This window comes from Musa acuminata, unplaced genomic scaffold (assembly GCF_036884655.1).
Source record: "Musa acuminata AAA Group cultivar baxijiao unplaced genomic scaffold, Cavendish_Baxijiao_AAA HiC_scaffold_1077, whole genome shotgun sequence".
NCBI lineage: Eukaryota > Viridiplantae > Streptophyta > Magnoliopsida > Zingiberales > Musaceae > Musa > Musa acuminata.
Window position 1 is genome coordinate 1,337,232 of NW_027021291.1, and position 71,296 is coordinate 1,408,527.

At 50.4% G+C, this 71,296-nt stretch overlaps 1 protein-coding gene across 2 annotated transcripts; it reads left to right on the top strand.

The window, feature by feature from the left end:
• Window positions 1–1,038: 1,038 nt before the first annotated feature.
• On the top strand, window positions 1,039–24,754 carry LOC135666256 (uncharacterized). 2 transcript variants are annotated; one of them, XM_065177824.1, is made up of 5 exons: window positions 1,039–1,493; window positions 1,798–1,929; window positions 2,248–2,307; window positions 8,489–8,567; window positions 24,514–24,741. In XM_065177824.1, exons 1-4 carry the CDS (start codon window positions 1,305–1,307, stop codon window positions 8,498–8,500), a joined length of 393 nt encoding a protein of 130 aa, XP_065033896.1. In that variant the 5' UTR covers window positions 1,039–1,304; the 3' UTR covers window positions 8,501–8,567; window positions 24,514–24,741. The 2 variants fall into 2 exon arrangements, 1 of the variants encoding a protein (XP_065033896.1); XR_010509728.1 differs by lacking the exons at window positions 1,039–1,493; window positions 1,798–1,929; window positions 2,248–2,307; window positions 8,489–8,567 and adding an exon at window positions 22,537–22,798 and having other exon boundaries at window positions 24,514–24,754.
• The last annotated feature ends 46,542 nt before the right edge of the window (window positions 24,755–71,296 follow it).

Consider the following 71,296-nt stretch of genomic DNA (forward strand, 5'->3'; position numbering starts at 1 on the left):
AAAGATTTATTCACCAATATTTAATAAAAGATAAAATTAGAAATATTTAAGATGATATAAGTATGGGCGACAATTGATGATAGTGAGGAGAAGTAGAGGATTGCTCAAGAAGTTTAAATTAAAAATAATAAATAAATAAATAAATTTAATGATAATAAAAGATGGAGATTGCTATTTTTTTTTTTTTTTGCTATTGGTAATCACTTACTTTATATAATTATTTTTAAAACATAAAATATAATTTTACTAAATAGAACCCCTCAATTACCACTCATACTCTTATCTTTGGAGATTACTATTTGTAACTTTTTTTTTTTTTGTTACTTACAACCTCACATTAAGAATTTTGAATATTTTAAAATTATCTCTTACATATGTTCCCTAACCATCTAGTGAAACGCTTTAATAAAAATTCTCGCAGAATCGAGAATGAAGTTTTCATTCTGATCATGTCATGTCAGATCATGAATTAGTAACCGTCTCCAATCTCGGAAAAAGTCATAATTGTTTCGAACTTTGAATGAGATATTTACATAATCCCCATGAATATGATCAATCCTTATTCCATGATATTTTCATAAGATATTTCTTATTTTTATGTAAACACCTAAGAGGACTTGGTTGATCATGATTTATGTTTCAATTAAGTCGAGAAGAAGAAAGGAAAGATGGGAAAGATAAATGAATTATATGAAAATTGTTGAAAAAGTGTTAGATTTAAGTGACGAGTTAAGAGTATTTACATCAATCTTACTAATATTAAAAATTATTAAAATCTGCTAAGATCCATATGTAGATAATTATTGTTTATATTTATAAGAGATGAGGGTAATATTTTTTACAATCCAATAAAATAAAATTTTATTAGATATGACCGCATTTTTTACAATTCATGTTGATAATTATTGTATTATGTTTATTAGATATGATCATAATATTTTATACAATCAATTAATTATAATAGAGAAATATGTTTTATTTTAATTAGTTTCTTTGTTCAACTGTGACAGCATTATTATTTTTTATTATAAGCTAAAAAAGGATGACAATAATATTATTAGACGTGTGATGCTATGAACATGAACTTATGATGCTTGCCTTGCCAACTCTCTGCTCCGCGGTCTTCGTCATCATAGCAATCGCGCCAAGGGGGCCTCGAAGCCAAATCAAACCCTTCTCTTCGCGGCCTAAGCAACAGGAAGAAGAAAGGCTGTCGATAGCGGGCGCGACAATATAATTCCTTTTTTCGTTTTCATCCCCCTCGATCTCGAATCGGACGGACGAGTTCTCACTTCGCGATCCAGATGTCTGCGGCGGCTATCACCTGCAGTAGAGGCGCCGCCGCGTTAGGGTTTCGTTGCTGGTCGCTGATGCGGCTGCCGGCGGCGCAAGTCGGGTGCCCTCGGTCCAATTTGTCGCTGCTGCAGCGCTTCTCTTCGCAACTCGTCAAGAGCAACGGGAGTAGGGCTTGCCTTATCGACACGCTCGCTCTGGTACTGCGCTACCTTGTCGGTGTTTGATTGATGGGAGGGGGTCTCGGTTGCGCTACAGGTGTTTGTGTTTTTGCTTGTGTAGGTCAGGAGGTTGGAGAAGGAAGGGGCCCCGTCGAAGCAAGCGGAGGCCATCGCATCGACCATCACGGAGGTTTTGAATGAGAGCTTGGAGAGTGTCGCCCAGTCCTTTGTGTCCAAGCCCGAGATGCAGAGGGTCTGACCTTTTTTTATGTTTCTTGAGTATTATTAGGTTTTGTTGCTTTGTAGTTCACATTTGCTGACATTTGTGTTTTTGCTTGTGTAGGTCAGGAGGTTGGAGAAGGAAGGGGTCCCGTCGAAGCAAGCAGAGGCCATCACATCGACCATCACGGAGGTTTTGAATGAGAGCTTGGAGAGCGTCGCCCAGTCCTTTGTGTCCAAGCCCGAGATGCAGAGGGTTTGACCTCTTTTTATGTTTCTTGAGTATTATTAGGTTTTGTTGCTTTGTAGTTCACATTTGCTGACATTTGTGTATTTGCTTGTGTAGGTCTGGAGGTTGGAGAAGGAAGGGGTCCCGTCGAAGCAAGCAGAGGCCATCACATCGACCATCACGGAGGTTTTGAATGAGAGCTTGGAGAGTGTCGCCCAGTCCTTTGTGTCCAAGCCCGAGATGCAGAGGGTTTGACCTCTTTTTATGTTTCTTGAGTATTATTAGGTTTTGTTGCTTTGTAGTTCACATTTGCTGACATTTTGTTGTGTGTGATGTTTAACACAGAGTGAGATGATTCAAGATTCTAATATCTGGAAATTCAAGTTGGAAATGAAGGGCTCGCAGGTTTGCTCCACTTGATTGCATCTCACCCACTATTCAGTTGTATCACAAAGAAGTACGTCGGGCAGTAGGGCAATAGCACTATATGCTTTCAATCCTTGGTCGTGCGGCACCCTTGCGTGTCCGTCCGCAAAAGTCAGCCTCCCCGAAGCCTCCCATAATCCGTTAGGACCCACAAAAGAGAAAACGGGTTAGAGTAAACGTCTCACTCGGGATCCACAAGTAAACATTTCCGAAAAACACTTCATAGACAATTCAAATTACAAATAGACTTTACAAGCTTAGAACAGTTGCACAACAAAGGGATAAAATGGTACATTACAGATCGAATAATCTCTCACACGTGTCCACATGACACAACCTTTATTTACAAGCCTAAAGAGGCCACCAAACCCAACTAAAATGGGACTATTAGGCCTTTGGTTGTCTCTTTATATGCTGTGCAAAGCATAAACAAATAAAAAGACACGGACATACATAAGCATTATATCAAACATCCTGTTTCGAAGTTTGTCCGTGACAATCTCCCCCACTCATCCCTTCGACGTCCTCGTCGAAGCCTTTGTGGACACTACAACTCCTCGCCTATGTTGAGGTTTCAATCTTCCGCTCTAGCTGCAATGCGCCTCTTGGCTCCCAGTTGCTCTCCGTTGTTGTTGTTGAGTAGTCGAACTTTTGATATGATATGCTGTTTCAACTTGCCAATGACTTTGACTCTGGTGTGGGGTTGGCTGAGTTGTGTTGATCCTTGTTGATTCCTACGGATCCTTCAGATGAAGGAAAAGACCATCCTTACTATGCGCTAGTCTCTCAAATGCCTCATGCTGCTTGAACTGGGTGGATGCTTATTGGAGCTTTAACGAGCATCGCCTCCAAACTTTCTGAAGTTTTGGGTCCCTTCCTCCATAAAATTTGTCCATTGACTCTTCATTAACTTAGTTGTCACTTCCAAGTATATTCGCATCACTTCTGCTTTCGATGACATTCTGTTGGGAAATGAAGCGGATAATCTGTTCTTAGTAGTACTGATCACCGTTGGTAAGGATTTGACAACTATTGTCTTCCGTTATCTTCGAAGGGTCTTTGAACCTGTGCAGAGCTCCTCTGCTGGATAGATAAGAGAATTGGAGTACTCGGTTTCGCCCATTCTCTTAAGAGTTGAGAAGGCAAAGGTTACTTGACTTCGCCCACCTCCTCAACTGTTGTACTTCATGCATCGAGCTGGTTACTAGCCTTCGCATGTTCTTTGCTCACACGTCTGAAGCACTCAAAGTGTTTGCACTCCTTGCATTGAGTTAACTACTGTGACTCACCTTCTCAATACCATCGAACTTCTAGAATATAGGAAGTTTTCACCCCCAACATGGAGTAAGTCTCTAATAGTTTTGGTCGCCTCTGGGATTGTATCATCTTCTCCATCAACCCTGCCGCCTACTCCACTGAGTAGCAAAGGTACAGTACCGCGTATTGCCTGCTTCGTTCCTTAGTCTTGCACTCTTATATGACCCGAAGTCCTTTACTTTCGGCTATCTCGATGAGAAGCTCATTGACACCGGTCTTACGAAGTTCCTTGGCCTCTGCCCTTCAGCCTTATCTCGGTACTTGGAGTTAGCCTCTGCATGCTCTACCTCCTCGGCCCCTTTCACGGCCAAGCGCTCTCCCTCCATGAGAGCAAGGGATCAATGACTTTCACGGAAGTCCCGCCTCTGCGATACCATGGCGCTACCATGCCCATGGCCCTACTATCCGTCGCCTCGCATCTGCATCCATTTTCTTCACGATCAGTAGATATGTTTATGTGGTTTTTCACCGAGTCCACCTCCATTCTAACTGATACTTGATTTTTGGTAGCTAAGTCCCTCTGGACTCATCGTCGCTTCCTCGCCCCTTTCGACTCCCTGCTTCAACACTTCTGTGTTCTCCAAGCAGATCCCTTTTGGTTGATGGAAAGACAGACTGCAACTCTCATGCATGGCTTTTGCCATCATGTTGTAGGATTTGCACCGATTATGTTCTCCTTAGCTTCCTTGGTAGTAACGTTCGCTTACTCGACCTTGTCCTTTGGCTTGTCGGGCTCCCTTAAGCGAATATGACTCTAGAGCAGTCCAACTCTCCAGTTGTTTCGATCATACCTCTGCATGATCAAGTCCCCCCAATGGGACTCACTGGTACTTGCATTCGAACTTTTCCCTCGGTGGTACACAGCCTCCATATGCTGATGACCATCCGATTCAAAATTCGATGCACGCACGGAAGACCTGCCTCTACGGTACCATGGCCTTCACTCCTTGTATCCATAGCTCTTCTTACCGTCGTGTTGTTCACCGAAGTGGAGCTCCCAGTAGCTCCCGATCATACCTCCGTATGATAAAGTCCCTCACGGGACTGTGTCGTGTGAATCGCATTGCCACGAACTGCTTCCACCACGATCCGCTGCACCATGTCGCCTCCTGGTGACATCTCCATTGCATTCTGATCATTGTGGGATGAACTTGAATTGTGAACCCTCTATGTGTAGCCTCTGCCAATACATCGCAGGGTCTCCACTTTCGTTTTTGTTCGCTCCTTTGACAATCGACCTTCATCCACCCGCTCTTGGGTCACACTTAGTTGAAGCATCGCTCTAGGACAATCCATCGCCTAGTAGCTCCCGAAGTCCACCAACTTCGCTATAATTAGTGCACCATTGTCTGGATTCTGGGCCTCTGCCCCTACAAGCACAATCTCCGCTGCACATCGCTTCCTTCAAGTAACTTGAATGACATCACTGTGGCATATTCTTCAAGACTACCTGCCTCCGCATCCTCTTGCCCCGTGCCAAGGCATTCTGAACCCAACTTCGCCTCCGCAAGTTGAGTTGCCTTAGTTCCTCCATCAAATGCTTCTCTGAGATAAGGTGCATGTGCCCATAAACTTTTTTCGTCTTTGGCACCATACAAGATGAGTCCGCTCCGTCAGAATGAATGACCTATGGAACAACATAATCCTACTCTTGCCTTTGCAAGAGTTCATGTCCTTGACCTCTGTCCAAGGAAAGCTTTGTGCCTCCGCTCCATGTTCCATCTTTTATGCCGGCTCACTTCATACGGCTTGGGTACTTCGCCAAGTTACACCCAAGTTGCTCCGCTCCTCGTTTTGCATTGAGTTGATGGTGGCCCTCACGCCCACCATTCCTCGGGTCAGCCCTTCCTTGAGTCTGATCATCATATCTACTCCCAAGTGTGCTTTCATTTATGTTGCTTTAGATCGCTCTCTCACTTGATCTCGCAATGCATCCACCAATGCATTCTCTTAAGTGAGATCATTCAACGACTCCTCATCGCTCGCTCGATCCATTGAGCTTCGTGGAGTTGTTGTTTTTGAGGTACTCCTCCTCAACATGTGCGATCTGTTGCACATGATTCTCCCTCCGGATAACCGAGATCTATCCCTTCTAAATAACTGTCATATTGTAGCAACATCTCTCTTCGTTTCGGAGACCACCATCCCCTTAGACTACTCCGATTTGCTGAACAAACTGTGCATTGTTCCGCCTCCTGCAAACGCACTTGCTAGATTGCGACTCTACGTCAATACAGCCCCCGCTGCATCACTCAAGCCCTAGCAACATGCTGAACTTGCTGCACACTTTAGCCTTCCACGGACGTATCCTTCACATGCCGAAGAGAAAGTTTCAATGCTCCTTGGCACCGAGTTTCGGTCGCCTTGGGATGGCCACGAACATTCCATCATCCGCATGCAAGCCCTTACATGAGCACCGAATTCTTTGAGTTAGCAATTCCTCTCACCTCTGTGAGCTTTGCACAGCTCTTTCGATCGCTGAGCAACTCTTTCCACCTTGCATTGTCTCATCCTTTACCAAGCGCCTCACTTGCCTTGAGCACCATCAAGTGTTGTTGTCAACGTTGAGCCGTAGCTCGAACTCAGCCATTCGAACCTTTGTGCGCTTCACATTCTTCCCAGCTTGCTTGTCCTCGTGGTGCCTCTTGCGCGAAGGGTTTGTCATTCCTCCGAATGCCAGTCTCAGATGCTCGCTCCTCCGAGCGACTCCTTTTTCCTACATCTCCATGCCCGTTTTCTCCCAAACGGTCGCGCGTGTGCTGACTGCCCTCAACGCAACCCCACTTGGTCCCCCAGATTTGTATGTCAGGTGTTTATATGGGTGCTTGTCCCGGTCTGATACCATCTGTCACAGACTTAGCTAGTTTTGCCTAAGTCGTGCGGCACCCTTGCGTGTCCGTCCGCAAAGGTCAGTCTCCCCGAAACCTCCCATGATCCATTAGGACCCACAAAAGAGAAAACGGGTTAGAGTAAACGCCTCACTCGGAATCCACAAGCAAACATTTCCGAAAAACACTTCATATACAATGCAAATTACAAATAGACTTTATAAGCTCAGAACAGTTGCACAACAAAAGGGTAAAATGGTTCATTACAGATCGAATAATCTCTCACACGTGTCTACATGACACAACCTTTATTTACAAGCCTAAAGAGGCCACCAAACCCAACTAAAATGAGACTATTAAACCTTTGGTTGTCCATCTATATGCTGTGCAAAGCATAAACAAATAGAAAGACACGGACATACGTAAGCATTACATCAAACATCCTGTTTCGAAGTTTGTCCGTGACACACCGTTCAATTGTATCACAAAGAAGTACGTCGGGCTGTAGGGCAATAGCACTATATGCTTTCAATCCTTGGAAGCAAGGTAATAGATGATGAAAATGAGCGGGCTCATCAGAAATACTTTTTTTATTTTTATTTTCCGTAGTGTGTCATTGTTAAAATGCTTTTCCGTCAGTGTCAGAGATTATGTGCATACTTGTAGTTGTAGAGAGCTTTTAATTAGCTAAAAATTATACAGGGATAAAGGAATCTAAGGTTAGCACTAGAATTATCATTAGGCATTTTCAAAAGATGGCAATTTTAACTACTTTTTAAATATCTGAATCTGGTTAATTCTTCAAAAAAATTCAACATGAGCGGAGAATAGAAGTTGATATTCCTAATCGGTTGGCAAGTTTCCATGGCCTATCCGGAAACATGAGCGGAGAAAAGAAAAGACAATGAGTCTGTAATGGGGAAGCCCATGTCAGTTTTCTATTTCCCCTTTATTTGATTCCTATAACTTCACTTTTTCTTGTTTTGCTACATTTCAATTCTCATATATCCGGAAATATCACAGGAGACCTTTTTCATATCAGTTTAAGTAATTGAATGCTCACTATATATTAGTTATTTGTATTGTGAATTGACAAACTGGGCATGAGTTTTCGGTACATCCACTGTGAGAATAGTTTAAAATGAGTCTAGAAACTTCAATCTATGTTTAAGTTATTGATTTAGTTTGGATAGATTTGATCACAAGTCTGTGTGGTAGCATCAACAAGCATCTTTTTTGTTAGTATAGCAAATATTGCACCCACAAGTGTTTCTAGCTATGTTTATGGCAGACTTCCAGAACTGCTAATATTGCAAATGACGCATAATGCATGAAAAATTTATGGCAGACTTCCAGAATTGATACTTTTCTAGCTTGAAAAAATTGAACAATTAGTGTGTATTTTTTCCACTGCCATTTCCACCAATGTCAGTAGCTTTGCTGCTACCGATATTTGTTAAGAAGTTGTTTTACTAAACACTTATTTGATCAGATAATCACTTTGAAGTTAACAGACCTTTTATGATTAGACATATCGCATGCATTTGCAATCATTTCCATGAATATTCTTCCCAAAGGAACTTTTCAGAAATTTTTGATGAAGACACCCTAAAGTACTTGTGAACATGTTGAACTTTATCATGCCATATTTGAAATTAGCAGTTTCAACAAGCTTGGTCATCAAAGCATGGAATTTTAAGCCATAAATGGTAGAGGTGTTCAAATTGTAGGTAACAAAAAACCAGAGTTCATGTTGATTTGAATTCTGATTTATCATCATGACGTTCTGGTCTGAGTGTTGCTAGATCACTGTGCTAATGTTGATCCAATGTTTCATTTGAGTTTGTTCATTTTTTATCACCTTTGTTATGCCTGGAACAAACAAATAGGACTACCATCAGTAGCATCGATCAATGATTATGTATGTGCTTATTGCAAGTAGCTTTCATTTTTAATGTACTGTACCGGATGAATGTAGTAGCTTTACTTTTAACTTCTTTTTTCTAATTGTTTAGGTGCATATGTGACGAGTTACGTGACGAGTTAGCGAAACAAAGTGCAGAAACCACAGAACTTATTACCAAACTCGACAGGGTAAGTTTCCTAGATCAAGGAGAAAAAAAATTACTGATAATTCTGTCCGTAGTTTTTGGTTTAGTATGTCTATATTTGGTGTATCTTTGTAAATTTTCCAGGAAATCCTTGCATTAAGGGCACAGTTAGACGCAGCAAAACACGATGCCATAAAGTTGTGCATTGGTATTCTTGTTTCTATGTCGTTCAAAGCAGCAGCCTTTCTTCGACGGTTTCTCTAATGCAAAAGCAACGCTGTCAACCAGTTAAACACTAGAGTGACATTAAAATTCAGATTTGTCACGATATGACATGATAAATAGGATTTTTGTTTGAATGATCGTAAACTGAACTTAAGTGAAAAAAAAGCTTAAATATCGTATCAATATATAATTGAAACTTAATACCATGATAAATATTTTGAGTCGATGTAGACCATGATATATAATTTTGAATTAAACGGTTCTTCTTAACAATCTCACGACTTCTGCCGCTCTTAAACATCGGATGGAGATTGGAGATTAGTGCAAAACCTAATCAAATTTACTTGTGATGAAAATAAAAACATAAAGAATATTCATTTTATCGAGGTCCTCTTATATAAACATAGATTTAGATTTGGTACACATATTTGTAAATATATTATTAGAAAAATATTGTGCAAGCCATAAATGGTAGAGGTGTTCAAATTGAACCTAACCAAGTGTTAGTGTAAACAATTTTAAGCCGTGGCCTCGGGGCCGATGCGGTTTGGTTCGAGTCCGAATGATCGTGGGTCGCGTTGGATGACCCTGGGGGCTACCGAGGCGATCGCGCTTGGGTGGTCCGAGCGTCGACGGGTCGCTGTTTCCTTCGGGAAGGGGGCTCGGCTCCTGGGCGTTTGGTGGAGGGCTCCGCCTTCGTACCTGCACACATGTCGGGTCGGGAGAGTGCGGCCCGACCCCTCCGACGATCAAGTTAGTCGAGGTATAGTGGGATGTTTGTCTCATCTTCCTCCCTCTTATTTCCTTCTGCTTAGTGCGAGGATTTTATAAGGAAGGTTATCGTTGCTTGATGTGCTCGCTCGCCGGGAGCGGGACCGTACTCCTGGTAGCATCTGATAGCAGCGATGGCATAGCGTGTTGGACTTGGCTTTTGCAGGATGTTAATGTGCCTCGATCGACGTTCTGATAAGTTCCGAGGCGCGTGACATCATTTGGAGCAGTTGACGTTGTCCTGAGACTGATCGCCATTTTTACCCTCATCATATTCCCCCCCCCCCCGAAAGAAGCTATGCGTCGGTCGTTATAACGGGGGTCTGAGGCATGGCTTCAGCTTTCTGTATTCGTTCTTATCGTGCGGTTGCCGATCCGTTACCTGGGGTATGACCCAAGTTTAGAGAGTAAGGCGGGCTAGGCGTGCCGCGGTAGTCTCGAGCGACGTGCAGTCGAGGTACATGCTCGCGCAAGCAGGCTGCGCAGAGATGGGACTCGGGTTGCTTGGAGCCGAGGAGCATGACGCAGGCGAGTTGGCCGCGCAGGTGTGGTCTCGGGCGGCATGGAGTCGAGGAGCACGACGCAGGCGGGCTGGCCGCGCAGGTGTGGTCTCGGGCGGCATGGAGCCGAGGAGCACGACTCAGGCGATCCACGCTTAGGTAGTGGTCTCGGGCAGATGAAGCCGAGGAGCACGACTCAAGCGATCCACGCTGTGGTAGTGGGCTCGAGCAGATGAAGCCGAGGAGCGCGACTCAAGCGGGCAGGCCGCGCAGAGGTCGCGGTCTCGGGCAACAAGCAGCTGAGGAGCACGACTCAGGCGATCCACGCTGAGGTAGTGGTTTTGGGCAGATGAGGCCGAGGAGCGCGACTTAGGCGGGCAAGCCGCGCAGAGGTCACGGTCTCGGGCAACAAGCAGCCGAGGGGCGCGACTCAGGCAGGCAAGCCACGTAGAGGTCGTGGTCTCGGGCAGCAAGCAGCCGAGGAGCACGACTCAAGCGATCCACGCTTAGGTAGTGGTCTCGGGCAGATGAAGCCGAGGAGCGCGACTCAGGCGGGCAGGCCGCGCAGAGGTCGCGGTCTCAGGCAACAAGCAACCGAGGAGCACGACTCAGGCGATCCAAACTGAGGTAGTGGTCTCGGGCAGATGAAGCAGAGGAGCGTGACTCAGGCAGGCAGGTCGCGATCTAGGGCAACAAGCAGCCGAGGAGCACGACTCAGGCGATCCACGCTGAGGTAGTGGTTTCGGGCAGATGAAGCCGAGGAGCGCGACTCAGGCGGGCAAGCCACGTAGAGGTCGCGATCTCGGGCAACAAGCAGCCGAGGAGCACGACTCAGGCGGGCAGGCCTCGCAGAGGTCGCGGTCTCGGGCAACAAGCAGCCGAGGAGCATGACTCAAGCGATCCACGTTGAGGTAGTGGTTTCGGGCAGATGAAGCCGAGGAGCGCGACTCAGGTGGGCAAGCCACGCAGAGGTCGCGGTCTCGGGCAACAAGCAGCCGAGGGGCGCGACTCAGGCGGGCAAGCCGCGCAGAGGTCGCGGTCTCGGGCAGCAAGCAGTCGAGGAGCACGACTCAGGCGATCCATGCTGAGGTAGTGGTCTCAGGCATATGAAGCCGAGGAGCGCGACTCAGGCGGGCAGGCCGCGCAGAGGTCGCGGTCTCGGGCAACAAGCAGCCGAGGAGCACGACTCAAGCGATCCACGCTGAGGTAGGGGTTTCGAGCAGATGAAGCCGAGGAGCGCGACTCAGGTGGACAAGTCGTGCAGAGGTTGCGGTCTCGGGCAACAAATAGTCGAGGGGCGCGACTCAGGCGGGCAAGCCGCGCAGAGGTCGCGGTCTCGGGCAGCAAGCAGTCGAGGAGCACGACTCAGGCGATCCACGCTGAGGTAGTGGTCCCGGGCAGATGAAGTCGAGGAGCGCGACTCAAGTGGGCAGGCCACGCAAAGGTTGCAGTCTCGGGCAACAAGCAACCGGGGAGCACGACTCAAGCGATCCATGCTGAGGTAGTGGTCTCGGGCAGATGCAGCCGAGGAGCGCGACTCAGACGGGCAGGCTGCGCAAAGGTGGCCTCGGACTTGATGCGGCCGAGGAGCTTAACTCGGGAGGCGGCCTCGGACTGGTTGCGGTCAAGGAGCTTAACTCGGAAGGAGGCCTCGGACCGGCTATGGCCAAGGAGCTTAGCTCAGGCGGGTAGGCCGCGCAGAGGCGACCTCGGGCCGGTTGTGGCCGAGGAGCTTAGCTCAGCGTCTGATAGAAGCGGTAGCGTAGCGTGTTGGACTTGGCTTTTGCAGGATGTTAATGTGCCTCGGTCGACGTTCTGATCAGTTCCGAGGTGCGTGACGTCATTTGGAGCAGTTGACGTTGTCCTGAGACTGATCGCCATTTTTACCCTCATCATATTCCCCCCCCGAAAGAAGCTATGCGTTGGTTGTTATAACGGGGGTCTGAGGCATGGCTTCAGCTTTCTGTATTTGTTCTTATCGTGCGGTTGCCGATCCGTTACCTGGGGTATGACCCAAGTTTAGAGAGTAAGGCGGGCTAGGCGTGCCGCGGTAGTCTCGAGCGACGTGCAGTCGAGGTACATGCTCGGGCAAGCAGGCTGCGCAGAGATGGGACTCGGGCTGCTTGGAGCCGAGGAGCATGACGCAGGCGAGTTGGCCGCGCAGGTGTGGTCTCAGGCGTTATGGAGTCGAGGAGCACGACACAGGCGGGCTGGCCGCGCAGGTGTGGTCTCGGGCGGCATGGAGCCGAGGAGCACGACTCAAGCGATCCACGCTTAGGTAGTGGTCTCGGGCAGATGAAGCCGAGGAGCCCGACTCAGGCGGGCAGGCCGCGCATGTTGAATCTCGTATTTTGATGATGAAACTACTTGATATATGTTTATGATTTAATCTGCGTTTTGAGTGACGCATGATGCTTTGATCAGGATGAGACAATTAAAGCAGGAAAATCATGTTGTGCCGGAGGAACATGTCAGAAGATTGGACGTCGGGCCGGTGGATCGGTCGACGTATCGACAGAAGGCTTCGGGCCAAGAAGAGCGGGTATTGTGCCAAGGATATCGGAGTTGCGGAGTCAACTGGCCGATTGGGCAATAGGCCGCAGGAGAGGACGATGCGCCGAAGAATCAGACGAAGCGTCGAGGGACCAATGACATGCCGGACAACTTGGTTAATTGCTTAGGATTAATTGTCTCGATCGAAGTTTTGTTTTAATTGTGCAGGATTAACTATGATAACTATGAAGACATAAAGCGAAACAAAGTGTCGGAGTCAAGCGCGAAGGATTTGTTGCGAGTTCGAGAGTTCGACGGAAGTCCGAAGATTCGTTGGGAGTTCGCGGAGCTCGCCGAGAAAGATCGGAGCTTGCCGAAGAAGCTCGTTGGAACTCGCTAAGAACAAATCGTGAAGTCTAGGAGCTTGCCGGGAGTCCGCAGAATGGTTTCCGAGAGTTCATCGGAAGACCGCCGGAAGTTTGCCGGAAGCTCGCCAAAAGAAGTCTTGACTTGCGGACTTTGTAATAGCTTAGAAAATGTCTTTAAATTCATAGTTAGCACGTTAATTAGGGTTAGGATTAGGTGTTAATCCTATAACCCAAGTAGGGGCCAATTAGGCCCAAGTTCGGACTGGTTTGGACCAAGTTTGGAGCCAAACCAAGTGAGCTGGAATAGTGAAAGAGGTGCCACCGCCAGGGTTGGAGGTAGCACCGCCCAGGCTATGTCTTCCAGCGAGACTGGGAGGTGCAACCGCTCCAGCCAGGCGGTGCAACCGCCCAGGGCTCAGTCTCCAAGCGAGACTGGGCGGTGCAACCTCCTCTGTCAAGAGGTAGCACCGCCAGAGCTCAAGTTTCGAGCTCTGCCAGGCAATGCAATCACCGAGCTCGGTCATCGAGCTCTGGAAGAGAGGTGCAACCTCTCTGGCCAGGAGATGCACCGCCTGAGCTCGGTCTTCGAGCTCTGGCAGAGAGGTGCAACCTCCCTGACAGAGAGGTGGCACCGCCTGAGCTCGGTCTTCGAGCTCTGCCAGGCGGTGCAACCTCTCCAGTCAAGAGGTGCAACCGCCTGATCCCGGAATTCCGGGATTTGATCGTTTTGAGCTCGAAATTTGAATTGGGTTGGGGCCTATAAATACCCCACCCATTCAGCACTGAAAAGCAAAAGAACTTACCCGAAATCTTGATCTTTTCAGTGGTTCTTAGAGCTCAAAACTGCTAGTTTTCCTCCTCCTTCTGTTCTTCAAGTTTGAGTTGTAAAGAGAGGAGAGAAAACATGTGAAAGGGTTGTCTCCTAAGCCCGTCAAAAGGAGTGAATCTGTAAGAGGGTAGTTGGCCTTCGCCTATTGAAGGAAGGCCCCTAGTTGACGTCGGCAACCTCGTCGGTGGAGGAAGCCAAAAGTGGAGTAGGTCAAGGCTGACCGAACCACTCTAAATCTCTGGTTTGCGTTTATTTTTGAGCACTTTATCATTACTGCAAACCTCCTTCATTACTACTGCTCTCTGCGCTTTCACGAACAAGTTCTAAGTGCTGTTCTTCCGAATCTGCATTCAGACGTAAATTCGTATTTTCGTACATTACAGTTTACGTTTACGTTTGATTCTGCAGAACTGTCTTCCGTGCTTTTACGAAAGAGTTTCTTTGTAGTTTACACTTACATTTTGATCCTATTGATAACTGCAAACTGTCCTCTACAATTTTACGAACGAGTTTCAACATTTAGACGTAAAACTGCATTTAGACGTAAATCGGCTTTCCTCTCACAATCATCAGTTCTCAGTTCACGTTTACGTCTTGATTTCAACTGCATACTGCCTTCTGCGAGTATACAAACGAGTTTCAAAGTTTAGACGTAAATCTGCGTCTAGACGTAAAACAGCGTTTAGACGTAAATCTGAGTTTAGACGTAAATCTGCGTTTAGACGTAAAACTGCGTTTAGACGTAAATCTGCGTTTAGACGTAAAACTGTGTTTAGACGTAAATCTGAGTTTAGACGTAAACTGCGCTTAGACGCAAAACTGCGCTTAGACGCAAACTGTGTTTAGACGCAAACTGCGCTTAGACGCAAACTGTGTTTAGACGCAAACTGCGCTTAGACGCAATCTGCGCTTAGACGCAAACTGCACTTAGATACAAACTGAGAATTAGCTTTTGCATCATAATAGTTTTTATTGAACGAACGCAGCTTTTGGTTTTTAATCGCTGTAAGATTTCCGCTGCACTAATTCACCCCCCCCTCTTAGTGCTCTCGATCCTAACAATTGGTATCAGAGCGGGGTATTTCTCATTTCGGATTTACACCCGAGAGAAATGGCTCTTCAAGAGGGCTTTTCGGTCTTTCGTCCACCATTCTTTAACGGATTGGACTATACTTATTGGAAAACTCGAATGAGAGTTTTCTTGATTTCTCTAAATCTGGATTTATGGAATATCGTTGAAAACAGCTTTCAACTTCCCTCTAAACCGACGAACGAATGGTCGGATTTGGAGAAGAAGTATTTTTCTTTAAACGCAAAGGCTATGAATGCCTTATTTTGCGCTTTGGACAAAAATGAGTTCAATCGGGTTTCTTTGTGCGAAACGGCTTTCGATATTTGGCGCACTCTTGAAATCACGCACGAGGGAACTAGTAGAGTCAAAGACTCGAAAGTTAATATTTTACTGCATGATTTCGAGCTTTTTCATATGAAACCAAGCGAAACCGTTGTTGACATGTACACCCGTTTTACGGATGTCGTCAATGGTTTAAAATCACTTGGTAAAAGCTTTTCGGATTTTGAACTCGTTAACAAAGTTTTGCGCTCACTTTCTAAAACTTGGGATTCAAAAGTAACTGCTATTCAAGAATCGAAAAACTTGAACCAATTTCCACTTGAAGAACTAATTGGTTCATTAATCACATATGAAATGGTGCACAATGCACATGATGAACATGTTGAACACAATCACCTTCCAAAGAACAGGAAGGATTTGGAACTCTGGACAAATGAATGCCACTTGAGCGATGACTCAAGTGATGAGGACAATGATGAACAAAACAACCTTTCAAAGAACAGGAAGGATTTGGGACATAGAACATTTGAAGACCACTCGAGCATAAGCTCAAGTGATGGTGAACTTAAACTACAAATGAAACGAAAATCAAAAAGCAAAAAGAATCGAACTACTTGCTTTAAACGCAAGAAGAAGAACAAAAATTGGGATGAATCGAGCTTCTCCGAAGAAGAGAAAGTCAACAAAAGCAAGGCGGCAAACTACGCCTTAACAGCCTACAACGCTAAGGTAATCAAAATGCCTTTAATTTACTTCGAAATTACATGATGCTTTTCATGACGCATTTTTCTTTTTTCTTTTTTTTCTTTCTTGAAAATTATATTTTTAATAATTTAATAATAAAAATGCAAAAATATGATCATGCTTGTAATTTTGAAAATGATAATGAAAATTGCATGTCTTATGTTAATGCAAGATAGAAATCTATTGATTTTACACCTAGTGAGATTAATCTTATTTATGTGCTTGAGAAGCAAGAATGTATATTTTGATAATTTTCATATTGCTTTTCAATGACGATACATGGCTTTTGTCTGGAAGGCTTGATATTTTTCATTGTCTTTGTTTATTAAATATGATATATGGTTTTGACATAAGAATAAAGATTTGAGCATGCTATTATAAAGTCAATCATATAAATTAAAACTAAAGAAGTTTTAGGCATTTATAAGAATCATTCAAAATTATGTTCAATGAAACCTTGCTTAATGTTGCAATGAAAATATTAAAGTTATAGTTGATGATTTCAGATTTGACAAATGCTACACTTTAAATATGAATCATGCTTCAATCAGATTAAATGCTTCAATCATTTTCTATCTCTAGAGTTCTCGATTTTGGTGAAATACAAGTGATAAATTCATTTATAATATCTTGTAAATCACTTGAATTATGAATGAGTTTTTCTTGTTTTTATGATGTGTTAAAAGAATCACTTAAAAAGAAAATGCTTTTCCCATCTTATCGAGATTAATGATTTCATGATATTATGTGAATCTCGAAATTGATTTTGATGAAATAGATATAACGTTATTCATGTTATGAATCTTAAAAATGATAATATGCTTCATGTGATAATATGAATACATGAAACACTTATGATATTATGTGTATTCATAAAATATTTATCTCATCATCCAATAACTCTTCTTGATATTCCTTATGAGATGAAATGAAATAATGCATGAAATACAAATGAGGAGTTAATAATCATGCATAATAGGATGTAATGAATTCTAGATACCATCGTTTGAATATCTATGATCATGTTGCCAAAATGATATATCATGAATGCTTGAATATCATGTTTGATATGCTCATGATGATTATTGATTTTTTCGGTATCGTGCATAAAATCTTTTGAAATGTAATGTTAATGAATTTGTGCATTGAAACTATAATGATGCACAAATAAGAATGATTACTTACCTTTGTCATGATTTAGAAATTGATGTAAAGGGTTTTTCCCTTGTTGACAATGACAAAGGGGGAGATAGCTAGTTTGCACAAGTCAAGAAGATGCAAAAACTTGATTGCTAGCTTGCCTATCGTAAGTAGCAAAGATTGCTAACTTGCTTATTTCAAGAAGCAAAAGTTGTCTTCTTGAACTTCACCATCTTGAATATCTCAAGAAGCAAGACTTGCAACTTGCACATTACAATAGGAAGCAATAATCATGAGCCTACACAAGAAAGTTATCTTGCATTTGCTTTCGAAGCTTTTTGCTAGCTTGTATATTGTGAAACTTGTACATCGTAAAAATTGCTAGCTCGTAGTCTAAAGAGAAGCGAAAAGTTGCTATCTCAAAAGAAGCAAATGTGCTGTCTTGCCTATCTCAAGAGGCAAAAATGCTAACTTGCACATCTAGCAAAACTTGACAAATTTGCATATATCAAGAAGCAAGAGTTGGTTTCTTGAACATCTCAAAATTGCTAGCTTGCGGGCCTTAAAATGTAGAAATTTTTTTTGCTAGCTTGTATATGGTAAACTTGCTATCATACTACCATGATGATGAGCATGTCTTATCTTTATGATTGTATTTGAAAAACTATGGCAAAAATACGTCCTAATGATTGAACGTGTTAAAATTATTTTTCGAACCTTCTTGATTGAATGATCGAATCACTTGATTGGCATAATGATTTTACACAATTACATGTTGAAAATTATGTGCTTGAATACAAAACTTCCATGATAACAAGCATGCTTTACCTTCATGATTGTAATTGAATATCTATAGCAAAACCTTGTTCGAATGGAAGAAAGAGTCAAATTTCATTTTCGGATTCTCTTGAGTCTAACATATCAAGTTCACTCTCTTCCAAACTTAACAAGCATATGCCATATCAAGTTTAGTTCATATCATTAATTTTTGACATATGAAATTAACTAGCAAATACATCTCTCATACACACATCATGTGAAAAATATTTGAGAAATGGATTTGATGAATATGGATGAAAGTGTTTTTACTTGCAAGGATTTATTTCACATACATAACAACAAGCACTTATGCTTAAAATTTGCTTATATCGTTCTCCGTTTTGTTGATGACAAAGGGGGATAAATATATGAATTGATGCTATGAACACTGATGCTAGGCTTGCATCATCAAGAGATATATGAATTGATATGATTGCCATATTTGCAATGCTTGCATCATTAAGAGATATATGAATTGATGCTATGATTGCCAAACTTGTATTATGCCATGTTTTCATCATGCGTTAAGATATCAAGAACTTGTATCGTAATTTTACGCGTTGATATCTTACCATATGATGAACTGCTATAATTGATAAACACTTGAAATGTTTGCATTATGATATCAAAAGCTTACATCGCAATTTTTCATGTTGATATTTGATATTAGCAAACTTGCATGATGATAAAACTTGATATTATGATTTTCATGCAATGAGATGAACCAATATCACACACACTTGATTGTGATACTTCTCCTTTTTGTTGATGACAAAGGGGGAGAAGTATGTTGATGACATGACATGTGATGCATAAGTTTATGCATATGTTCATGTTGACGTGTTGCAAGTATTCATGATGAATATTGCAATGACTTGAATTCAGTTTGAATTCAAGGTTCTATCAATATGGCATATTGATAGGGGGAGTTTGTTTAAACTCCGGGAGTTAAGTTTAACTCCGTCATCAAGTGGTTGTCATCATCAAAAAGGGGGAGATTGTTGAATCTCGTATTTTGATGATGAAACTACTTGATATATGTTTATGATTTAATCTGCGTTTTGAGTGACGCAGGATGCTTTGATCAGGATGAGACAATTAAAGCAGGAAAATCATGTTGTGCCGGAGGAACATGTCAGAAGATTGGACGTCGGGCCGGTGGATCGGTCGACGTATCGACAGAAGGCTTCGGGCCAAGAAGAGCGGGTATTGTGCCAAGGATATCGGAGTTGCGGAGTCAACTGGCCGATTGGGCAATAGGCCGCAGGAGAGGACGATGCGCCGAAGAATCAGACGAAGCGTCGAGGGACCAATGACATGCCGGACAACTTGGTTAATTGCTTAGGATTAATTGTCTCGATCGAAGTTTTGTTTTAATTGTGCAGGATTAACTATGATAACGATGAAGACATAAAGCGAAACAAAGTGTCGGAGTCAAGCGCGAAGGATTTGTTGCGAGTTCGAGAGTTCGACGGAAGTCCGAAGATTCGTTGGGAGTTCGCAGAGCTCGCCGAGAAAGATCGGAGCTTGCCGAAGAAGCTCGTTGGAACTCGCTAAGAACAAATCGTGAAGTCTAGGAGCTTGCCGGGAGTCCGCAGAATGGTTTCCGAGAGTTCATCGGAAGACCGCCGGAAGTTTGCCGGAAGCTCGCCAAAAGAAGTCTTGACTTGCGGACTTTGTAATAGCTTAGAAAATGTCTTTAAATTCATAGTTAGCACGTTAATTAGGGTTAGGATTAGGTGTTAATCCTATAACCCAAGTAGGGGCCAATTAGGCCCAAGTTCGGACTGGTTTGGACCAAGTTTGGAGCCAAACCAAGTGAGCTGGAATAGTGAAAGAGGTGCCACCGCCAGGGTTGGAGGTAGCACCGCCCAGGCTATGTCTTCCAGCGAGACTGGGAGGTGCAACCGCTCCAGCCAGGCGGTGCAACTGCCCAGGGCTCAGTCTCCAAGCGAGACTGGGCGGTGCAACCTCCTCTGTCAAGAGGTAGCACCGCCAGAGCTCAAGTTTCGAGCTCTGCCAGGCAATGCAATCACCGAGCTCGGTCATCGAGCTCTGGAAGAGAGGTGCAACCTCTCTGGCCAGGAGATGCACCGCCTGAGCTCGGTCTTCGAGCTCTGGCAGAGAGGTGCAACCTCCCTGACAGAGAGGTGGCACCGCCTGAGCTCGGTCTTCGAGCTCTGCCAGGCGGTGCAACCTCTCCAGTCAAGAGGTGCAACCGCATGATCCCGGAATTCCGGGATTTGATCGTTTTGAGCTCGAAATTTGAATTGGGTTGGGGCCTATAAATACCCCACCCATTCAGCACTGAAAAGCAAAAGAACTTACCCGAAATCTTGATCTTTTCAGTGGTTCTTAGAGCTCAAAACTGCTAGTTTTCCTCCTCCTTCTGTTCTTCAAGTTTGAGTTGTAAAGAGAGGAGAGAAAACATCTGAAAGGGTTGTCTCCTAAGCCCGTCAAAAGGAGTGAATCTGTAAGAGGGTAGTTGGCCTTCGCCTATTGAAGGAAGGCCCCTAGTTGACGTCGACAACCTCGTCGGTGGAGGAAGCCAAAAGTGGAGTAGGTCAAGGCTGACCGAACCACTCTAAATCTCTGGTTTGCGTTTATTTTTGAGCACTTTATCATTACTGCAAACCTCCTTCATTACTACTGCTCTCTGCGCTTTCACGAACAAGTTCTAAGTGCTGTTCTTCCGAATCTGCATTCAGACGTAAATTCGTATTTTCGTACATTACAGTTTACGTTTACGTTTGATTCTGCAGAACTGTCTTCCGTGCTTTTACGAAAGAGTTTCTTTGCAGTTTACACTTACATTTTGATCCTATTGATAACTACAAACTGTCCTCTACAATTTTACGAACGAGTTTCAACATTTAGACGTAAAACTGCATTTAGACGTAAATCGGCTTTCCTCTCACAATCATCAGTTCTCAGTTCACGTTTACGTCTTGATTTCAACTGCATACTGCCTTCTGCGAGTATACAAACGAGTTTCAAAGTTTAGACGTAAATCTGCGTCTAGACGTAAAACAGCGTTTAGACGTAAATCTGAGTTTAGACGTAAATCTGCGTTTAAACGTAAAACTGCGTTTAGACGTAAATCTGCGTTTAGACGTAAAACTGCGTTTAGACGTAAATCTGAGTTTAGACGTAAACTGCGCTTAGACGCAAAACTGCGCTTAGACGCAAACTGTGTTTAGACGCAAACTGCGCTTAGACGCAAACTGCGCTTAGACGCAAACTGTGTTTAGACGCAAACTGCGCTTAGACGCAATCTGCGCTTAGACGCAAACTGCACTTAGATACAAACTGAGAATTAGCTTTTGCATCATAATAGTTTTTATTGAACGAACGCAGCTTTTGGTTTTTAATCGCTGTAAGATTTCCGCTGCACTAATTCACCCCCCCCTCTTAGTGCTCTCGATCATAACAGCGCAAAGGTCGCGGTCTCGGGCAACAAGCAGCCGAGGAGCACGACTCAAGTGATCCACGCTGAGGTAGTGGTTTCGGGCAGATGAAGCCGAGGAGCACGACTCGGGCGATCCACGCTGCGGTAGTGGGCTCAGGCAGATGAAGCCAAGGAGCGCGACTCAAGCGGGCAGGCCGCGCAGAGGTCGCGGTCTCGGGCAACAAGCAGGCGAGGAGCACAACTCAGGCAATCCACGCTGAGGTAGTGGTTTCGGGCAGATGAGGCCGAGGAGCGTGACTCAGGCGGGCAAGCCGCGCAGAGGTCATGGTCTCGGGCAACAAGCAGCCGAGGGGCACGACTCAGGTGGGCAAGCCACGCAGAAGTCGTGGTCTCGGGCAGCAAGCAGCCGAGGAGCACGACTCAAGCGATCCACGCTTAGGTAGTGGTCTCGGGCAGATGAAGCCGAGGAGCGCGACTCAAGCGGGCAGGCCGCGCAGAGGTCGCGGTCTCGGGCAACAAGCAGCCGAGGAGCACGACTCAGGCGATCCACACTGAGGTAGTGGTCTCGGGCAGATGAAGCAGAGGAGTGTGACTCAGGCGGGCAGGTCGCATTCTCGGGCAACAAGCAACCGAGGAGCACGACTCAGGCGATCCATGCTGAGGTAGTGGTTTCGGGCAGATGAAGCCGAGGAGCGCGACTCAGGTGGGCAAGCCACGCAGAGGTCGCGGTCTCGGGCAACAAGCAGCCGAGGAGCACGACTCAGGCGATCCACGCTGAGGGAGTGGTCTTAGGCATATGAAGCCGAGGAGCGCGACTCAGGCGGGCAGGCCGCGCAGAGGTCGCGGTCTCGGGCAACAAGCAGCCGAGGAACACGACTCAAGCGATCCACGCTGAGGTAGTGGTTTCGGGCAGATGAAGCCGAGGAGCGCGACTCAGGTGGGCAAGCCGCGCAGAGGTCGCGGTCTCGGGCAACAAGTAGCCGAGGGGCGCGACTCAGGCGGGCAAGCCGCGCAGAGGTCGCGGTCTCGGGCAGCAAGCAGTCGAGGAGCACGACTCAGGTGATCCACGCTGAGGTAGTGGTCCCGGGCAGATGAAGCCGAGGAGCGTGACTCAAGTGGGCAGGCCGCGTAAAGGTCGCAGTCTCGGGCAATAAGCAACTGAGGAGCACGACTCAAGCGATCCACGCTGAGGTAGTGGTCTCGGGCAGATGTGTAACACCTCTCATTTCCGAATGTTCGTATGAACTTTTGGTGATAATGTAAGCATCTATTTTAATTGACAAAAGAAATAGAGTATGAATTAGAGGTAACCTATTTGTAAGATTTGGGAGATCTGTTCAAAAAAAAAAGAAGAAAGAATCTGAGGACCTATATGTAAACCCTAAGGACCTAATCGTGAATATGATAAAAACAAGGACTAAACTGCAAAATGCACCAAATGACAAATTCCACCGCTTAAGCCTCTCTGCCTTCGTTGTTAAGGAAGCAGAGGAGGCAGCTCGTGGGTGATCAGGGAAAGAAAAGAAGAAGAAGAAGAAGAAGAAGAAGGAGAAGAGAAAGAAAATTTGGGGCTTTTAGGGTTTTTGCTTTAATCTTGTTACTTCGGGTCAAAATTTGCAAAGGCAAGTGTTCTAACCCCATCCTACATAAGTATTTGACTCTGTTTTTATGTTGATTCAAAATAAATTGGAAGATTTTTATTTAGAAACTGATATGTTCCTCTTTGGACATAGAACTATGGATTCTGAAAGTTTTCGGTAAACTGACCCCTAAGCACTGTTTCGGCCCTAAGTTTTAGTACAGAATGAGAATTCAGGCAGGAACTATTTTTGTTTGAAATTAGACTCGTATGTCTTTCTTTTGACACCGATTTTGTAGATTTTGGACACCGAATACTTACCCAAAAATTTGTTTCAAAAGAGCCTATAGACGCTGTAAAACAGAGTTCAAGATTTCTGACCTTTGGAAACTAAAACGCCTATAACTCCCTGTTGAAAATTCTGATTTGTACCAAACTGATTTTATTTGAAACTAGACTTGAAATTCTCTCTTTTGACATATAGTTTGAAAATTTTGGAGTTCAATTGCTCACCCTATCGTCTGTTGAATCCGATCCTATAAAGTCTGCAAACCAGTGATTGTGATTTTGACCTTATGTTACCAAATCAGAGGTAACTCTGTGTTGGGAGCCCTGTTTCATATGAAATCTGTTCCATCCGAATATAGACTGATATATGGTTCAACCATAGCCTTCTTATGGGTATTGGAGCATATTTGTTATTCTGAAATATTTGTTTGATGTGCCACTGGAATTCTGTCCGAAATCGAGCTTTGGTCGATTTCGCGTATTCTGTTCCATTTCCTTTGGATACTTGAATTCGCCTAACCTTCTTATTGGAATTGAGCTGGTTATGATTGCTTGGAATCCCTGTACACTCTTGCTTTCAATTCTTTCCCTAAAATGAATACTTTTGTGAGAGATTTGTTCCTCGCATCACATTGTTTTTGAAAAGGCACATGTACGTTTGGTTGTTCCGCGTGTGCTTCCGTTATATGCTGCAATTTGTTGAAACTGCCTTCTTGTACTCTGGTGTGTGGGATTGTCTGGACCTTTGCCAGAAATGGTAAAGGGTATGCGCTGATTTGCCCGCTATGTGGGGTCCCGCTATGTGGGATATTCTGGTATGCGCTTATTTGCCCGCTATGTGGGGTCCCGCTATGTGGGATATTGCTTAGAGCCTGCGATGCTCTGCCGGCCCCCTTTGACTTCACCTAGACGTGGGTGGATGGAGCTCCCAGACGTGGGAGACTTTTGTCAGGTGGTCATTCAGAAATGGATGAATCACATTCTGACTGAGATCCCACTACACCCTCTATATGTTTGATATGACATCCAGAGTCTTGGTGAGTTATTTCTGTTCCTGCTCTGGATAAGTATGATATGATTGCAACGTCAAGGACGACGTTTGAGCTTCTGTACGACATATGAGTTTGATATGCTCTGAAATGTTTCCTTCACTGTTGAGTTTGCTTCGTAATGTTCCATATGTCGTTGATGTGTTTTGGAACATTTTATATGCCATTGATAAGCTCCGATATGTTTCCTTTGTTTCTGATATGCTCCAATTACTCTATGCCCCATCTGTCAGGAACCAAATATGTATGATTAAAAGGACAATTGTGATTCTGCTCCTAATGATATTATGTCTACGAAATCGTATATTCTGCTTTGTGTTTTGAAACTGTATCTCTTTGGAAATTGTACTATTTTGATATGGATATGTTAGTCACTTGCTGAGCTCTTTATGCTCACCCCGTTTGTTGATAAATTTTTCAGGATAGCGTAACTCTTGCTTAAATGTTAAGAATGGGCTGAGGCAGCGGAAAGTTTAGAAGACGTTGGGCAGAACTTTTGTTAGCATATATGTAGTTGTGTATAAGCTACCTTGCATCTAATGAAATGTGACTATGAATCTAAACCTGTGGATTTTGTGTAAGTTAAAGGATCCCTCATGTATAGGGTTTTGGAATGTTAAATTAAATTTGTGTAATGATATGAACTTATGGTAAATCGATGATTGTGGTGACTGCATAGATTTTCCCCACTTGTGGATTTATATTGTGGTTTTTATTTTGATGAGTCGAGTTCAGATTGTATGAATTATCGAGTGATGTGTGCTATGTTTATGAATTGCACCGAGTTATGAATTGGTAGATTATAGAAGTGAAATTTTTGATCTGAATGTTTTCTTAGTGACCTCAAATGTGTGTTTGGATCCTGGGTTAGTTATGATGAAAAATTTTTAATATCATGGATATTTTTGGGGCGTGACAGAGGTGGTATCAGAGCATGATTTGAGAATCACTAAGAATATTATGTTTTTTTTTTAGGTTTAAGACATCTGGATTTGAGAAAAGGAAACCATGGGGGAGGACTCAGTTATGTGAAAAATGCGGATTAAATCATGAGACAAGTCGGTGTTTTCGGGTGACTGGAGCATGTTTTAATTGTGGAAAGCTAGGTCATCAAATAAAAGATTGCCCACTGAACAGGAAAAGAGAGCCACTGTCTCCTAGACCCTCAGCCCATGCTAGAGTGTACGCTATCACTGAACAAGATTCTAGAGCTTCTAAATCAGTGGTGGAAGGTATTCTTCATGTTTCTAAAAGAAATGCAAAAGTTTTGTTTGATCCCGGCTCCAACTTATCGTTTGTTTCAAAATATTTTGCTTGTCACTTGGATATTCCACCTAAACCCCTGGATTATATGTTATATGTAACAACTGCTGTTGGAGATTCATTGGCAACAAACTTGGTCTACCCATCTTGTTTGATCTCTATAGGAGACCACGAATTCCTTGCTGATTTGATTCTCCTAGAGATCCAGGGTTTTGATATTATACTTGGCATGGATTGGTTATCTTCTCATCACGCTAGTATTGATTGTTACAAAAAAATAATTACTTTCTGCATACCAGATCAGCCTATATTTTTCTTTGAGGGCATTAAGCATGATTTGCCTCCTTGCTTAATATCCGCACTTCAAGCTTATCATCTTATGCAAAAAGGTTGTTTTTGTTATATGGTGTGTGTAAAGGAGCATTCAAATCAGGAAACCCACTTAGATGAAATTTCAGTGGTTAAAGAGTTTCCTGATGTATTTCCTGATGACTTGCCTGGTTTACCTCTAGATAGAGAGGGTGAATTTGCTATTGATCTAGTCCCCAGTACAACCCCAATATCTAAGCCTCCCTACAGAATGGCACCACTTGAGTTAGAAGAATTAAAGAAGCAAATACAAGAATTATTAGACAAGGGTTTCATACGACCCAGTGTATCCCCATGGGGTGCTCCGGTACTATTAGTGAAGAAGAAGGATGGAACATTGAGGCTTTGTATTGATTATAGACAGTTGAATCAGGTGACCATCAAAAACAAGTATCCCATACCTAGAATTGATGATTTGTTTGATCAACTGCAGGGTGCACAAGTATTCTCTAAGATTGACCTGAGGTCAGGTTACTATCAGTTGAAGATCAAGGAGGAGGATATTTCAAAAACAGCTTTCAGAACTCGATATGGTCATTATGAATTCTTGGTGATGCCATTTGGTTTGACTAATGCCCCTGCAGCTTTTATGGAACTAATGAATAGGATATTTCAACCACTCTTGGATATCTGTGTAATTGTATTTATTGATGACATATTGGTGTATTCAAAGAGTAATCAGGAGCATGAGGAACACTTGAGAGATGTGTTGTCCATACTAAGAGAAAAGAAGTTGTATGCGAAGTTCAGCAAATGTGAATTTTGGTTGAATGAAGTTGCTTTCTTAGGCCATGTGATTTCAGGGGAGGGCATATCTGTTGATCCAAGGAAAATAGAAGCTGTAGTTGAATGGGAAGTACCAACAATTGTAACAGAGATTAGAAGTTTCTTGGGCATGGCAGGTTATTACAGGAGATTTGTGGAGGGATTTACTCGAATTGCTCAACCTCTCACCAAACTCACTAAGAAGAGTATGAAATTTGTATGGGGTGATGATTGTGAGCAAAGCTTTCAAGAGTTAAAAAGAAGATTGACTAGTGCCCCTATTCTCACTATTCCAAGTGGTAGTGAGGGATTTGTAGTTTATACTGATGCTTCAAGAAAGGGCCTAGGATGTGTTTTGATGCAGGAAGGGAGAGTAATTGCTTATGCTTCTAGGCAACTTAAAGGTTATGAATTGAATTATCCAACTCATGATTTAGAATTGGCAGCAATTATTTTTGCTCTAAAGATTTGGAGACATTATTTGTATGGTCGACAGTTTGAAATTTTCACTGATCACAAGAGTTTAAAATATATTTTCACCCAGAAGGAGTTGAACATGAGGCAGCGAAGATGGATAGAACTTCTGAAGGATTATGATTGTGCCATCCGTTATCACCCAGGCAAGGCCAATGTTGTAGCTGATGCACTTAGTAGGAAATCTACAAGTTTTATGGCTAGTCTGGTCGTGAAGCAATGGAAGCTAATAGAAGAAAATTTTGATTTGAAAGCTTTGAGAAAAGAGCAAGACTCGATGATTCTGATAGCCTCCATTCAAGTGCAGTCTGATCTTATGCAACAAATTAAGGAAGGACAATTACGAGATCCACATTTAATCTACTTGAGGAGTGAAGTAGAAAAGGGATTGAAGCCACAATTTCAAATTTCAAAGGATGGCCTATTGAGATTTGGGGAGAGAGTATGTGTACCAAATGAACTAGTTATCAAGAATCAAATCCTAACTGAAAGTCATACTTCAAAGTACACCCTACACCCTGGGAGCACTAAGATGTATAGAGATCTTCGAAGTCATTATTGGTGGAAAGGCATGAAGAAAGAAATTGCAATATATGTTTCTAAATGTTTGACTTGTCAGCAAATCAAAGTAGAACACCAAAGACCTGGAGGGTTGCTGCAACCTTTAGTTATTCCTGAATGGAAATGGGAATGTATTACTATGGATTTTGTTTCAGGACTACCCAGAACCTCGAGGAAGCATGATGCTATTTGGGTTATCATTGATAGGTTAACAAAATCTGCGCATTTCCTACCGATTAATATGACTTATTCACTTGATAGACTTGCAGATTTATATGTTAATGAAGTAGTAAGACTTCATGGTATTCCAAAGGAGATTATCTCTGATAGAGACTCCAGATTTCTCTCTAGATTCTGGAGAAAATTGCAGGAGTCGATGGGCACTAAAGTCAAGTTTAGTACTGCATATCATCCTCAGACTGATGGTCAGTCAGAAAGAACAATTCAAACACTTGAGGATTTGCTTAGAGCCTATGTTATGGATTGGAAAGGTGAATGGGATAAGGATATTTCACTTGTTGAGTTCACGTATAATAATAGTTATCATTCAAGTATTCAGATGGCTCCTTATGAAGCTCTATATGGGCGAAAGTGCATAACACCTATATGTTGGGAGGAAGTTGGAGACAGAAAGCTATTAGCACCGGACAAGGTACAAGAAACTACCGAGAAAATTCAAGTAATAAGGAAAAGGTTAAAAACTGCTCAGAGTCGTCAAAAGAGTTATGCTGACAATAGAAGACGAGATATTGAGTTTGAAATCGGAGATTTTGTATTCTTAAAAGTCTCCCCTTCCAAAGGCATTATGAGGTTTGGGAAGAAAGGAAAATTAAGCCCAAGATTTATTGGACCTTTTGAGGTTCTTGAGAGGGTTGGTTCTGTCGCTTACAGGATTGCCTTGCCACCAGCATTGAGCCATGTCCATGATATATTTCATGTCTCGATGATTAGAAAGTATATGTATGACCCTTCTCACCTCATTAAGTATGAGCTGGTGGAATTCGATAAAGATTTATCCTATGTGGAAGAGCCTATTCAGATTATTGATAAGAAAGAAAAAGTCCTAAGGAATCGGGTCATCCCACTGGTTCAAGTAAATTGGAGACATCATTCTGGAGAAGAGACAACTTGGGAGCTAGAAGAGGAAATGAAAAAGGTGTATCCTCGTCTTTTCATCGAATAGAGGTACGATAAATTTAGAGGACTAAATTTTTCTTTTAAGGGGGGGAGAGTGTAACACCTCTCATTTCCGAATGTTCGTATGAACTTTTGGTGATAATGTAAGCATCTATTTTAATTGACAAAAGAAATAGAGTATGAATTAGAGGTAACCTATTTGTAAGATTTGGGAGATCTGTTCAAAAAAAAAAGAAGAAAGAATCTGAGGACCTATATGTAAACCCTAAGGACCTAATCGTGAATATGATAAAAACAAGGACTAAACTGCAAAATGCACCAAATGATAAATTCCACCGCTTAAGCCTCTCTGCCTTCGTTGTTAAGGAAGCAGAGGAGGCAGCTCGTGGGTGATCAGGGAAAGAAAAGAAGAAGAAGAAGAAGAAGAAGAAGGAGAAGAGAAAGAAAATTTGGGGCTTTTAGGGTTTTTGCTTTAATCTTGTTACTTCGGGTCAAAATTTGCAAAGGCAAGTGTTCTAACCCCATCCTACATAAGTATTTGACTCTGTTTTTATGTTGATTCAAAATAAATTGGAAGATTTTTATTTAGAAACTGATATGTTCCTCTTTGGACATAGAACTATGGATTCTGAAAGTTTTCGGTAAACTGACCCCTAAGCACTGTTTCGGCCCTAAGTTTTAGTACAGAATGAGAATTCAGGCAGGAACTATTTTTGTTTGAAATTAGACTCGTATGTCTTTCTTTTGACACCGATTTTGTAGATTTTGGACACCGAATACTTACCCAAAAATTTGTTTCAAAAGAGCCTATAGACGCTGTAAAACAGAGTTCAAGATTTCTGACCTTTCGAAACTAAAACGCCTATAACTCCCTGTTGAAAATTCTGATTTGTACCAAACTGATTTTATTTGAAACTAGACTTGAAATTCTCTCTTTTGACATATAGTTTGAAAATTTTGGAGTTCAATTGCTCACCCTATCGTCTGTTGAATCCGATCCTATAAAGTCTGCAAACCAGTGATTGTGATTTTGACCTTATGTTACCAAATCAGAGGTAACTCTGTGTTGGGAGCCCTGTTTCATATGAAATCTGTTCCATCCGAATATAGACTGATATATGGTTCAACCATAGCCTTCTTATGGGTATTGGAGCATATTTGTTATTCTGAAATATTTGTTTGATGTGCCACTGGAATTCTGTCCGAAATCGAGCTTTGGTCGATTTCGCGTATTCTGTTCTATTTCCTTTGGATACTTGAATTCGCCTAACCTTCTTATTGGAATTGAGCTGGTTATGATTGCTTGGAATCCCTGTACACTCTTGCTTTCAATTCTTTCCCTAAAATGAATACTTTTGTGAGAGATTTGTTCCTCGCATCACATTGTTTTTGAAAAGGCACATGTACGTTTGGTTGTTCCGCGTGTGCTTCCGTTATATGCTGCAATTTGTTGAAACTGCCTTCTTGTACTCTGGTGTGTGGGATTGTCTGGACCTTTGCCAGAAATGGTAAAGGGTATGCGCTGATTTGCCCGCTATGTGGGGTCCCGCTATGTGGGATATTCTGGTATGCGCTTATTTGCCCGCTATGTGGGGTCCCGCTATGTGGGATATTGCTTAGAGCCTGCGATGCTCTGCCGGCCCCCTTTGACTTCACCTAGACGTGGGTGGATGGAGCTCCCAGACGTGGGAGACTTTTGTCAGGTGGTCATTCAGAAATGGATGAATCACATTCTGACTGAGATCCCACTACACCCTCTATATGTTTGATATGACATCCAGAGTCTTGGTGAGTTATTTCTGTTCCTGCTCTGGATAAGTATGATATGATTGCAACGTCAAGGACGACGTTTGAGCTTCTGTACGACATATGAGTTTGATATGCTCTGAAATGTTTCCTTCACTGTTGAGTTTGCTTCGTAATGTTCCATATGTCGTTGATGTGTTTTGGAACATTTTATATGCCATTGATAAGCTCCGATATGTTTCCTTTGTTTCTGATATGCTCCAATTACTCTATGCCCCATCTGTCAGGAACCAAATATGTATGATTAAAAGGACAATTGTGATTCTGCTCCTAATGATATTATGTCTACGAAATCGTATATTCTGCTTTGTGTTTTGAAACTGTATCTCTTTGGAAATTGTACTATTTTGATATGGATATGTTAGTCACTTGCTGAGCTCTTTATGCTCACCCCGTTTGTTGATAAATTTTTCAGGATAGCGTAACTCTTGCTTAAATGTTAAGAATGGGCTGAGGCAGCGGAAAGTTTAGAAGACGTTGGGCAGAACTTTTGTTAGCATATATGTAGTTGTGTATAAGCTACCTTGCATCTAATGAAATGTGACTATGAATCTAAACCTGTGGATTTTGTGTAAGTTAAAGGATCCCTCATGTATAGGGTTTTGGAATGTTAAATTAAATTTGTGTAATGATATGAACTTATGGTAAATCGATGATTGTGGTGACTGCATAGATTTTCCCCACTTGTGGATTTATATTGTGGTTTTTATTTTGATGAGTCGAGTTCAGATTGTATGAATTATCGAGTGATGTGTGCTATGTTTATGAATTGCACCGAGTTATGAATTGGTAGATTATAGAAGTGAAATTTTTGATCTGAATGTTTTCTTAGTGACCTCAAATGTGTGTTTGGATCCTGGGTTAGTTATGATGAAAAATTTTTAATATCATGGATATTTTTGGGGCGTGACAAGATGCAGCCGAGGAACGCGACTCAGACGGGCAGGCTGCGCAGAGGTGGCCTTGGACTTGATGCGGCCGAGGAGCTTAACTCGGGAGGCGCCCTCGGACCGGTTGCGGTCGAGGAGCTTAACTCGGGATGAGGCCTCGGACCGGCTATGGCCGAGGAGCTTAGCTCAGGCGGGTAGGCCGCGTAGAGGTGACCTCGGGCCGGTTGTGGCCGAGGAGCTTGGCTCAAGAGGAGGCCTCATTTATGGTGGGGTGGCGCTTGGCCTGATCCTCTTGTGCTTCTCCCGCCTCCCGACCATCCAGGCTTCCGCCGCGATGTATTGGTTGGCCCGTTGGAGCATCATCGGTACCGCGGTGGTGGGTTGCTCCAGGAGGGACCAGAAGAACCTGGAAGGTCGCATGGCTATCATAAATGGCTGTATTAACAGGGAGGGATGAGCTTTCGGCAACCCCCAGATTTATGTGGTAAAGCGATTCACAAAATTGGAGAGGGGCTCACCCTCCCTTTGGTTGAGTCCGAGGAGCAGCACAACGGACGGCTTCGGGTGGGCGTAAGCCAGGAAGCTGAACTCGAAGTCACTGACGAGTTGATCAAAGGAGGTGATCGTCCAGGTCTTCAGGCCGCTGTACCATGTGCGAGCTGATCCTCTTAGAGTTGTGGGGAACGCTCTGCACATCAAAGCATCAGAGGTCCCATACAGCACCGTCTAGGCACGGAAAGTGGCCACGTGATCCGCTAGGTCGGTGGAGCCGTCATATGCGTCCAGAGAGGGGAGCTGGAAGTTCGGGGGGACTATCTGACCTTGAATCTCGGGCGTGAACGGAGACCCCTATTGTGCGTTCACACCGAGCTCCCCCCTTGACCAACGAACCTCCTGCTACACTTTGTCGTGTCGCTGACTAACGAAGCGTAACTGGGCTCGCAGGGAGTCCGTTGAATCCGAAGACAATGCCTCGGGTTCCGGGCAACCTCTCGGGTTTGTCGTCGCTCGATCCCCGAGCAAGGCCGATCGGTCCCGAGGCGAAGTCGGGACCTCCGGAGGTAGCGTGTGGGCCTGGACAGGCAGCGCTTGTTGTCGCACTGGTTAGATCGCAGGCGGGTGCTCCGGACGAGCGACTAGTGGGATGATGGTTTGCACCATGCCTGTCAAAGCCCGGACTTGATAGGCGAGGTCCTGTAAGGCCTCGGACGACATCGATGATGGGTCGGTAGGGGGACCCTCGGGTGGCGACAAGCTCGGGTCGTTAAATGACCGCCAAAAGCGTTCTGAGGTCGTGGCGGGGTGTTCATCTCAAGGTTCTCCTTACGGGGCGCGCTCCCCCGGAGCCCCGATCGGGTGTGACCCCTCAGTTGTGGCTTCGTCCAAGTCGATCTGCCGATCCCTCGACATTCGGGCCCTCCTTCTAGCGGAGGCCGAGGAGCACGACGCAGGCGGGCTGGACGCGCACGTGTGTCTCGGGAGCAGGAAGCCGAGGAGCACGACGCAGGCGGGCTGGCCACGCTGGTGAGGTCTCGAGCATCGAGCGATCGAGTAACACGGTGAAGGCCAAGGGATATGGTGAAGGCGGGCAGGCCGCGCTGAGGTGGAACTCGGCAGTCTACGTCCGAGGGACACGGCTCGTGTCGAAGCTATGACCCAGGCCGAGGGATGCATCTCAGGTGGGAAGGCCGCGTTGAGATAGAACTCGGCAGTCTACGATCGAGGGATATGGCTCAACCCGAAGGATGTGGCTCGGGCTGTGGGATCCAGTTCAGGCGGGAAGGCCGCGCTGAGGTAGGACTCGGCGGTCTGCGACCGAGCAATATGGCTCAAGCCGAAAGATACGGCTCGAGGAGCACGACGCAGGCGGGTAAACCGCGCAGGTGTGTCTCGGGAGCAGGAAGCCGAGGAGCACGACGCAGGCGGGCTGGCAACGCACGTGTGTCTCGGGAGCAGGAAGCCGAGGATCATGACGCAGTCGGGCTGGCCGCGCACGTGTGTCTCGGGAGCAGGAAGCCGAGGAGCACGACGTAGGCGGGCTGGTTGGCCGCGCTGGTGGTCTCGGGCATTACGCGGCCGAGGAGCACGACGCAAGCGGGCTGGCTGGCCGCGCTGGTGGTCTTGAGCATTACGCGGCCGAGGGGCACGGCGCAGGCGGGCAAACCACGCAGGTGTGGTCTCTAGCATCGTGCGACCGAGTAGCACGACGCAGGCGAGCAGGCCGCGCAAGTGTGGCCTTGGGCATTGAGCGACCGAGTAGCACAACGTAGGCGGATAGGCCACGCTGGTGAGGTCTCGGGCATCGAGCGATCGAGTAGCACGACGCAGGCGGGCAAACCACGTAGGTGTGTCTCGGGAGCAGGAAGCCGAGGAGCACGACGTAGGCGGGCTGGCCGCGCACGTGTGTCTCAGGAGCAAGAAGCCGAGGAGCACGACGCAGGCGGGCTGGCCGCGCTGGTGGTCTCGGGCATTACGCGGCCGAGGAGCACGACGCGGGCGGGCAAACCACGCAGGTGTGGTCTCGGGCATAATGCGACCGAGTAGCACGACGCAGGCGGGTAGGGTGCGCAGGTGTGGCCTTGGGCATCGAGCGACCGAGTAGCACCATGTAGGCGGACAGGCCACGCTGGTGAGGTCTTGGGCATCGAGCGACCGAGTAGCATGACGCAGGCGGGCAAACCACGCAGGTGGAACTCAGCTGTCTACGTCCGAGGGACACGGCTCGGGTGATCACCCGACATTCCGAGCCCTCCTTCTAGCGCCAAAATGTTGTGGTAAACAACTGTAAGCCGTGGCCTCGGGGGCCGACGCGGCTTTGTTCGGGCTCGGTCGACGAGGGGATCTCTCCTAGGTGGGCTTCGACGAACCGTCTGGGTGGTCGCGTGCTGGTGTCGTCGGGTCCTCATGGAGGCGGCTCCACGCCAGGAGCCCAGCGGGAGGTCGGGCGTCTTCATACCTGCATGGAGGTCGGGTCGGAAGCTCGGCCTGACCCCTCCGACGACCAAGTTAAAGGAAGCGGAGAGGGTTTTAGGTGGAGAAGTAGAAGTTCCAGTCCCCTTTTTCCATTCAGAAGGTAAGGGTATTTATAGGTAAGCTTACTGTTCCCTGATGTGCCCGCTTGCAAGGGGCAGGCTGGTAGCGTCTGACATTGCTATTGACGTTACGTGGAGAACCGAAATGTCGTAGGGTATGGGCGAGGGTCGGTCGTCGTCCTCCTCTACCTCGGTCAAGCGCGTGGGGTCAAGCAACGATGAAGTCGTTGTCTGAGAGCGGATAACGTCAGCGCATGTCGAGTCAGCATTATTGCCCTCCTCCTCGGACAGAATGGCGCCCAGGTGAGGCGATGAATTCTGTTTTTTTTATTCTTTAATTTTTGTTTTATTAACTTTTTAAATTTCTATACAAGTTCAAATTCATCACCACTTCAGCTTATGCTCAAGTGGTTTTCTTGTGTTCTATGTCTCAAATCGTTCATGTTCTTTGAAAGGTTGTTTTGTTCATCATGTTCATCATGTGTATTGTACACCATTTTCATATGTCATTAACGAATCAATTAGTTCTTTAAGTGGTAAGTTGTTTAGATTTTTAGCTTCTTTTATCATAGTTACTTTTGAATTCCAATTTTTAGAAAGAGAATGTAAAATCTTGTTTACAAGTTCAAAATCCGAAAAACTTCTACCAATTGTTTTTAAAACATTGATGACATACGTAAAACGGGTGTACATGTCAACAACGGTTTCTTTTGGTTTCATTCAAAAGAGTTCAAAATCGTGCATTAAAAGATTGATTTTTGAAACCTTAACACTTCTTGGTGTGTGGTTTCAAGAAAAAGTGTTAAATATTGAAAGTAGTTTCGCACAAAGAAACCCGATTAAACTATGTTTTATATAAGACGTAAAATAGAGCATTCATAGTCGGGTGAGGTTTGCGAACGCGGAGGGGATGCAACCGGTGAGTTGGTTGGAGTCGAGGAGGAGGTGTTCGAGAGGCGGCCGAGGGCGGGTGGAATGGGGCCGGCGAGCCGCTTGAGGTTGCTGAGATCGAGCAACCGGAGGGAGAAGAGGTCGCCGAGGGCAAGCGAGAGCCTCCCGGCAATGGAGGCGTCGGAGATGAAGTCGGGCCCAGCGGAGAGGCCAGGGCGGGAGACGTTGACGACGCGGCCAGTGGCAGCGTCGCAGGCCACGCCGTCCCACGCGGAGCAACAGTCCGTGGCCGAGTCCCAGGAGCGGAGGAGGCCGGAGGGGTCGGCACGCTGCCATTTTTGTCCCTATCATATGCCCCCCCCGAAAGGAGCTATGCATCGGTTTTTGCATGTAGGGAGTCCGATGCATGGCTTCTTACTTCAGGTAGGCTGTTCATGCGGATCCGAGGGGCATGGCGCAGACGAGCCGGTCGCGCGAACGCATCTCGAGCAGCACGAGGTCGAGGTGCGCAACTTAGTCAGGAAGCCGAGCAGAGTTGGACTCGGGGGCAATGGAGCCGAGGAGCACAGCGCAGGCGGGGTGACCGCGCAGGTGTGGTTTCGGGAGTTGTAGAGCCGAGGGCCGCGAGGGCGAGGAGCACGGAGCATGTGTGGTTTCGGACGCATTTCGGGGAGAACGGAGCCGCGAGGGCGAGGAGCACGACGCAGGCGGGCTAGCCGCGCAGGCGTGTCCTGGGTGGCGCAGAGTCGAAGAGCAGAGGAGCACGACGCAGGCGGGCTAGCCGCGCAGGCGTGTCCTGGGTGGCGTAGAGCCGAAGAGCCGAGGAGCGACCAAGTATGTCTTGGGTGGCGTAAAGCCGAAGAGCCGAGGAGCGGCCAAGTATGTCTTGGGGGGCGTAAAGCCGAAGAGCCGAGGAGCGCGATGCAAGCGGGTAAACCGCACAGGTATGTCTTGGGTTGCGTAAAGCCGAAGGGCCGAGGAGCGCGACGCAGGCGGGTAAACCGTGCAGGTATGTCTTGGGTGCAGGGGCCGAGGAGTTCGACGCAAGCGGGTGAACCGCGCAGGTGTGTCCCGAGAGCCGGGGGGCCGAGGAGCACGACGCAGGCGGGGTGACCGCGCAGGTGTGATATCGGGAGGCGTAAGGCCGAAGGCCGAGGAGCACAACGCAGGCGGGGTGACCGCGCAGGTGTGATCTCGGGAGGCCTAAGGCCGAGGGCCGAGGGCCGAGGAGCACAACGCAGGCGGGTGAACCGCGCAGGTGTGATCTCGGGAGGCGTAAGGCTGAGGGCCGAGGAGCACAACGCAGGCGGGGTGACTGCGCAGGCGGGGTGGCTGCGCAGGCGGGGTGATTGCGACCGGGTAGCACGACGCAGGCGGGCAGGACGCGAGGACGCGGTCTCGGGCACCACGCGGCCGAGGAACACGACAGGCGGTCGGGCCGCGCCGAGGTGGATCTCGGCAACGAGCGGCAGAGGTGCTCGGTGCAGGCAGGCAGCGACCGAGGGGCGAGACCCAGGTGGGTGGGCCGCCCTAATGTCACGAACGGTCGTCGCGCAACCGCAACAACTCCGTTCAACGAACCGTTCGTCGCTCACCCCTGCATGTACAGCTGCTTGACAGCATGTTTTGTCTTAGTTTTGGGTCATTTTGCTTGTAAATATGTAAGTTCGAACAAGCTCCAGTGTTGCAAAGCGATCGCTCACCGAACCGAGCAAAACAACCCCAAAACAGCCCAAAACGGCCCGTTTTCGCGTGCCGCGGGAGGTGAGCGGAGAACTGCCTCCGCTCACCAAAACGTCAGCCATCTCAGCCCCCAGGAACCCCCCGGGTGGCACATGGCTGGATGGGGCTTCGGTTATATACCGGGCGTTGAACTCTCTTTCGCAAGTTCGCACGTGACCCCTACGGGAACTTGTCTTCGCGCCCGGGACCAGGTGAGTGGTTGTTTGTGGGCTTACAGCTGTTCGTTCATCCTTGAAAGCCTTGTTTTCTCCTTCCCCCTCTTTTCTCTTGTGCACACAAGGTGTTCGACGAATTGCTTGTAAAGCTTCCCCTTTCGCGAGACTTCGGGACTTGTCCGTTGCTCGTTCTTTCGATCTAACTTTCTTTCTCTTTTACAGGTCCTTCGGGACCTGCGAGAGGTTACAAAGTGGCTGATCCTTGCGGAGCAAGATCGCAAGGGCGAAGCGCGACTTAGGCAACGCAAGCTAAGTTCGCGTCTTTGCCACAAGGGTGACTCGCGACTTAGGCAACGCAAGCTAAGTTCGCGTCTTTGGCCGCAAGGGTGCCTCACGCCTTAGGCAATTCCAGCTAAGGTCGTGACATTGTGGTATCAGAGCGGGCAAACTCTTCGATCGAACAGCGAACGAACTTCGCAACTTCGCCATGGCAAAGCATCGTGGCGAATCAAGCAAGACGGGGCAAACCGGACCCTTGCCCCAAGCAGCCGCAGGTGGGCTGCATGTGCACACTCGCTCGCATGCTGTTGGAGCCGCTCAAGAGGAGCGCGGCAGCGAACAGGACGAGCGAGAAGTTGGCAACTCTCCGCAAGCGGAGGAAGCACAATCTGGTGCGCTAACTGGGAAGAAGAGTCATAAGGAGAGACTCACGACGGCGGAGACCCGCCTGGATGTTCTGGAAGCGAGCTTGGAGGAACTTTACCATGACCAACAAAGACTTGTTGGGGTAGAGAGCTCGCAAGAGGAAGCGGAGTCTAGGATCGACAGGGTCGAGGCCCTAGTCGATCGACTGTCTGACGACACCAAAGACTCCGTGCAACACTTACAAGATGTTGTGGCGGAACTCACTGCAAAGGTGGCCATGCTTACAAGAACACTGAATGCAGGAGGAGGCAACACCCGCGCGGCACCGCCACAAAATTTGAGGGCACCTGAGCCTCATGGATATGGAGGGGCCAGAGATGCCAAGGAGCTCGAGAACTTTCTGTTCGACATGGAGCAATACTTCCGAGCTACGAGGCCCGATTCTGAAGATACCAAAGTTTCTATAGCAACAATGTATCTGAACGGAGATGCGAAACTTTGGTGGCGAACTCGTTGGGAGGAGATCCAACAAGGTCGGTGTCGAGTCGACTCATGGGCGGACTTGAAGCGGGAGTTGAGAACTCAGTTCCTACCGGAGAACACAGAGTTCGTCGCAAGAAGGAAGTTGAGACAACTCCGCCAAAGTACCACCATCCGAGACTATATGAAGCAGTTTTCTGCACTAATGCTGGACATACAGGACATGTCAGAGAAGGACAAGTTGTTCAGCTTCCTTGATGGTTTGAAACTATGGGCTCAACAGGAGCTGAATCGAAGGAATATTACCGATGTGGTCGGGGAAATTGCAGCTGCAGAAAGGCTCACCGACTTTGTTTCCTCTGAAGACCCAGCGAGAAGGAAACAATCTTCAAGCAATCGCCCTCAAAAACATTCTCGAGGGAAGGAGCTCGGGGGCGAACAGAAGAAGAGGAGCTCCCAAAAAGGGCCGAACTCGAAAGGCAAGGCCTCAAAACCTGGAGGATGCTTTTTGTGCGGAGGACCGCACATGGTAAGGGAGTGCCCACAGAAACATGCACTCAACGCTTTGACGGCTTCCATCCACCCTCCCCGATCGGACAAGGGCAAAACTGTTGCTCTTAGTTCGAGCAGTTCAGAATCCAGCAGCGACAATGAGGAGTCGCAAGGACCCCGAATGGGAGCAATGCGTTTGTTGAATGCTATGCGGGGTCAAGTGGGGGAGAACAACAAGACAAAGCAACAGAAAGCAGGGGGTAGTGAGTTGATGTATGTAGACATCAAGCTGAACGGCCAAACGACCCGTGCAATGGTGGATACGGGCGCTACCCACAACTTCATAGCCGATCGTGAAGCACAGCGACTTGGGTTGATCTTGGAGAAGAGCCCAAGCCGAATGAAAGCAGTGAACTCGGAGGCCAAGCGAATCTCCGGGTTGGCGAAGGGAGTTCCCATCAAAATCGGGACTTGGAGCGGGAACACCAACATGATGGCCGTGCCACTGGACGACTTCCAAGTGATTCTTGGAATGGAGTTTATGCACGCGGCAAAGTTGGTGCCGATGCCGTTCCTGAACTCCCTATGTATGATGGGAGGCGATGACCCCTGCGTGGTTCCCGTCTCTCGGAGAGGAACTAAGGAGCTCCAACACATTTCGGCGTTACAATTGAAGAAAGGGGTGCGAAAAGGCGAGTTGACATTCGTGGCTGCTATGAAGCTAGAGCCACTCAACGAGGAGGCCATTCAAGAACCTGCTGTGGTGGCGAACGTCCTGAAAGAGTTCAAAGACGTCATGCCACCCGAGTTGCCGAAGACTCTTCCACCACGCAGAGGCGTGGATCACAGTATCGAGCTGGAGCCAAGAGTAAAGCCTCCAGCAAGACCACCCTACCGCATGCCTCCACCAGAGTTGGCATAACTCAGAAAGCAGTTGGGTGAACTGCTAAGCGGTGGTCTCATCCGCAGCTCTAAAGCACCTTTCGGAGCTCCAGTTCTCTTCCAGAAGAAACAAGATGGGAGCCTCCGATTATGCGTCGACTACCGAGCCCTCAACAAAGTAACAGTGAAGAACTAGTATCCCATCCCGCTCATTGCAGACTTGTTCGATCAATTGGGCAAGGCAAAGTATTTCTCAAAACTCGACCTTCGGTCGGGGTATTGGCAGGTGCGCATTGCTGAAGGCGACGAAGCAAAGACTACCTGTGTGACCAGGTATGGAGCGTTTGAGTTCTTGGTGATGCCTTTCGGCTTGACCAACGCTCCGGCCACATTCTGTACTCTCATGAACCAACTATTCAAGGAGTATTTGGATAAGTTCGTGGTCGTCTACTTGGACGATATCGTCGTCTACAGCCAAACGCTCGAGGAGCACGTCAAGCACCTTCGGACGATTTTCAAGGTTCTCAGGGAGAACACTCTATTCGTAAAAAGGGAGAAATGCTACTTTGCTCAGACTGAGATCCTATTCTTGGGGCATCGAATCGGTGATGGCTCCATTCGGATGGATAAGTCGAAGGTGCAAGCAGTTGCGGAATGGCGAACTCCAAAGAAGGTGCCAGAGTTGAGATCCTTCCTTGGTTTCGTCAACTACTATCGACGCTTCATTGCGGGATATTCGAAGCGGGCAACCCCACTGACGGAGTTGCTGAAGAAGGAGCAGCCTTGGAAGTGGTCTGACAAATGTGAGAGAGCATTCCAAGATCTGAAGGCTGCTGTTCTAGAAGAACCAGTGCTCAAATTGCCAAACTATGGAGAGCCCTATGAAGTCCATACAGATGCTTCGGACTTCACTATTGGGGGAGTACTCATGCAGGAAGGTCATCCGGTGGCCTATGAGAGCCGCAAACTCAACGAGACCGAGAGGCGGTATCCAGTGCATGAGAAGGAGATGACAGCAGTGATCCACTGTCTGCGAGTTTGGCGATACTACCTCCTCGGGTCGCGATTTGTGCTGAGGACAGACAACATCGCCCGGAGCTATTTCCAAACTCAGAAGAAGCTCTCCCCAAAGCAGGCACGATGGCAGGACTTCCTGGCTGAATTTGATATGGCGATGGAGTACAAGCCTGGGAAGGTGAATGTCGTGGTCGATGCGTTGAGTCGGAAGGTGGAATGCGTGAATGCTGCACAACTGGAGGGCAGAGGCCAAGCAAGTCAATTGCACTCCAACTTCCTCTCCCGGATCAAGAATGGACTGTATAGTGATCCCCAGGCAGTTATCCTGATGCAGCTCATCAAAGAAGGCAAGGCACGACGATTTGGGTCCAGGAGGGACTTGTTTACACGAAAGGGAATAGGGTCTATGTTCCCAGAGTGGACAATTTAAGGCGTGAACTCTTAAAAGAGTGTCACGATTCCCTTTGGGCTGGACACCCGGGCATTCACAGAACGTTGGCTCTCGTGGAGAGGGCCTTCTACTAGCCGAAGATGGGGATTGATGTGGAGGAATACGTTCGAACATGCCTTACTTGCCAACAAGACAAGGTGGAGCAACGGAAGCCGGTGGGACTTTTGGAGCCGTTGCCCGTACCAGAAAGGCCGTGGGAGAGCATTTCCTTGGACTTCATATCAAGCTTGCCACCTATAGGGGGACTTGGATCGATACTCGTGATGGTCGATCGGTTTTCAAAGTATGCAACTTTCATTGCTGCTCCCCTACACTGTTCAGCAGAAGAGGCGGCCAGACTGATGATGAAGAATGTAGTGAAGTATTGGGGAGTCCCGCACAATATCATTAGTGATCGAGACGCTCGGTTCCTGGGACGATTCTGGACCGAGCTCTTCAAATTGTTGGGGTCAAAGTTATACTTCTCTACAAGCCTCCACCCCCAGACGGATGGCCAGACTGAAAGAATAAATTCGCTCTTGGAGCAATATCTTCGGCACTACGTGAGTGCCAATCAACGAGATTGGGTGAAGCTGTTGGACATTGCCCAATTCTCCTACAACTTGCAGCGGAGCTCTGCATCCAACAAGAGCCCCTTCGAGATTATCACAGGACAACAACCGTCGACTCCGCACTCTATGGCAATTGGGTATACTGGGAGCAGTCCATCAGCCTATCATTTCGCAAAGGAGTGGCATCGAAATTCAGATATTGCGCGGGCTTACTTGGAGAAGGCGGCAAAACGGATGAAGAAGTGGGCAGACTTGGGAAGGCGACCACAGGAGTTCAAAGTTGGCGATTTGGTGTTGGTAAAGCTCCAACCAGCATCACTCCAATTCTTCAGGAAGAGAGTCCACAAAGGATTGGTGCGTAAGTATGAAGGGCCCTTCCCTATTATCAGTAGGGTAGGCAATGTGTCTTACAAGTTGCAGCTGCCGGCGTGGTTCAAAATTCACAACGTTCTTCACGCCAGCAACCTAAAAGCCTACCACTCGGATCCGCAAGATGCTTCCAGAAGTGTTCCCACTCGGCTACCTCCCATCACGACCTCCTACGAGAAGCGAGTGGAAACCATTTTGGCGGATCGCAAGATGAAGCTACCCAACGGAGCGGAGCAAACAGAGTACTTGGTGAAGTGGCGAAAGCTTCCCCGAACTGAAGCCAGTTGGGAGCCTGAAGACGCCCTGCGACATGAAGAGGAAGTCATCAACAACTACCAACAAGCGTCGACGAGGGCGTCGACAGTTTAAGTGGGGGAGAATATCACGAACGGTCGTCGCGCAACCACAACAACTCCGTTCAACGAACCGTTCGTCGCTCACCCCTGCATGTACAGCTGCTTGACAGCACGTTTTGTCTTAGTTTTGGGTCATTTTGCTTGTAAATATGTAAGTTTGAACAAGCTGTAGTGTTGCAAAGCGATCGCTCACCGAACCGAGCAAAACAACCCCAAAACAGCTCAAAACGGCCCGTTTTCGCGTGCCGCGGGAGGTGAGCGGAGAACTGCCTCCGCTCACCAAAAGGTCAGCCATCTCAGCCCCCAGGAACTCCCCGGGTGGCACATGGCTGGATGGGGCTTCGGTTATATACCGGGCGTTGAACTCTCTTTCGCAAGTTCGCACGTGACCCCTACGGGAACTTGTCTTCGCGCCCGGGACCAGGTGAGCGGCTGTTTGTGGGCTTGCAGCTGTTCGTTCATCCTTGAAAGCCTTGTTTTCTCCTTCCCCCTCTTTTCTCTTGTGCACACAAGGTGTTCGACGAATTGCTTGTAAAGCTTCCCTTTTCGCGAGCCTTCGGGACTTGTCTGTTGCTCGTTCTTTCGATCTAACTTTCTTTCTCTTTTACAGGTCCTTCGGGACCTGCGAGAGGTTACAAAGTGGCTGATCCTTGCGGAGCAAGATCGCAAGGGCGAAGCGCGACTTAGGCAACGCAAGCTAAGTTCGCGTCTTTGCCACAAGGGTGACTCGCGACTTAGGCAACGCAAGCTAAGTTCGCGTCTTTGGCCGCAAGGGTGCCTCACGCCTTAGGCAATTCCAGCTAAGGTCGTGACACTAAGGCAGACTCGGCGGTGAACATGGCCGAGGTGTCCGGCGCGGACGGGTTGGCCGTGCAGACGTGTCTCGGGGTTTATGGAGCCGAGGGGCACGACGCGGGCGTACTGGCGGCACTGGTCTATCTCGGGAACATGGAGCCAAGGAGCACGACGCAGGCGGGGTGACCGCGCAGGCGTGGTCGCGAGGGCCATTCAAGAACCTGCTGTGGTGGCGAACGTCCTGAAAGAGTTCAAAGACGTCATGCCACCCGAGTTGCCGAAGACTCTTCCACCACGTAGAGGCGTGGATCACAGTATCGAGCTGGAGCCAGGAGTAAAGCCTCCAGCAAGACCACCCTACCGCATGCCTCCACCAGAGTTGGCAGAACTCAGAAAGCAGTTGGGTGAACTGCTAAGCGGTGGTCTCATCCGCAGCTCTAAAGCACCTTTCGGAGCTCCAGTTCTCTTCCAGAAGAAACAAGATGGGAGCCTCCGATTATGCGTCGACTACCGATCCCTCAACAAAGTAACAATGAAGAACAAGTATCCCATCCCGCTCATTGCGGACTTGTTCGATCAATTGGGCAAGGCAAAGTATTTCTCAAAACTCGACCTTCGGTCGGGGTATTGGCAGGTGCGCATTGCTGAAGGCGACGAAGCAAAGACTACCTGTGTGACCAGGTATGGAGCGTTTGAGTTTTTGGTGATGCCTTTCGGCTTGACCAACGCTCCGGCCACATTCTGTACTCTCATGAACCAACTATTCAAGAAGTATTTGGATAAGTTTGTGGTCGTCTACTTGGACGATATCGCCGTCTACAGCCAAACGCTCGAGGAGCACGTCAAGCACCTTCGGACGATTTTCAAGGTTCTCAGGGAGAACACTCTGTTCGTAAAAAGGAAGAAATGCTACTTTGCTAAGACTGAGATCCTATTCTTGGGGCATCGAATCGGTGATGGCTCCATTCGGATGGATAAGTCGAAGGTGCAAGCAGTTGCGGAATGGCGAACTCCAAAGAAGGTGCTAGAGTTGAGATCCTTCCTTGGTTTCGTCAACTACTATCGACGCTTCATTGCGGGATATTCGAAGTGGGCAACCCCACTGACGGAGTTGCTGAAGAAGGAGCAGCCTTGGAAGTGGTCTGACAAATGTGAGAGAGCATTCCAAGATCTGAAGGCTGCTGTTCTAGAAGAACCAGTGCTCAAATTGCCAAACTATGGAGAGCCCTTTGAAGTCCATACAGATGCTTCGGACTTCACTATTGGGGGAGTACTCATGCAGGAAGGTCATCCGGTGGCCTACGAGAGCCGCAAACTCAACGAGACCGAGAGGCGGTATCCAGTGTATGAGAAGGAGATGACAGCAGTGATCCACTGTCTGCGAGTTTGGCGACACTACCTCCTCGGGTCGCGATTTGTGCTGAGGACAGACAACATCGCCCTGAGCTATTTCCAAACTCAGAAGAAGCTCTCCCCAAAGCAGGCACGGTGGCAGGACTTCCTGGCTGAATTTGATATGGCGATGGAGTACAAGCCTGGGAAGGCGAATGTCGTGGCCGATGCGCTGAGTCGGAAGGTGGAATGCGTGAATGCTGCACAACTGGAGGGCAGAGGCCAAGCAAGTCAATTGCACTCCAACTTCCTCTCCCGGATCAAGAATGGACTGTATAGTGATCCCCAGGCAGTTATCCTGATGCAGCTCATCAAAGAAGGCAAGGCACGACGATTTTGGGTCCAGGAGGGACTTGTTTACACGAAAGGGAATAGGGTCTATGTTCCCAGAGTGGACAATTTAAGGCGTGAACTCTTAAAAGAGTGTCACGATTCCCTTTGGGCTGGACACCCGGGCATTCACAGAACGTTGGCTCTCGTGGAGAGGGCCTTCTACTGGCCGAAGATGGGGATTGATGTGGAGGAATACGTTCGAACATGCCTTACTTGCCAACAAGACAAGGTGGAGCAACGGAAGCCGGTGGGACTTTTGGAGCCGTTGCCCGTACCAGAAAGGCCGTGGGAGAGCATTTCCTTGGACTTTATATCAAGCTTGCCACCTGTAGGGGGACTTGGATCGATACTCGTGGTGGTCAATCGATTTTCAAAGTATGCAACTTTCATTGCTGCTCCCCTACACTGTTCAGCAGAAGAGGCGGCCAGACTGATGATGAAGAATGTAGTGAAGTATTGGGGAGTCCCGCACAATATCATTAGTGATCGAGACGCTCGGTTCCTGGGACGATTCTAGACCGAGCTCTTCAAATTGTTGGGGTCAAAGTTATACTTCTCTACAAGCCTCCACCCCCAGACGGATGGCCAGACTGAAAGAATAAATTCGCTCTTGGAGCAATATCTTCGGCACTACGTGAGTGCCAATCAACGAGATTGGGTGAAGCTGTTGGACATTGCCCAATTCTCCTACAACTTGCAGCGGAGCTCTGCATCCAACAAGAGCCCCTTCGAGATTATCACAGGACAACAACCGTCGACTCCGCACTCTATGACAATTGGGTATACTGGGAGCAGTCCATCAGCCTATCATTTCGCAAAGGAGTGGCATCGAAATTCAGATATTGTGCGGGCTTACTTGGAGAAGGCGGCAAAACGGATGAAGAAGTGGGCAGACTTGGGAAGGCGACCACAGGAGTTCAAAGTTGGCGATTTGGTGTTGGTAAAGCTCCAACCAGCATCACTCCAATTCTTCAGGAAGAGAGTCCACAAAGGATTGGTGCATAAGTATGAAGGGCCCTTCCCTATTATCAGCAGGGTAGGCAATGTGTCTTACAAGTTGCAGCTGCCGGCGTGGTTCAAAATTCACAACGTTCTTCACGCCAGCAACCTAAAAGCCTACCACTCGGATCTGCAAGATGCTTCCAGAAGTGTTCCCACTCGGCTACCTCCCATCACGACCTCCTACGAGAAGCGAGTGGAAACCATTTTGGCGGATCGCAAGATGAAGCTACCCAACGGAGCGGAGCAAACAGAGTACTTGGTGAAGTGGCGAAAGCTACCCCGAACTGAAGCCAGTTGGGAGCCTGAAGATGCCCTGCAACATGAAGAGGAAGTCATCAACAACTACCAACAAGCGTCGACGAGGGCGTCGACAGTTTAAGTGGGGGAGAATGTCACGAACGGTCGTCGCGCAACCGCAACAACTCCGTTCAACGAACCGTTCGTCGCTCACCCCTGCATGTACAGCTGCTTGACAGCACGTTTTGTCTTAGTTTTGGGTCATTTTGCTTGTAAATATGTAAGTTTGAACAAGCTGCAGTGTTGCAAAACGATCGCTCACCGAACTGAGCAAAACAACCCCAAAACAGCTCAAAACGGCCCGTTTTCGCGTGCCGCGGGAGGTGAGCGGAGAACTACCTCCGCTCACCAAAAGGTCAGCCATCTCAGCCCCCAGGAACTCCCCGGGTGGCACATGGCTGGATGGGGCTTCGGTTATATACCGGGCGTTGAACTCTCTTTCGCAAGTTCGCACGTGACCCCTACGGGAACTTGTCTTCGCGCCCGGGACCAGGTGAGCGGCTGTTTGTGGGCTTGCAGCTGTTCGTTCATCCTTGAAAGCCTTGTTTTCTCCTTCCCCCTCTTTTCTCTTGTGCACACAAGGTGTTCGACGAATTGCTTGTAAAGCTTCCCTTTTCGCGAGCCTTCGGGACTTGTCTGTTGCTCGTTCTTTCGATCTAACTTTCTTTCTCTTTTACAAGTCCTTCGGGACCTGCGAGAGGTTACAAAGTGGCTGATCCTTGCGGAGCAAGATCGCAAGGGCGAAGCGCGACTTAGGCAACGCAAGCTAAGTTCGCGTCTTTGCCACAAGGGTGACTCGCGACTTAGGCAACGCAAGCTAAGTTCGCGTCTTTGGCCGCAAGGGTGCCTCACGCCTTAGGCAATTCCAGCTAAGGTCGTGACACTAAGGCAGACTCGGCGGTGAACATGGTCGAGGAGTCCGGCGCGGACGGGTTGGCCGTGCAGACGTGTCTCGGGGTTTATGGAGCCGAGGGGCACGACGCGGGCGTACTGGCGGCACTGGTCTATCTCGGGAACATGGAGCCAAGGAGCACGACGCAGGCGGGGTGACCGCGCAGGCGTGGTCGCGAGGGCCATTCAAGAACCTGCTGTGGTGGCGAACGTCCTGAAAGAGTTCAAAGACGTCATGCCACCCGAGTTGCCGAAGACTCTTCCACCACGTAGAGGCGTGGATCACAGTATCGAGCTGGAGCCAGGAGTAAAGCCTCCAGCAAGACCACCCTACCGCATGCCTCCACCAGAGTTGGCAGAACTCAGAAAGCAGTTGGGTGAACTGCTAAGCGGTGGTCTCATCCGCAGCTCTAAAGCACCTTTCGGAGCTCCAGTTCTCTTCCAGAAGAAACAAGATGGGAGCCTCCGATTATGCGTCGACTACCGATCCCTCAACAAAGTAACAATGAAGAACAAGTATCCCATCCCGCTCATTGCGGACTTGTTCGATCAATTGGGCAAGGCAAAGTATTTCTCAAAACTCGACCTTCGGTCGGGGTATTGGCAGGTGCGCATTGCTGAAGGCGACGAAGCAAAGACTACCTGTGTGACCAGGTATGGAGCGTTTGAGTTTTTGGTGATGCCTTTCGGCTTGACCAACGCTCCGGCCACATTCTGTACTCTCATGAACCAACTATTCAAGAAGTATTTGGATAAGTTTGTGGTCGTCTACTTGGACGATATCGCCGTCTACAGCCAAACGCTCGAGGAGCACGTCAAGCACCTTCGGACGATTTTCAAGGTTCTCAGGGAGAACACTCTGTTCGTAAAAAGGAAGAAATGCTACTTTGCTAAGACTGAGATCCTATTCTTGGGGCATCGAATCGGTGATGGCTCCATTCGGATGGACAAGTCGAAGGTGCAAGCAGTTGCGGAATGGCGAACTCCAAAGAAGGTGCCAGAGTTGAGATCCTTCCTTGGTTTCGTCAACTACTATCGACGCTTCATTGCGGGATATTCGAAGTGGGCAACCCCACTGACGGAGTTGCTGAAGAAGGAGCAGCCTTGGAAGTGGTCTGACAAATGTGAGAGAGCATTCCAAGATCTGAAGGGTGCTGTTCTAGAAGAACCAGTGCTCAAATTGCCAAACTATGGAGAGCCCTTTGAAGTCCATACAGATGCTTCGGACTTCACTATTGGGGGAGTACTCATGCAGGAAGGTCATCCGGTGGCCTACGAGGGCCGCAAACTCAACGAGACCGAGAGGCGGTATCCAGTGCATGAGAAGGAGATGACAGCAGTGATCCACTGTCTGCGAGTTTGGCGACACTACCTCCTCGGGTCGCGATTTGTGCTGAGGACAGACAACATCGCCCTGAGCTATTTCCAAACTCAGAAGAAGCTCTCCCCAAAGCAGGCACGGTGGCAGGACTTCCTGGCTGAATTTGATATGGCGATGGAGTACAAGCCTGGGAAGGCGAAAGTTGTGGCCGATGCGCTGAGTCGGAAGGTGGAATGCGTGAATGCTGCACAACTAGAGGGCAGAGGCCAAGCAAGTCAATTGCACTCCAACTTCCTCTCCCGGATCAAGAATGGACTGTATAGTGATCCCCAGGCAGTTATCCTGATGCAGCTCATCAAAGAAGGCAAGGCACGACGATTTGGGGTCCAGTAGGGACTTGTTTACACGTAAGGGAATAGGGTCTATGTTCCCAGAGTGGACAATTTAAGGCGTGAACTCTTAAAAGAGTGTCACGATTCCCTTTGGGCTGGACACCCGGGCATTCACAGAACGTTGGCTCTCGTGGAGAGGGCCTTCTACTGGCCGAAGATGGGGATTGATGTGGAGGAATACGTTCGAACATGCCTTACTTGCCAACAAGACAAGGTGGAGCAACGGAAGCCGGTGGGACTTTTGGAGCCGTTGCCCGTACCAGAAAGGCCGTGGGAGAGCATTTCCTTGGACTTTATATCAAGCTTGCCACCTGTAGGGGGACTTGGATCGATACTCGTGGTGGTCAATCGATTTTCAAAGTATGCAACTTTCATTGCTGCTCCCCTACACTGTTCAGCAGAAGAGGCGGCCAGACTGATGATGAAGAATGTAGTGAAGTATTGGGGAGTCCCGCACAATATCATTAGTGATCGAGACGCTCGGTTCCTGGGACGATTCTGGACCGAGCTCTTCAAATTGTTGGGGTCAAAGTTATACTTCTCTACAAGCCTCCACCCCCAGACGGATGGCCAGACTGAAAGAATAAATTCGCTCTTGGAGCAATATCTTCGGCACTACGTGAGTGCCAATCAACGAGATTGGGTGAAGCTGTTGGACATTGCCCAATTCTCCTACAACTTGCAGCGGAGCTCTGCATCCAACAAGAGCCCCTTCGAGATTATCACAAGACAACAACCGTCGACTCCGCACTCTATGACAATTGGGTATACTGGGAGCAGTCCATCAGCCTATCATTTCGCAAAGGAGTGGCATCGAAATTCAGATATTGTGCGGGCTTACTTGGAGAAGGCGGCAAAACGGATGAAGAAGTGGGCAGACTTGGGAAGGCGACCACAGGAGTTCAAAGTTGGCGATTTGGTGTTGGTAAAGCTCCAACCAGCATCACTCCAATTCTTCAGGAAGAGAGTCCACAAAGGATTGGTGCATAAGTATGAAGGGCCCTTCCCTATTATCAGCAGGGTAGGCAATGTGTCTTACAAGTTGCAGCTGCCGGCGTGGTTCAAAATTCACAACGTTCTTCACGCCAGCAACCTAAAAGCCTACCACTCGGATCCGCAAGATGCTTCCAGAAGTGTTCCCACTCGGCTACCTCCCATCACGACCTCCTACGAGAAGCGAGTGGAAACCATTTTGGCGGATCGCAAGATGAAGCTACCCAACGGAGCGGAGCAAACAGAGTACTTGGTGAAGTGGCGAAAGCTACCCCGAACTGAAGCCAGTTGGGAGCCTGAAGATGCCCTGCGACATGAAGAGGAAGTCATCAACAACTACCAACAAGCGTCGACGAGGGCGTCGACAGTTTAAGTGGGGGAGAATGTCACGAACGGTCGTCGCGCAACCGCAACAACTCCGTTCAACGAACCGTTCGTCGCTCACCCCTGCATGTACAGCTGCTTGACAGCACGTTTTGTCTTAGTTTTGGGTCATTTTGCTTGTCAATATGTAAGTTCGAACAAGCTGCAGTGTTGCAAAGCGATCGCTCACCGAACCGAGCAAAACAACCCCAAAACAGCCCAAAACGGCCCGTTTTCGCGTGCCGCGGGAGGTGAGCGGAGAACTGCCTTCGCTCACCAAAACGTCAGCCATCTCAGCCCCCAGGAACCCCCCGGGTGGCACATGGCTGGATGGGGCTTCGGTTATATACCGGGCATTGAACTCTCTTTCGCAAGTTCGCACGTGACCCCTACGGGAACTTGTCTTCGCGCCCGGGACCAGGTGAGCGGCTGTTTGTGGGCTTGCAACTGTTCGTTCATCCTTGAAAGCCTTGTTTTCTCCTTCCCCCTCTTTTCTCTTGTGCACACAAGGTGTTCGACGAATTGCTTGTAAAGCTTCCCTTTTCGCGAGACTTCGGGACTTGTCCGTTGCTCGTTCTTTCGATCTAACTTTCTTTCTCTTTTACAGGTCCTTCGGGACCTGCGAGAGGTTACAAAGTGGCTGATCCTTGCGGAGAAAGATCGCAAGGGTGAAGCGCGACTTAGGCAACGCAAGCTAAGTTCGCGTCTTTGCCACAAGGGTGACTCGCGACTTAGGCAACGCAAGCTAAGTTCGCGTCTTTGGCCGCAAGGGTGCCTCACGCCTTAGGCAATTCCAGCTAGGGTCGTGACATTGTGGTATCAGAGCGGGCAAGCTCTTCGATCGAACAGCGAACGAACTTCGCAACTTCGCCATGGCAAAGCATCGTGGCGAATCAAGCAAGACGGGGCAAACCGGACCCTTGCCCCAAGCAGCCGCAGGTGGGCTGCATGTGCACACTCGCTCGCATGCTGTTGGAGCCGCTCAAGAGGAGCGCGGCAGCGAACAGGACGAGCGAGAAGTTGGCAACTCTCCGCGAGCGGAGGAAGCACAATCTGGTGCGCTAACTGGGAAGAAGAGTCATAAGGAGAGACTCACGACGGCGGAGACCCGCCTGGATGTTCTGGAAGCGAGCTTGGAGGAACTTTACCATGACCAACAAAGACTTGTTGGGGTAGAGAGCTCGCAAGAGGAAGCGGAGTCTAGGATCGACAAGGTCGAGGCCCTAGTCGATCGACTGTCTGACGACACCAAAGACTCCGTGCAACACTTACAAGATGTTGTGGCGGAACTCACTGCAAAGGTGGCCATGCTTACAAGAACACTGAATGCAGGAGGAGGCAACACCCGCGCGACACCGCCACAAAATTTGAGGGCACCTGAGCCTCATGGATATGGAGGGGCCAGAGATGCCAAGGAGCTCAAGAACTTTCTGTTCGACATGGAGCAATACTTCCGAGCTACGAGGCCCGATTCTGAAGATACCAATGTTTCTATAGCAACAATGTATCTGAACGGAGATGCGAAACTTTGGTGGCGAACTCGTTGGGAGGAGATCCAACAAGGTCGGTGTCGAGTCGACACATGGGCGGACTTGAAGCGGGAGTTGAGAACTCAGTTCCTACCGGAGAACACAGAGTTCGTCGCAAGAAGGAAGTTGAGACAACTCCGCCAAAGTACCACCATCCGAGACTATATGAAGCAGTTTTCTGCACTAATGCTGGACATACAGGACATGTCAGAGAAGGACAAGTTGTTCAGCTTCCTTGATGGTTTGAAACCATGGGCTCAACAGGAGCTGAATCGAAGGAATATTACCGATGTGGTCGGGGCAATTGCAGCTGCAGAAAGGCTCACCGACTTTGTTTCCTCTGAAGACCCAGCGAGAAGGAAACAATCTTCAAGCAATCGCCCTCAAAAACATTCTCGAGGGAAGGAGCTCGGGGGCGAACAGAAGAAGAGGAGCTCCCAAAAAGGGCCGAACTCGAAAGGCAAGGCCTCAAAACCTGGAGGATGCTTTTTGTGCGGAGGACCGCACATGGTAAGGGAGTGCCCACAGAAACAGGCACTCAATGCTTTGACGGCTTCCATCCACCCTCCCCGATCGGACAAGGGCAAAACTGTTGCTCTTAGTTCGAGCAGTTCAGAATCCAGCAGCGACGATGAGGAGTCGCAAGGACCCCGAATGGGAGCAATGCGTTTGTTGAATGCTATGCGGGGTCAAGTGGGGGAGAACAACAAGACAAAGCAACAGAAAGTAGGGGGTAGTGAGTTGATGTATGTAGACATCAAGCTGAACGGCCAAACGACCTGTGCAATGGTGGATACGGGCGCTACCCACAACTTCATAGCCGATCGTGAAGCACAGCGACTTGGGTTGATCTTGGAGAAGAGCCCAAGCCGAATGAAAGCAGTGAACTCGGAGGCCAAGCGAATCTCCGGGTTGGCGAAGGGAGTTCCCATCAAAATCGGGACTTGGAGCGGGAACACCAACATGATGGTCGTGCCACTGGACGACTTCCAAGTGATTCTTGGAATGGAGTTTATGCACGCGGCAAAGTTGGTGCCGATGCCGTTCCTGAACTCCCTATGTATGATGGGAGGCGATGACCCCTGCGTGGTTCCCGTCTCTCGGAGAGGAACTAAGGAGCTCCAACACATTTCGGCGTTACAATTGAAGAAAGGGGTGCGAAAAGGCGAGTTGACATTCGTGGCTACTATGAAGCTAGAGCCACTCAACGAGGAGGCCATTCAAGAACCTGCTGTGGTGGCGAACGTCCTGAAAGAGTTCAAAGACGTCATGCCACCCGAGTTGCCGAAGACTCTTCCACCACGCAGAGGCGTGGATCACAGTATCGAGCTGGAGCCAGGAGTAAAGCCTCCAGCAAGACCACCCTACCGCATGCCTCCACCAGAGTTGGCAGAACTCAGAAAGCAGTTGGGTGAACTGCTAAGCGGTGGTCTCATCCGCAGCTCTAAAGCACCTTTCGGAGCTCCAGTTCTCTTCCAGAAGAAACAAGATGGGAGCCTCCGATTATGCGTCGACTACCGAGCCCTCAACAAAGTAACAGTGAAGAACAAGTATCCCATCCCGCTCATTGCAGACTTGTTCGATCAATTGGGCAAGGCAAAGTATTTCTCAAAACTCGACCTTCGGTCGGGGTATTGGCAGGTGCGCATTGCTGAAGGCGACGAAGCAAAGACTACCTGTGTGACCAGGTATGGAGCGTTTGAGTTCTTGGTGATGCCTTTCGGCTTGACCAATGCTCCGGCCACATTCTGTACTCTCATGAACCAACTATTCAAGGAGTATTTGGATAAGTTCGTGGTCGTCTACTTGGACGATATCGTCGTCTACAGCCAAACGCTCGAGGAGCACGTCAAGCACCTTCGGACGATTTTCAAGGTTCTCAGGGAGAACACTCTGTTCGTAAAAAGGGAGAAATGCTACGTTGCTCAGACTGAGATCCTATTCTTGGGGCATCGAATCGGTGATGGCTCCATTCGGATGGATAAGTCGAAGGTGCAAGCAGTTGCGGAATGGCGAACTCCAAAGAAGGTGCCAGAGTTGAGATCCTTCCTTGGTTTCGTCAACTACTATCGACGCTTCATTACGGGATATTCGAAGCGGGCAACCCCACTGACGGAGTTGCTGAAGAAGGAGCAGCCTTGGAAGTGGTCTGACAAATGTGAGAGAGCATTCCAAGATCTGAAGGCTGCTGTTCTAGAAGAACCAGTGCTCAAATTGCCAAACTATGGAGAGCCCTTTGAAGTCCATACAGATGCTTCGGACTTCACTATTGGGGGAGTACTCATGCAGGAAGGTCATCCGGTGGCCTACGAGAGCCGCAAACTCAACGAGACCGAGAGGCGGTATCCAGTGCATGAGAAGGAGATGACAGCAGTGATCCACTATCTGCGAGTTTGGCGACACTACCTCCTCGGGTCGCGATTTGTGCTGAGGACAGACAACATCGCCCTGAGCTATTTCCAAACTCAGAAGAAGCTCTCCCCAAAGCAGGCACGGTGGGTCCAGGCGCGTGGGGCCGAGGCACGCGCTGTGGTCGCGCGCGTGGCCGAGGAGCCGAGACCAGCCCCAGAAGTCGCTGCTACTGGTGCAGGTCGGCTGCAGTGGAGCAACCCAAGAGAAGTCTAACGTACCGTCATTCCGGGCCCTCCTTCTAGCGCCAATCTGTTACGGTGAGTAACTTTTTAAGCCGTGGCCTCGGGGCCGACGCGGCTCGGTTCTGGGTCCGGATGTCGAGGATCTCGGGAGACATCCCTCGGGGTCTTCTGGCGGTCGAGCGCTGTGGTTCGGGGCGGTAGATCGGGTCGGCAGCTCCGCAGTAGCACCGGGAAGAGACCACCTCGCCTTCGTTCCTGCACACAGGTCGGGTCGGAGGCTCGGCCCGACCCCTCCGACGATCAAGTTAGAGAAAGATGTGGAGGGGGTTTAGGAGGAGGAGAAAACCCCCGTGTGTTGAGTGTGTGATCCCCCCTTTTGCTTATGACTCAGGGGTATTTATAGAGGAGGTTTGATGTTACCAGACGTAGCTGTCTGTAGGGCAGGACTGCACCTTTGGTGGCGTCTGACATTGCCACTGGGGCTGCGTGGGAGGCCGAGCTGCCGCAGGGTATGGGCGAGCCTCGGTCAACGTGCTCCTTTGCCTCGGTCGAGCGCACGGAGTCAAAGCTGAGGTGGTTGGCTGAGGGCTGGTGACGTCGGCGTACGTCGAGTCGGCGTCAATGCTTGCCTCCTCGGGCAGTGTGTTCACCTGGCGTGCTGACGTGGCATGCTGCCATTTTTGTCCCTATCAGGGGTGACATCCCTGCGACCACTGCAGCAATAGGGTGGAGCAGAGGAAGAGGAAGACGAGGCACAGCGGCTGCATGTTATCCATCTCTTACGTGAAAGAATCGACGAGGGTCGACAGATGTTCTCCCCAGTCAAAGAACTTGTACAATATAAAGGCGGTGAATCAAACTAGAGTCAAAAAGCATTCGTTACTGCCATGAAAGTGGCAGCAGAGGGTCTCTTAAGAGACCATTTCCTCGCAGTTTCTACTTTCTTTAATGGGCTCTCAGGTCGGTAGAAATGTGGAGATGCAGCAGCAAATTAGGCGTGGAAATGGAGTCTACTGCTGCAGTCATGAACGGTCTCCAAGGAAACTGGGGTGAGGCCCTATTACGGTAGGTAACTTTTTAAGCCGTGGCCTCGAGGCCGACGCGGCTCGGTTCTGGGGTCCGGATGTCGGGGATCTCGGGAGACGTCCCTCGGGGTCTCCTGGCGGCCGAGCACTGTGGTTTGGGGCGGTAGATCGGGTCGGCAACTCCGCAGCAGCACCGGGAAGAGGCCACCTCGCCTTCGTTCCTGCACACAGGTCGGGTCGGAGGCTCGGCCCGACCCCTCCGACGATCAAGTTAGCGATGATGTGGAGAGGGTTTTGGAGGAAGAGAAGCAAAAGTGTTCTCAAATGTCTTCCGAGTCCCCCATGAACTAGAGGGTGGTTGAAGAGGGAGTGTTTCTCTGTCCGTCCCTTTTTCTTCTAATGAGCGAGAGGGTATTTATAGGGAAGCAATCTGCTTCCTAAGCTGCCCACTTGCAGGGGGCAGGTCGGCATTAATGTGCCTCGGTTAGCGTGTTAGACTTGACTTTTGGCAGGGGGCAGGCTGGTATTAATGGCGCCTCGGTCAGCGTGTTGGCCAGTTTGACCAGGTGCTGAGGCGTGATGGGACAGGTGACGTCAGCCAGTCTTGTTGCCATTATTTCCCTCATCATATTCCCCCCCCCCCCCCCCCCCCCCCCCCGAGAGGAGCTATGCGTCGGTTGTCATGCAGGGGGAGTCCGATGCATGGCTTCTGTCTCCAGGCAGGCTGGCCGTGCGGACGCAGTTTCGGGGAGATCGGAGCCGCGAGGGCGAGGAGCACGATACAGGCGGGCTAGCCGCGTAGGCGTGTCCTGGGTGGCGTAGAGCCGAGGAGCGGCCAAGTATGTCTTGGGTGGCGTAAAGCCGAAGAGCCGAGGAGCGGCCAAGTATGTCTTGGGGGGCGTAAAGTCGAAGAGCCGAGGGGCGGCCAAGACATGGGGCGGCCAAGTATGTCTTGGGTGGCGTAAAGCCGAAGAGCCGAGGAGCACGACGCAGGCAGGCTGGCCGCGCATGTGTGGTCTCGGGTGGCGTAAAGCCGAAGAGCCGAGGAACACAACGTAGGCGGGCTGGCCGCACAGGCGTGGTCTCGGTTGGCGTAAAGCCGAGAGCCGAGGAGCACAACGCAGGCGGGTTGGCCGCACAGAGGTGAACTCGACGATGAAGGGCCGAGAAGCCCGGCGCAGGCAGGCTGCGGCCGAGTGACACCGCTCATAGGGGCAGGCCACTCTAAGGGAGCTCGGGAGAGTGTGGCCGAGGGGTTCGGCGCAGAAGGGCCGACCGTGCCAGTGTGTCTCGGGAACATGGGGCCAAGGAACACGACGTAGGTGGGCAGGCCGCGCAGGTCTGTCTCGGGAACATGGGGCCAAGGAACACGGCGCAGGCGGGCAGGGCCCGCGCAGGTGTGATCTCGGGTGGCGTAAAGTCGAAGAGCCGAGGAGCACGACACAGGCGGGCAGGCCGCGCAGGCGTGTTCGCGAGGGCCATGCGGCCGAGTAGCACGACGTGCTGTCACGGACAAACTTCTAAACAAGATGTTGGATGTAATGCTTATGTGTGTCCGTGTCTTTTGGCATGTTCATATCTTGTACAGAATGTAAAGGGGCGGCCGAAGGCTTCAAAGTCCCATTTGAGTTAAGTTAGTGGCCTCTTTAGGCTTGTAAATAAAGGATGTGTCATGTGGACACGCGCGAGAGCTTTTCGGTCTGTAATGGACCATTTTACCCTTTGTTATGCAACTGTTCAGAGCTTGTAAAGTCTGTTTGTAATTTGCATTGTCTATAAAGTATTTTTCGGAGATGTTTTCTTGTGGATCCCGAGTGAGGCCTTTTCTCTGTCCTGTTCTCTCTTTTGTGGGACTTGAGGGACCATGGGAGGCTTCGGGGAGGCTGACATTTGCGGACGGACACGCAAGGGTGCCGCACGACTTAGGCAAAACCAGCTAAGTCCGTGACAGATGGTATCAGAGCGGGACAAGCACTCATAGAAACACTTGACATGCAAATGTGGGGGACCTAGCGGGGCTGCGTTGAGGGCAGTCAGCAACGCACGACTGTTTGAGGAAAAATGAGCATGGAGATGTAGGGAAAAGAGTCGCTCAGAGGAGCGGGCATCTAACATTGGCATTCAGAGGAATGGCCAACCCTTCGCGCAAGAGGCACCAAGAGAACAGGCAAGCTTGGAAGAATGCGGAGCGCACAAAGGTTGGGATGGCTGAGTTTGAGCTACGGCTCAACGTTGACAACTTTACTTGATGGTGCTCAAGGCAAGCGAGGCGCTTGGCAAAGGACGAGACCATGCAAAGTGGAATGAGTTGCTCAGCGACCTAAAGAGTTGTGCAAAGCACACAGAGGTGAGGGGAATTGCCAACTCGAAGAATTCGGTACTCATGCATGGGCTTGTATGCGGACGATGGAATGTTCGTGGCCATCCCAAGGCGGCCGAGACTCGGTGCCAATGGAGCATTAAAACTTTCTCTTCGGCATGCGAAGGATACGTCCGTAGGAGGCTGAAGTGTGCAACGAGTTCAGCATGTTGCTAGGCCTTGAGGGGTGCAGCGGTGGCTGTATTGATGTGGAGGCGCAATCTAGCAAGTACGTTTGCAAGAGGCAAAACAATGCACACTTTGTTCAGTAGATCGGAGTAGTCCAAGGGGATGGTGGTCTCCAAAACGAAGAGAGATGTTGCTCCAACGGGACAGTTATCCAGGAGGGATAAGTCTCGGCTCTCCAGAGGGAGAATCATGGGAGATGGACCTCACATGTTGAAGAGGAGTGTCTCAACAAACAACAACTCCACGAAGCTCGATGGACTGAGCAAGCGGCGAGGAGTCGTTGCATGATCTCGCTCGAGAGAATGCATTGGTGGATGCATTGCGAGATCAAGTGGGGGAGCGACCTGAAGCAACTTAAATGAAGTCACAATTAGAGTCGATATGGAGATCGGACTCAAGGGAGGGCTGACCCGTGGAATGGTGGGCGCGTGGGCCACCATCGACTCAATGCAAAAATGAGGAGCGGAGCAACTTGGGTGTAACTTGGTGAAGTACCCAAGCCGCATGAAGGGAGCCAGCAGAGAAGTTGGAACATGGAGCAGAGGCATAGTGCTTTCCCTAGACAGAGGTCAAGGACATGAACTCTTGCAGAGGCAAGAGTAGGATCATGTTGTTCCATGGTGTCACGGACAAACTTCTAAACAAGATGTTGGATGTAATGCTTATGTGTGTCCGTGTCTTTTGGCATGTTCATGCCTTGTACAGAATGTAAAGGGGCGGCCGAAGGGTTCAAAGTCCCATTTGAGTTAAGTTTGTGGCCTCTTTAGGCTTGTAAATAAAGGTTGTGTCATGTGGACACGCGCGAGAGCTTTTCGGTCTGTAATGGACCATTTTACCCTTTGTGTGCAACTGTTCAGAGCTTGTACGGTCTGTTTGTAATTTGCATTGTCTATAAAGTGTTTTTCGGAGATGTTTGCTTGTGGATCCCGAGTGAGGCCTTTTCTCTGTCCTGTTCTCTCTTTTGTGGGACCTAAGGGACCATGGGAGGCTTCGGGGAGGCTGACCTTTGCGGACGGACACGCAAGGGTGCCGCACGACTTAGGCAAAACCAGCTAAGTCCGTGACAATGCGTTGGGCTGATCGCGCAGGCGTGGTCACGAGGGCCATGCGGCCGAGTAGCACGACGCAGGCCGAGGAGGTAGGCTCGGGCCGAGAGACAACTCAAACGGGCAGGCCGCGCGGAGGTGAACTCGACGATGAAGGGCCGAGAAGCCCGACGCAGGTAGGTTGCGGCCGAGTGACACCGCTCAGAGGGGCAGGCCGCTCTGAGGGAGCTCGGGAGAGTGTGGCCGAGGGGTTCGGCGCAGAAGGGCCGACCGGGCCGGTGTGTCTCGGGAACATGGGGCTGAGGCAGCAGGCTGCGCCGTCAGCCGAGGAGCTGACGCGGGCTGGCCGCGCATGGGGCCAAGGCAGCAAACTGTGCTGTCGGCCGAGCAACTGAGGCGGGCGGCCAGCATGGGGCCGAGGCGGCAGGTTTGCGCCGTCAGCCGAGGAGCTGAGCATGGGCCCGAGGGGCCGAGGCGCGCGTGGGACCGAGGGGTCGAGGCGCGCGCGGGGCCGAGGCGCGGGCTGGCTGCACCGAGGTAGATCTCGGCAGTGTGTGGCCGAGGAGCACGACGCAGGATGGCCGCGCATGGGGTCGCCGAGGCAGCAGGTTGTGCCGTCAACCGAGGCGCGCGGGCTGGTCGCGGCAGCAAGCTGCGTTGTCAGCCATGGTGCCGACGCGGGCTGGCCGCGCACGGGGCCGAGGCAGCAAGCTGCACCGTCAGCCGAGCAGTTGAGGCGGACGGCCGCGCATGGGGCCGAGGCAGCAAGTTGCGCCGTCAGCCGAGAAGCTGGGCATGGGCCCGAGGGGTCGAGGCAGCGTGTTGGCTGCGCACGGGGCCGAGGAGTCGAGGCAGCAGGTTGCGCCGTCAGCCGAGGAGCTGACGCGGGCTGGCCACGCATGGGGCCGAGGCAGCATACTATGCTGTCGGCCGAGCAACTGAGGCGGGCGGCCAGCATGGGGCCGAGGCAGCGTGTTGGCTGCGCACGGGGCCGAGGCAGCAAGCTGCGCTGGCTGGTCGCGCGCGGGGTGCCGACGTGGTCGGGCTGACCGTGCGCGTGCGACCGAGGGATCGTGCGCGTGGGGCCGAGGCGCGCGGGCTGGTCGCGCGCGTGGGGCCGGCGCTGACCGGTCGGCCGCGCATGGGGCCGAGGCAGGAAGCTGCGCTGGCTGGTCACGCGTGGGGTGCCGACGCTGTAACACCCCTCATTTCCGAATTTTCGTATAAATTTACAAAAGAAATAGAGTATGAATCAGAGGTAACTTATTTGTAAGATTTGGGAGATCTGTTCAAAAAAAAAAAAAAAAAAAAAGAAAGAATCTGAGGACCTATATGTAAATCCTAAGGACCTAATCGTGAATATGATAAAAACAAGAATTAAACTGTAAAACGCACAAAATGACAAATTCCACCGTTTAAGCCTCTCTGCCTTCGTTCTTAAGGAAGCAGAGAAGGCAGCTCGTGGGTGATCAGGGAAAGAAAGAAAGAAAGAAAGAAGAAGAAGAAGAAGAAGAAGAAGAAGAAGAAGAAGAAGAAGGAGAAGAAGAAGAAGAAGAAAAAAAAAAAAATTTGGGGCTTTAAGGGTTCTTGCCCAAATCCTTTCACTTAGGGTCAAAATTCCCGAAGGCAAGTGTTCTAACCCCATCCTATAGAATTTTTAGTCTCTGTTTTTATGTTGATTCAAAATAAATTGAAGGATTTCTATTTAGAAACTGATATGTCTCTCTTTGGACATAGAACCATGGATTCTGAAGTTTTTTCGGTAAACTGATCCCTATACACTGTTTCAGCTATAAGTTTTAGTACAAAATGTGAATTCGGGCAGGAACTATTTTGTTTGAAATTAGACTCTTATATCTTCCTTTTGACACTGATTTTGTAGATTTTGGACACCGAATACTTACCCAAACATCTGTTTCAAATGAGCCTATAGACGCTGTAAAACAGGGTTCAAGATTTCTGACCTGTCGATACTAAAATGCCTATAACTCCCTGTTGAAAATTCTGATTTGTACCAAACTGATTTTATTTGAAACTAGACTTGTAAATCTTTCTTTTGACATATAGTTTGAAAATTTTGGAATTCAATTGCCTACCCTATTATCTGTTGAATCCGACCCTATAAATTCTGCAAAACAGTGATTGTGTTTATGACCTTGTGTTACCAAATCAAAGGTAACTCCGTGTTGGGAACCCTGTTTCATATGAAATTTATTCCATTAGAATATAGATTGATATATGGTTCGACCATAGCCTTTTTATGGGTATTGGAGCATAATTGATATTCTGAAGTATTTGTTTGATGTGCCACTGGAATTCTGTCCGAAATCGAGCTTTGGTCGATTTCGCGTATTCTGTTCCGTTCCTTTGGATATTTGAATTCGTCTAACCTTCTTATTGGAATTGAGCTAAATATGATTGCTTGGAATCCCTGTACACTCTTGTTTTCATTTCATTCCAAATCTGAATACATTTGTGAGAGATTTGTTCTTTGTTTCGTATTGTCTCGAAAAGGCACATGCACGTTTTGTTGCTCCGCGTGTGCTTCCGATATATGCTACTTGATATGACAAAAAATGGCAGACCCCACTCCCGGCAACATCCCCCGCACGTGGACAGGCGCGGCGCCCAAGGGGAAGCAACGAGGGTGACGACCCGCGTCCGGACGTCAGCCTCACTGAGCCCTCAGCCCCTCGGTTGACCCAGCACAGTCGGACGGGACAGAAGCAGGTAACGGTTGAAGCTCGCCCATACCCTGCGATCCCCGCTCCCCCACGCAACATCCTCGGCGATGTCGGACGCCATCAGAGGTACGGCCCCGACCGACGCGATGGCACGCCCGGTAAGGCCGAGCCCCCCCTATAAACGTCCCCGAGCAAAAGGGGAAGGGGGGAGAAAGAAAAGAGAAACTCTCCCTGCACCAAAAACGGCCCCCACATCATTCTCTAACAGTGATCGTCGGAGGGGTCGGGTCGAGCACCCTGACCCGACCTTTGTGCAGGTACAAAGCCCGGGCCCCCCGTCCGGACGCGCAGGCGAGAAGTCCTCGCCCGGGAGGAGTCGCAGCGACGCCCCGAGTTCGAGGCCGCACCCGACCTCCTTAGTGGAGCCGAGCAACGCCCCAGGGAGATTCCCGCCATTCGGACCCCCGAACGACCCGAGACGCCCCCTCGGGTCACGGCTAAGAAAAAGGTGTTTACATTAACATATTGGCGCTAGAAGGAGGGCATGAACCTCCGAATGTCAGGCGATCAACAGGCTCACTCCGACGAACCCCCAGCCGTCAGGTCGCACACGGCCGACGCAACGGAAGAACATCCCCGACAGGAGGGAGTTCGGGACGAGCGCCCCGCTGCGATCTCGGAGCGCTATTGGCGATTGTTCAACGACCCGGGTCTATCGCCACCCATCGCCAATCCCGGCGGCCCGTCACCCGTGCCACCCGAAGCCTTCTACGACCTCACTCACCAGGTCCGGGCTCTTATGGGGGTGATGCAAACCATCGTCCCACTAGTCTCTCATCCGACGTCTTCGCACTCAACCCTACCTCCACCACGGCAACGGCCCGCCGCTCAGACCCCCGCACCTCCGGGACAATCGACCCGACCCGGGAGTCGAGGAGCGGAGGATCCAACGGCGCGCCCGACGCCCGTGGCCCCAATTTCAGACTCGGCGGAGGGCCTATGGGCCCAGCTGCGCCTCGTAGGCCACCGACTGGACGAGGTGCAGCGTGAGGTTCGCCAGGCCAGGGGAGACACGGGGGCCGAGCAACGCCAGGGGTCCCCTTTCACCCCCGAGATTCAAGAGCAAGCGATCCCGCCGCATTTTCGGCTCCCTTCATTGGATGCCTACGACGGAGCCACCGACCCGGCGGACCACGTAGCTGCTTTCCGCGCCCAGATGGCGCTATACGGGACGTCCGACGCCCTGATGTGCAGGGCATTCCCGACAACCCTACGAGGCCCAGCCCGAGCGTGGTACAGCAATCTCAAGACCGCGACCATCGCCTCTTTCGACCAGTTGGCCAAAGACTTCGAGCTTAACTTCCTGGCTCATGCCCGGCCGAAGCCGTCGGTGGCAATGCTTCTCGGGCTCAACCAGAGGGAAGACGAGCCCCTTTCTCACTTTGTGAACCGCTTCACCACGCAAATTCGCGGGCTGTCTGATGCTCACCCTTCTTTGATGATGCAGGCATTCATGATGGGCCTGCGGCCTACCCGATTCTTTTGGTCTCTGGTAGAGCGACCCCCCACTTCGGTACCTGAAATGCTCCAGCGTGCGAACCAGTTCATCGCGGCTGAAGCATGGATGGTCGGCAAGCGCGACGAGCGCAAGAGGCTCAAGCCGGAGCAGTCCCGGCAACAACAGCCCGCTACCTCCCGGCGTAGGGCCAGCGGCCCCAACGATGCGGTACCTAGGTCCCCCCCCCCCGGCCTGAACTCCTCTCGGACCGAAATATTTCTCCACATTAAGGAGAAAGGCCTTCTCAAAGACCCCCACCCGATGAGGAGCCCGCGCGAGCTCGCGGACCGCTCTAAATACTGCCGTTTCCACCGACAGCCCGGTCACGACACCGAGGAATGTCGAGAATTAAAAAGGCAAATCGAGGAGCTCATCCGCCGAGGGCACCTCGGCCCCTACCTCCGGCCAGTTAAGGAGCTTTCACCACGCCCGGAGGGTCCCATCGAGCGGCACATAGATGTCATAACCGGCGGGCCCGCGTCCGGAGGAAACTCTATGGCGGGCGGAAAGGCACGCGCCAGGGCCTCCCGAGCTGAAGCTTCCAAACATGCAAAAGGACCCGAAGTCACCTTCCCGACCGGGGAACCTGGGCTAGCCGAACATGATGACGCGTTGGTGATATCAGCCAGGATCGCCAACGCGCAAGTGAGAAGGATCATGGTCGACATCGGAAGCTCGGCCGATATACTTTATTGGGACGCCTTCCAAAAGCTCGGCCTGGTCAAGGATTACATGAAGCCGGTATGCTCGACGCTCACGGGGTTCACCGGCGCCTCAATCTCGTCACTTGGGGTTATCACCCTGCCCCTAACTTTGGGAGTTTTCCCGAAGACAAAAACAGTGATGACCTCCTTTCTGGTGGTCGACCTCCCCACGGCATACAACGCCATCCTCGGACGGCCAACCCTCAACAAGATCCGAGCCGTCATCTCAACTTACTACCGAACCATCAAATTCCCGACCCACGATGGGGTCGGGGAGGTAGCAGGGAACTCCTGGGAATCCGGGCGCTGCTACTTGATTGTCGGGTCGCTAAACAAGAGAGCGAGGGTCCAATCCCCGCTAGAAGACCCCCGGGAGGGAAAAAAAGCTGACTCCCCGCCCCGAGCTGAAGGAATTCACCATCGACGTGTCGCTGATCAAAGGCAGCCCCGACCAAACAGTCAAAATCGAGTCGGGACTGCCCGAACAGGAGCAACGGCAGCTCGTCGACCTTCTGCAAGCCAACGCCGACATCTTCGCTTGGACGCCATCTGACCTAGTAGGAGTCCACCCGGAAGTCGCGCTGCACCACCTAAACATCTCGTCCGACGCTCGTCCGGTGAAACAGAGGCCCAGGCGGCAGGCCCCAGATCGGCAGCTGGCCATCCGAGAAGAGGTAAACCGACTTCTGGCGGCCGGTTTCATAGAAGAGGCCAGGTACCCACAATGGCTCTCCAATGTAGTCCTTGTCAAAAAGCCTAATGGAAGCTGTCGGATGTGCATTGACTATACCAGTCTCAACAATGCTTGCCCAAAAGATTGCTACCCCCTGCCGAAGATCGACCAGCTAGTCGACGCCACGGCCGGCCACACCCGTCTCTCGTTTATGGATGCTTTCTCCGGGTACAACCAAATCAGGATGGCACCCGAAGACCAAGAACACACAGCCTTCCTCACCGAACAAGGGGTATATTTTTACAAAGTCATGCCGTTCGGGTTGAAAAATGCCGGGGCCACCTACCAGAGGACGGTGAACAGGATGTTCGCCCGCCAGATTGGACGAAACATGGAGATATATGTCGACGACATGATCGTGAAGAGCCAAACAGCGGAAGCTCATTCTTCCGACCTGGCTGAAACATTCGACACCCTGCGGAGGTTCAGCCTGCGCCTCAACCCCGCCAAGTGCGCCTTTGGCGTAACCTCGGGAAAATTCCTCGGATTCATCATACACGAGAGGGGGATCGACGCCAACCCGGAAAAGGTCCAGGCTATCATTGACATGCAGCCCCCTCAGACGATCAGAGACCTACAGCACCTTAACGGGAGGCTAGTCTCCCTATCACGATTCCTTTCCCGATCGGGAGATCGCTGCCTCCCCTTCTTCAAGGCCTTGAAGGATCCGAAGAACTTCCGATGGACGACGGAATGTGAGAGGGCCTTCGAGCAGATGAAGCAACACCTGGCCAACCTCCCCCGACTCGCTTCAGTTTCCCTGGGGGAGAAATTGAGTCTCTACCTCGCCGCCTCCCAGCATGCGGTCAGTTCGGTTCTGGTCAAGGAAAACTCCGGCGACCAACTGCCGGTCTACTATGTCAGCCACATGCTGAGCGGGCCAGAGGAACGCTACCCGCCAATTGAAAAGCTGGCGCTGGCACTCGTCCTATCAGCACGAAAGCTCCGCCCTTATTTCCAGGCCCACCCGATAGAGGTAATAACTGACCGGCCGCTTCGGCTTGTTTTGTCTAAATTCGACGTTGCAGGGCGTCTCCTCAAATGGGCAGTAGAGCTTGGCGAGCACGACATACAGTACGTACCTCGGGCCGCCATTAAAGCCCAGTCCGTGGCAGACTTTATCGCGGAGCTGACCCCGAGCACAGGCAGAGAACTCGAGCCACCACGTGACACGTGGACTCTCCACGTAGATGGGTCGTCCAACGCAAAGGGCGCCGGAGCAGGGCTGGTGCTGGTGACACCTGACGGCCGCTCGATTGAGCGCTCCTTCCGCTTCGGGTTCAGGGCCACCAACAATGAAGCAGAATACGAAGCTCTCCTAGCAGGGCTCCAATTGGCACTGGAAATGCGGGTGACCGACATACGCGTCATCACCGACTCACAGCTGGTGGCTAGGCAGCTCGACGGCGAATACGAAGCCCGGGACCCGACCATGGCGAAATATCTGGCACAGGTAAAAAGCCTTGCCACCAAGTTCGCCCAGTTTGAATTATCGAATGTTCCCAGGAGCGAGAACCAACGAGCCGACACTCTGGCAAGACTGGCGTCCGGCTCGGCACCCTGGGCTCGACCCGAGACCGAAGAGCTCCCTCACCGAGCCATAGAGATCGTCGCCACAGTCACGGGCGGCGCGCCGGCCACTTGGGTACAGGAGATGCTACGCTTCAAGCGGGACGGAACCCTACCCGACAATGAAACTACGGCTCGACGCTTGCGTCGGACGCAGGCGTGGTACTCTGAAGAAGGAGGACGGCTGTACAAGCGGTCTTTCTCGCGCCCCTTGTTACGCTGCCTAGAGTCGAACAAAGCCCGGACAGTTCTGTCCGACATGCATGAAGGGGCATGCGGGGAACACATAGGCGAACGAGCCCTGGCGCACAAGATACTCCGATAGGGATACTACTGGCCGACCATGCGCCAGGACGCGAAAGCTTTCGTGCGGCGATGCAACTCATGCCAGGAGCACGCCCGCACCGCCCGACGGCCGGCGGTCTTGTTCACCCCCGTCGACTGTGCTTGGCCATTCGCGCAGTGGGGACTGGACATACTCGGACCTCTCCCACCCGCTTCCGGGCAGCGGAAATACATCATCGTAGGAGTGGACTACTTTACCAGGTGGGTCGAAGCCGAGCCCCTAGCAACCATCACTATGTCACAAGTGCAAAGGTTCGTGTGGAGAAACCTCGTAACTCGGTTTGGTCTGCCCCGGTCCATCGTCACCGACAATGGACCTCAATTCGCCGGCAGGAGGTTCCAAGAGTTTTGCGCCAAGCACAAGATTCAGCTGAGGTTCAGCTCGGTGGCTTACCCCCAAGCGAACGGATTAGCTGAAGTAACCAACCGGTCCATCATCGACGGTCTCAAGAAAAGAGTGTCCGCTGCCCGATCGGCCTGGATCGACGAGCTCCCGAGCGTCCTATGGGCGCTGCGCACTACCCCTAAGACCCCAACGGGGGAGTCTCCCTACAGCCTCACGTTCGGGACCGAGGCCGTATTACCATCCGAAGTGGTTGTCCCGACTCCGCGGGCAGCAGGCTACGGCGAAGAGGCCTCGGGCGAAGGGCTCCGATCCAACCTGGATTTGCTCGAAGAAAGACGGGCCGACGCGCACCGGAAAACCCTTTCTTACAAAAGAGCCGTAGCAAGGGTCTACAACCGGAGGGTACGACCCCGATCGATAAAGCTAGAAGACCTGGTCCTGCGCAAAATCGAGGTCAGCCACCCGACCCGAGTAAGGGGGAAACTGGCCCCGAAGTGGGAAGGACCCTATCGAGTCATCGGAGTGTCCCGACCAGGGACGTTCCGACTCGCAACAATGGATGGCGACCCCATACCCAGGACTTGGAACATACAGAACCTTAGGAAATACTTCATCTGAAGAATGCAGACACTACGCAAACACAGAAACCGGAAGAAAAGAGCATTTTATTTTAAAAGGGGGTACAGAAGCGTAACGGTAAGGAACAGACAGACCCCTCACACCCTCGACCCCGACTCCGACATACAAAAACCAAACTCATCACTCTCCTGGAGTCTCTGGGCGATCGTCGAAAGGCACGTCCTCCGGCATGTCCACCTCCAGGTCCACGGGATGAGAGGCAAACGGGTCCCTTTCCACCTCGGAGCCAGGAGGGCATGAGCCAAAGCGACCTAGGGCGATTCTATATCCATACTCGTAAGATACTCGCCCCATTCGGGTCAGTCCGAGCTCAAAGTTCTCGGACTTCTTATAAGCTTCGACCGCCTCTTTATCTTTTGACGGGCGAAGGCGAACCTCCTCGGCTAGCGCATCGGAAGCAGCGCGGGCCTCAGCTTCGGCCTTCTCCGCCCTCTTGGTGAGGCCAAGTGCCTCCGACTTCAGTAGGCGAAGCTCGGCCCGATCCAAACGAAGAAACTCTTGGAGTTCCTTGACTGAGTTGCCCGACTGCTCGAGCTCTGCCTCCAGACGCGCCACCTCCTCCTCGGATCCAGTCGCGCGCTTTTCCGCGGCCGCTACCGCCTCTGGGCCCGAACCGGCCCGAACTTCCTCTAGCTGGCGGCACAACTCGAAGTTTTGCTCGCTGAGGGTCCAGATTACCTGGCCAGCGTTACGCACTCGGTCCATCAGCGTCGTCGAGTAGTGGAGGCCCTGCCACAGAAAAAGGAGGGTCAGCGCGCAGTTACAGGGACGCCCGAAGTTAGCAAAACCCTCACCAGTGTCAGAAACCTCCCCGCCTTGTTGAGCATGGCCTCCGAGGGCAGGGTATATAGGTCCCGAGCCAGATCGGGGTGGAGCACGCCCCGAAGAAAAGCAGCCGAGGGATCTCCCCCGGCCCACACCTTCTCCCCTCGGGACAGCCCCTTCCAGCGGGCGACTAGCGGGTCGGAAGCCTCCCCCGGTGGAAGCTCGCCCATCACCAACGACCACAGGGGCTCGTCGGCCCCCGGACGTAGCCCGCACAGGTCATCCACCGTAGGCAGGCTCGACCTCTTCCCGGTCGCCCCTTGGCTAGGCCCATCAACTCGGGAGGGCCCTTCGTCCCGAGCGGTCCGCTTTGCGCCCACGGTTGTCGAAGAGGTGGCCCCCGCCTTGACTTTCCCGGGACCAGCCGTCTTCGCCTTCTTTGACGAGCGCCCCTCCGGAATCTCTAATGGAGCACCCGCCGAGCCGGGTAACGGGTCGCCTGAGGAGCACGGAGAGGAAGCAGCGGACGGGCGTGGGGAAGGAGCCGACGATGACCGACCACCGCGGAGTGACAGAAGCTTCATTCCTACAAAGGAAACAAGCAAACCATCACAAACTACGGAAACAAACAAAACACGGGGAACACCCGCTATAAACATACCCCCGAAAGCCGGGCTAAGACCCGCCTCGGCCAGCCACTCCTCGGTCATAGCTCGGATGGCCTGAGAACCGGGAAGGATTGACCGAAGCCTCTTCAGGTCCCGACGCTCCTCGTCGTTCAAATCCGGGACTGTGTTATCTATCACCCTCACTGCCCACCGAACTCCGAAGCCCCAATCCTTCGACCAGCTAACATAGAAAAACCGCCCCTTCCACCCTTTGTTGTTCGAAGGGGCTCCCCCGACACGAAAGCCAGCCCGGGCTGACACGAAATAGCCCCCCGGCCCCTTGAGAAGGCGGAAACAGGAGAGAAAGAGGTTTCGGGTAGGGGTGATGTTAGCATAATGACATTCCCCTAAGAACGCTACTAGGTAACGCCATGAGTTAGGCGCCACCTGGGAAGGTGAAACTCGCCACAAAGAAAGACAGGAGACAATGATAGGGTGAAGGGGGAGGCGCAACCCAGCCTCTAGGGCATCTTGAGTCAGCGCGAAACCTCGGGGGATCGGGTCGTATGACCACTGCCCCGGATCAGGCGCAACTAGGACAAACTCCTCCGGGATGTGATAACGATCCCGGAGCTTCTCTAGCGACGACCCACTCACCACCGAGTCAAGGTCGTGCGGCCACATTAGAGCCTCAAGGGCTCGCGCCGCCTCCTCGTCTGAGGAGGGCGGAGGCGTGCTCTCCCGGGCTCTGTCGGGGGACAAAGGTGAAGAGACGGGTGAGAGGGGCATCCTTACCGGCTTTGAAACGAACAAGAGGGACGACGAGGGAGCGACTGGGGAATGACGGCACAGGAGAGGAGAAGGTGCGATGACAGAAAGGACGACGAGGGCCGAGGCTCAGCAGCAAAACTCATGAGACGGGCCGAATGCGCCATTTATATAGGAAAAATCCCGCCAAGAGAGACGTCCCTTCGTCTCCCCATAGCGGCCGACAGCTCATCCGCACCCTCACTCGTCGCGTCAGGGAAGTCCAACGAACATCCTATCATAAATGCGGACCCAAGGTTACTGCAGGGGAGGGCCAACGGGCCCCTCGGCCGCATGTCCCCGAGACCACGTCCTCGGCGCGGCCAGCCCGCCCGAGACGTGCTCCTCGGCCGCATGACCCCGAGACCACCTCCTCGGCGCGGCCAGCCCGCCCGAGATGTGTTCCTCGGCCGCATGACCCCGAGACCACCTCCTCAGCGCGGCCAGCCCGCCCGAGACGTGCTCCTCGGCCGCATGACCCCGAGACCACCTCCTCGGCGCGGCCAGCCCGCCCGAGACGTGTTCCTCGGCCGCATGACCCCGAGACCACCTCCTCGGCGTGGCCAGCCCGCCCGAGACGTGCTCCTCGGCTGCATGACCCCGAGACCACCTCCTCGGCGCGGCCAGCCCGCCCGAGACGTGTTCCTCGGCCGCATGACCCCGAGACCACCTCCTCGGCGCGGCTAGCCCGCCCGAGACGTGCTCCTCGGCCGCATGACCCCGAGACCACCTCCTCGGCGCGGCCAACCCGCCCGAGACGTGTTCCTCGGTCGCATGACCCCGAGACCACCTCCTCGGCGCGGCCAGCCCGCCCGAGATGTGCTCCTCGGCCGCATGTCCCCGAGACCACCTCCTCGGCCGCGGCCAGCCCGCCCGAGACGTGCTCCTCGGCCGCATGACCCCGAGACCACCTCCTCGGCGCGGCCAGCCCGCCCGAGACGTGCTCCTCGGCCGCATGTCCCTGAGACCACCTCCTCGGCGCGGCCAGCCCGCCCGAGACGTGCTCCTCGGCCGCATGACCCCGAGACCACCTCCTCGGCGCGGCCAGCCCGCCCGAGACGTGTTCCTCGGCCGCATGACCCCGAGACCACCTCCTCGGCGTGGCCAGCCCGCCCGAGACGTGCTCCTCGGCCGCGGCCAGCCCGCCCAAGACGTGCTCCTCGGCCGCATGACCCCGAGACCACCTCCTCGGCGCGGCCAGCCCGCCCGAGACGTGCTCCTCGGCCGCGGCCAGCCCGCCCGAGACGTGCTCCTCGGCCGCATGACCCCGAGACCACCTCCTCGGCGTGGCCAGCCCGCCCGAGACGTGCTCCTCGGCCGCATGTCCCCGAGACCACCTCCTCGGCGCGGCCAGCCCGCCCGAGACGTGTTCCTCGGCCGCACGTCACCCAAAGCGCCTCCACAGCGCGGCTTTTCCGCCCCGGACATATGTCTCAATCATGAACCGCGAAGAGAACCACCGCCTACCGATCAAAGCCACGCCTCGAATCCCCTCCATCCGATGCCGAGCCATGGCTTCCTTTGGGGGGGGAATATGATATGACAAAAAATGGCAGACCCCACTCCCGGCAACATCCCCCGCACGTGGACAAGCGC

Bases quoted from the DNA above. Each gene is read 5' to 3' on its own strand.
- LOC135666256 (XM_065177824.1), top strand. From the start codon at position 1,305: ATGTCTGCGGCGGCTATCACCTGCAGTAGAGGCGCCGCCGCGTTAGGG. The intron at 1,494-1,797 runs GTACTGCGCTAC...TTGCTTGTGTAG, and splicing joins TTATCGACACGCTCGCTCTG to GTCAGGAGGTTGGAGAAGGA. The intron at 1,930-2,247 runs GTTTGACCTCTT...TGTTTAACACAG, and splicing joins CCAAGCCCGAGATGCAGAGG to AGTGAGATGATTCAAGATTC.